Source organism: Vanacampus margaritifer, chromosome 3 (genome assembly GCF_051991255.1).
Source record: "Vanacampus margaritifer isolate UIUO_Vmar chromosome 3, RoL_Vmar_1.0, whole genome shotgun sequence".
Classification (NCBI taxonomy): domain Eukaryota; kingdom Metazoa; phylum Chordata; class Actinopteri; order Syngnathiformes; family Syngnathidae; genus Vanacampus; species Vanacampus margaritifer.
The window spans coordinates 22,079,753-22,151,841 of NC_135434.1; positions in this window are offsets into that span (position 1 = coordinate 22,079,753).

The window sequence follows — 72,089 nt, forward strand, 5'->3', positions numbered from 1 at the left end:
TTTTCATTCCGATGGGTTATTTGGTTCCATCCTAATCAGAATACAAGGATTCATATAAACCATGACTGATATGAAGATTTAGTCTGAGTGGAAACTCGGTAAAAGTTCCATTAATTAACCGCCTCACATTTAAAGCCACAGGGTTCAAAGCAGTGGAAAAAAAAGTAGTGGCTTGTAGTCAGGATATTGCGGAAATTATTGAAGTTATCAACAAGCAGCACATGTTTTCACAATTGACATTTTTACCATATAAACAGGAACTGGCATTTGAACTGGAATTTGCGTATTCTCTCCAAACTTGCTTGGGTATCCTCCAGGTTCTCTGGACATGTTGGGTTAATTTAAGACTGTAATTTCTGCTTGGTGCTTGTGTGGGTTGTTTGTTTAAATGTGCCATGCGATTGGCTGGCGATCAGTAGGGTGTAACCCGTTCCTCACCCAAAGTTAGCTGGGATCCAATCGAGCTCACCCATAACCCCTATAAGGAAAAACAGTATAGAAGATGGATAGTTGGATGAACAAAAAAATGCTCCAGGGGGGAAACATTGGGAGACATTGTTTACAAACCCAACAACTGATTCCGGCCGGAGAAAGTGAGCTATAGATGTAAATGTGTTATCACTATGGTACTCAATTTTAAAAATGAGCTTCCTATAGAATACATTATAGTGTTGTATATTTTTGACTTGCCCTCTGATTGGCTGCAAGAATCGGGGGCATCTTATCATGACCAGCTACTTCTGATTCTTCCCTTATAATAAATCTTCATTGCTCAAAGCAACAAAAACAAACCCTCAATTCCACTTAAGTTGGAATGTTGTGTAAAATCTAAATTAAAACAGAATGCAATGATATATGTATTTATGCATCTGTGCCATGGGGGTTGGGTGTGGGGGGGAAGTACCACTTGTCGCGCATGCGTTGGATGTGACATTACTTAGTTTGTTTTTATTTAAAGACATGAAGAACCCACTTTTGAGTATTGTGATTGTCAGTTACATAAACAAGATTTTGAAAAGTGCTTACATACATTCTACGATACAGAGATGCGTGGAGAGAAGCAAAAGAAAACCAAGCATGTCATTCGCGTTCCTCTTGGTGCATTTAACTCTTTGACTGCCAGACGTTTTCAGAAACGGGATGTCGCCAGTGCCAGCCGATTTAAGCATTTTGACTGATCTTTCAAGGTCCACAGAAAATGTTGTGTTTGGACTATGGAAACGCACATACTACCAAATGAAAGATTGAACTCTCATCTTTCATCAGAAAAAAAGTTAGTTTCTACCTTATTCCGTTCTTCAGTAATCAACAATAGAAAATGGTTAGTTTCACCGAAATGCTCTGTTTTGAAACAAAAAGCGGAGAAAAATTGCTTTTTGTGAAACAATGTTATTTCATGCACTCTAGTGAATTCTACACTTCTTTTTGTCCATGAATGATGCCACAAACACCTAAATAGTGCTTTACTTCTGTAATACACCACCACCAACAATGAAAAAGTGTTTTTAGATTGCAAAATACGTTTATTTCCATTCAACAGTGTAACAATTTGACAAAACAATTTCGCAAACTATTTACAAGTGTGTGCAACTGTGGTACTATTTACAATTATGTGGATGTTTCAAATACAGTTTTTCTTTTTGTAACACTGCCCTGCATGCAAGGAGACGGAGCAGGATTTGCACAACAGATACGTTTCACTTCGATTGTCCGTTTCGCGTGCAGACGTTACACTTTCTTGACAGCATTTTTTTCCGGGGAATAGCAAGTAGCAGACTGTACCCACTACTCCGATGAATATGCATTGGACTCGGGGCACTCTTCGTCGTTCGATTGAACGTCCGCCTGAGCGTGCTCGGTTGTGCTCCGCGTTTTCCGGTGTTAGCATCGCTAGCCCGTGAACCTTTCTGACGTCGTCATAGCCGCCGCGTCAGCGCTTCCAACTTCGGCGTCAACCTCGGAGTCACCATCATTATCATCGATGATGATCATCGTCATCATCAATGTGCTCTTTAGCGTTGGTCGATGCCTTTCGTCTTTGAAAAATTTCCCAAGTGTGAGCTGCTTGCAACCGGTCACCATTGTTCGCTTCTTCAGCCATCTAGCTCCGCCTCACGTCTTCTACTGCCGCGTCAATGCTTCCAACCTCGGAGTCACCATCATCATCATCATCGATGATGATCATCGTCGTCATCAATGTGCTCTTTAGCGTTGGTCGATGCTTTTCGTCTTTGAAAAAAACTGCTCGAGCGTGAGCTGCTTGCAACCGGTCGCCATGTTCTCTTCCCTTCCCCAGCCATTGTCCCCTCTAGCTCCGCCTCACGTCTTCTACTGACGCCTACCCACCCGTTCCTTTCCTCCACCCGTTTCAAAAAAAAAAAAAAAAGGATGACGTCTTTTAACGTCATTGGCGGCCCTCCGTAGGTTTTTACTTGACGTCTTTTAACGTCCATGGCAGTGAAAGAGTTAATGACCACTCACACAGTTGGATATTTCAAAGATACATAGAAAAAACTCACTTAATGTATCAAACAGAAATTAATACTACGTGAGCACTGAGCACATTGCAGGGGGTACGTAAAATCATTTTATAATTTACAGTATTTCCCAGATCAAAAATCTTTGTCATAGATGGACCAAAGTCAGAACACCCGCATGCCAACCTAAATTTCTCGTAAAAGTTTTTTTTTCCAAAGCATACAGCATAAGCCTCAAAATATCCCACACTCTAGTGACGATTACTTTCCAAAGGCCAACATAAATAGCGTTCCGTGATACTTCATGATTAAGAATTGAGATATCACAACATGCAGCTGGGAGCATCAGCGAGTGATAAGATGCAAGGGAAATATGCGTATCAGCCAATCAGACATCAGAGGGTTTTCCTTCTCTTCTGCGGTTTGCAAGTTGAAGACGTAAACAGAAAGTAAAAGAAACAATAAGTAAACAATGACCAAACGTGCAGCTCAACAAGCCATGACTTGGCGTCATCTTCCCAAGATGAAACAGTATCGGTATCTCATGGAATAAATGAAGACGTTGTGCAAGGTAAGTACTCAAAAACAGTTAACACAGCAATCCTGTTGAATCATTAGAACATACTAGTAGAGCAACATGTGGAAAGCATGATAATGCGAGAGGGGTTTGCACAGGCTGCTGGCGTACTATTAGCAGTTTAGCCGCTACTAAGTAGCCGTGCAGCCACTAGACCAAAGCAGCAATCAATCGTGTCATCTTTTGATCATCATAACATGCAAAATGAGACTGTTGAGCAATTGATGCTGTACATCAAGCAAGAATGGGAAAGAATTCAGTTCTCAAACACATACTGAGTTTTGGTAAAAAGAAATGTGATGTAACACGGTAGCAAACATAACCATGTTCCAGATTTTTTGGAACATGTTGCAGGCATAATATTCAAGATGAGTTCATCAGTTTAAACATTAAATATATTGTCTTTGTCATGTATTCAATGGAATATGGGTTGAAAATGGTTAGTAAATCATTATGTTCAGTTTTTCTTTACGTTTTACACAATTGGGGCTTTTATCTGTATTTTTACATCACAACCTTCACAATTATTTCTTTTATATCCTATTCCAATTCTCTTAGCATTATTACAACATCCTCCGTCCACTGACTTCATCTTCATTTGACCGTTCTTCCGTGGTTGTTCCTTCCTGTCCTCCTCGGTTATTACACCCCCTCCTCCTTTTCCAGTACTGTTCATGACTCTTTGTGTTCTGTTCTTTGTCAGGCCCAGCTTCCGGGAATTCATCAAGAGGATGTGTTACTTTCCGATCTAAAAAAAAACATTGTGACCAGCACAGGGTAGACCACTGGTTCACAGCCCCGGTCCTCGAGTACCCCGATCCAGCCTGTTTTCCAAGTCTCCCCAGCCAACACAACTGAGGGTCGTTACCAGGCTTCATGCAGAGCTCGCTGATTAGCTGATCGTTTGAAACACCTGTGTTGCTCGAGGACCATGGTTGAGAACCACTGGGTTAGACAGCTGGTCCAACATGACGAATATCATTCATAAATTGCTTTGGGAGGAAGGCTGAGTCCCGGGAGAAAACTAACATGAACAAGGAGAGAACATGCAACTACATCCAAGCTTTGAAACTTCAACCTCAGAATCGCCAGGCAGATGTGCTAACCATTCATTCACCACACTGCCTTTGTAGTGTTTTTAATTTATTCATTTTGTCATAATGAAAACTTTTGAGATGATGGGTAGTATAGTTAGTGTGATTCATCGTGCCATGAAACAATCACATTGATGGCAGTAATTTAAGCAATAACTGGCCATTTTTCCACTGTTCTGTTAGCATCCCTGATTTGAATTCATGCCGCACACAAGGCAAGCCTGCAAGCAGCGGGGCACAGTGAGCAAAGCTGGTTACCTCGCTGACACATTAAAGTTGCAGTCTGTCGCCTGCAGCACTTCATCTAACAGCTCTTTGTTGCTGTTCATTCTTTTGCCATTATCCCGCTGTAATATTTCAAAGTCAGCCAAATACAAATCATTTTGTGGATGCATTTTTAATGAAGGGTATTTTAATCAACATTATTTCTGATAAATATTGTATTTAGGAGATTAAAAAATACCCGTTTTTGTTTTGACACTCACTTAGACTGCCTGTGAAACTGCAGCAGTTGAAATGTTTGCTTTGCTTTAAATTGGCTTTAATCAATGAACACCAACCCAAAATTCATTCCCTCCATTATTACACACAGAGGGGCTTGCATTAATAGCTCATAGGCTCAGTCATTTTTGTTCCGTCGTATTTGGTCATAGCTATTTACTTATAATAACATTTATTTGCATGCAAATCCAAGAGAATGTTGTAAATCTACAGAGCGATGCGTATTGTTTACCCATGCATATTTATTATCTGTGTTTCGAGGCCACATTGCATATCTAAGAGGATTAAATTTCAAACTCACTACAAAGAATGAATGCCCGGCAGCAGAACCCAAATGTGAAGATAAATCTGCTATCCCAGCTTAAATCTGCTGCCAGACAGACACAGGTGAAAAATACCTTTGTGATGGTTTCTCTAAACACCTTTGCTGAGCCAAGACAACAATAGCTGTGGGTCACACTGCTCTCTCTCCTAATGAAACATTGATGGCCCAAATAAAAAATAGATATCCCTGAAATGTGATTACAAGTGTGTATTACAAACACGTCTTGGGTGAGACCATCAAAACTGCCACTCAATTTCCTTGGGATAATGATAACGATAATGGGAAAACTGGTGATGAGATTGTGTGGCTTGTTTACCATCTCGTACAACTGCCATCACTACATCAAATAATGTGTTTCTGTCTAAAAGTATAATCATTTCACCCCCCAAAAAAAAAAAATTTTGCCGTTTTGTCCAATAGAACCTCCAAAGTCGAATGATGAACAAGGTTGTATTGATCAAGAACATTTTGCCTCAAAAGTTACACAAACACTTTGTCGAACCATCTTTGTGCGTGACAATGTCATTTGTTTGACAGTTGATGTAGGAACGGATTATAAACATACAAACACCCAGTGGCGACTGGCAAATAATGCTAGGGTGCCGCCCCACTGCTCAGCTGAGATATAAGGGAAATTAAATATATATACTTGTAAAGTCAAATTTAGCAAAATCTAGGTAGTTAGTTATATTACTTGACATGGTCCTTTTTCTTGCCAACAATTAGTTGCAACAAATGTGGACACTGTTGCTTCAACATTTGAATCAAATACGTTTGGATCATTTTGCTGTATTAGTTGTTTACACATGGCCTTTTGTGGCCCGTTTACTAGGTTCTTCAAATGCACGATTTGCACAATGTGATCATTTCAAAATATAAATTTGTATAGATTGTTAGTTAAAACTAATGACTAAATTCTGTCATTAAAATTCATTAATAGATAAGATTTTCTATAGCGTTTTTTTTTTTTTGTGCCTAATCGTAATACAGAACCAAAGGAAGGGATCCCCAAAGATACCTGCCAGCCCTCCTGGTTTTGTCGCTGTAGTCTCCCATATTATTTGTCACATTTTTTTCCTGTATTTCCTCCAATTTTCCTTTAGCTCTACCACATTTGATAATGTGTATTAGCCCTGCCACTTAGCTAGTCAAGTCCAGCTTTGATTTAAACTATGAAATAAAACGAGTAGAAGGCATAAAGGCAAAGTGGTAGACAGAGTGTAAAATGTTCTTGAATTGTAATTTAAAAATGTGAAATTGTGGTAATAGCTTTAAATTCCAGCAATAAATAAATAAATACAAGCACGTTACAATGGAAGGAGCCCAATCAAATATGTGGGTGGCAGCATAAAAAGGGGATATTTTCAGCAATAAAAAGTTAATTTTTTGTCCAGAATGAATTTGATAACTTCACAAATGTTTATGTACAATTAATACCTTTAAATAAAAAAAAATCCCACTTGCTGTCAACTGCCGATGACATCACCTGTATTGAAGAAGTAGGGAACGACCAATCATGGCTCAGTTTGCTGTCCAAACAGAGAACAGGTGAGCCGTGATTGGTCGCTACCTACTTCCTCAGCACAGGTGATGTCATCGACAGTCGACAGCAAATGAAAAATGTAGTTTTTAAAGGTATTAATTGTACATGAAAAAGAATGAAGTTATAAAATTAATTCTGGACAAAATATTAACTTTGTACTGCTGAAAATGGCTGAATGAGTCAAGTATCCCTTTAACACAGATGCCCAAGATGGACTTCTGATTTTGGGATCATGAGCAGATCCTATCTTTCTCAAAGATGTATCATTTCCATCACTTTGGCAAAGGTTAATCTTTTTCTCGTTTGTAATGTCCATACAACTCTCAAATATTTGAATCATGTCTCAAATTTCAGCACGGCCTTCTTGATTTTCTTTTTAGTAAATGTTTGCATCTGGTGTACTTCATGAATGATGTTTATGAAGTTTTCAGCATTCCTTCGTCTATGTTCATTCTGCCACCTGGATGGAATTGCTGATGTTTAACAGTTGTTTGAGGCTCTATATTTACAGCTGTCAATATATTTTTGTCATCATCTATTGATATTTTAGGTTTAGCTTTATGGACGGAATTAATCCGGTTTGGCCTGTCACGCCACTGCAGAGGCAAGTTTGCTGCTTATTATATAACGCGCCAGTCAGTAGCATGATCCAGTAGTTTTACATACAACAAAAATGTGTTCAAACAACGGTAAATAAATGCTGAAATAAGAAACAAGAATACATTGCATTACTGTTACAAAACCTGTGGTGGAGAATACAGTATATATCAAAATTGTATTTCATTTTAATACATTGAATTAAGATAAGTGTGAAAGCCTCTATAATAAATTGGATTTATTTTATATTGATTACCTGCGCTAATTTTCAAATTAGTTTTCTTTCTGACTGACCCTTTTTTCACCGGTTGGCTTTGTCATCGTACGATGGCCCCAACTGTTTGCTAGGAGGTGGTGTCCAAATGGAAGGAACTGGGAGTTAAATGGAATTCCAGAAACCTCCCATGGGAAGGTTCGAACTAAAAGGCAAGGACAATGACACCATGTACTGCAGGTGTTACAGAAGTCTGATTTTGCACTTTTATCAATAGAAAGCCTTGGCACAGAGGAGCAGTAGGGGAAGAGCTATGACCTTGGCGGTGGGGAGTGGCGGTCTGGGATTTTAAATAGGATATCCTATGCCAAAGGTCATACTGAGTGAACAGGATATCCTCCTCTCCTCGCCTCTCATCTCCTCTTTCCTCTAAGAATCTCACTTGGAGGCAATGTGTATTTTATGTACAAAAAAACAACACATAATCTGCTTTTCATCGATGAAGTGATTGCGACTGTGAGATTAAATTATCATTACTGTATATCAATCTACATTTTTGTCTCAGACTGTGCTTTGAGGTTAATTTATTCATTTCTTTCAAGATAAGAGATAGAAGAGAGAAACATTTACCTGGGAATAGATGCAGGTGTAACCACCAGCCGTTCTTATGCTGTTTTCTTACAAGAGCTGTGGTTTATGTTGTTTATTAGAGCAGTGATTCGCAACCTGTGGCCATTAAGGAATATATATATTACAAATCTCCATGACAATTTTTCCCTCTGGAGTCTAAAACACTTTTGCAGCTTCTTTGCCACACCTTAATGCATTCCTGGAATAATTCTTCGCATGCCCTCCACAGCTCCACATCTTTAAAATGCGTCCCCCTTGATAACTCTCTTGAGCGTGGTGATGGGAACTGTCAGATGCTCGAGTAATTGTGAGTAGAAGCATTGTCATGGTGAAGCAAGTCACGATTTGTCCTGGCACAGCTCTCACCTTCTCTCACACACTTGAACCAAAGATTGGTTGATGGTCTGGCACTGTGGATGACGCCCATCACATTGAAGAATGACATCAACGTGACTTTGAATTTGGACTTGGACAGTCTTAGTTTCTTATTTCTTATTTCTTTTACCTTGGTAATGGCTCTGACGTTTCATCTCTGGGTTGTACTCCAAGATCCATGACTCATCACCGGTAATGACCCTCCATTGCTACTCCGGTCTCATTGGTCTCATCATTTACTCTCCTTATTGCTTCACAACGTGACGCAGAAGCTAACATGAGCATGGGGGAGAAAAATTAAATGGCTGCAGAGAAATGAGGTCATATTATGTACACCAAGGGTGATTACATTGAAGGGGAAAGCTTGTAATAGTGATCTGACTTGAGATTTCATTATGTAAAATGGCTGCCTTGGATCAACAAAGGTTAAAGCACTGATATGGAAAAGTTAATTAATGTATTATTTTTTTTATAAAATTTTCAAACATAATTATACTCACCACTTACTGATTTATCTTGAAAACTAGGCATGTCCGGTACCACTTTTTGTCAGACTGATACGAGTACCAGGACTTAGCTGTCATCGATACCAATACCAAGATCCAACACCACTAGTAGTTTTGATACATTTCGCAAAAAACAATAACCAATCATTTTAAAGAAAGACCAACACATCCAACTATAGCATGGCCCATCCCTATTGGAAACCCTTGCGAATTGTATAAAGGAATTGAGAAGTTTTCCAAAGAAAATTCTCTGACATATTCCGGAAAAGTCCTTACAGTATACTGCACTGGTACTAGACCTATATCTTATTTAACCCTGTGAGCATAAAACTGTTAAGAAATTCAGTCAGGCTGTGTTTACTAATCTGGACCATAGGAGTGAAGTCGATGATCTGGTCCACTTAACTTTCACACTGATTTTATTATAGTGATTCGGTTGGCTGTTCTACATAACAAAACTCAAATTTTCAGAACAAAATTGCTGTCTGTTGGATTACACAGGCGATGTAACGCTTCGGAAATGTATATTGAAAAGGAGAATTGTTTTCTACATTTTTAGGCCACTGCATGTGTTGACTATAGCCGTCTATACGGAGATAACTATTATTTGCATTAGTGTTGTTGGCTGTCTTCAGACCACAATACCATAACAAGAATTGTAGACTTGCATTATTTGCACAAATTAGAAGAAAGAGGCACACTAACACAACATGCAACCATAAATCACCATAAATCCACATACACACTCATGGAGCTCTGCTCATTAATATAATAACTCTTATTGCCATGAAATATGCAGCCTCTCTCCATACTTGTCCGCAGCAGAAAACAGAAAGGAGCAGTAATAAGACATAAAATATTCAAGTGTAGACCATTAGGCATTTCCTCTCAGCAATCTGACACGCTATTACTTTCCACGTTAGACTTTAATCTAATCCCTTTGCCCAGCGCATTTCCGTAAACTACGCCAGCCTCCGGCAAGAGCACTCACGATTGCGTCATGAATGCTTTTCGCACTTTTTTTCTGCAACTAAGCATAAGAGGGAGATGGATGTTTGCTGTTTTTGTACTTAGGATGTAAAAAGCTCAATGTGTACAGTACAAGCTGACTGTGAGATTGTGTTTTGACCAAACGGCCAGTGTGTGTGTTGCATGAACCAGTCAATATAATTTTATTTGTATAAGGCCAAATAAACCAGCAATTATGTTTGTATGTGTGAGTGAGTTTTTTTTTTTTTTTAACGGAACAGATCTTGGACTATGATTCTTACATATTTAGAACAACCTAACCAATCCTCGCATGAGCAAGCACTTGGCAACAGCGCAGCGGAAAAACTGTTAAATGGAAGAATCCTTGAGTAGAACCACAGTCACAGTAGGGGATGTGCTATAAGTAAGTTGTACTAGTATAGAATGTTGAGAGAGCATAAAATGCTTCAATGATATTTACATACAGTACATATTATATTTAATAAGGCAAATAAAATTAATTTATAGTACAGGGATGATATGTACATGTATTTTAATTTGTAGAACATATTTTCACAGACTATGCAAGAAATAAAATTTAAACCAAAAGTAGAAGTTGATGCCTTTTGGAGATTCTTGTAACCACTAGAACCTTCATTTGTAGTAATAAGGTGCAATGGTTTCGTCAATGTATTTCTTAAAGGCAAATGATGAACTGTGACGTGATTAAGAATCTCCACAACTGTCACGATTGTGTCACGGAGCGGCGTGGTGTCCGTCGGCGTGTGGCGTAGAGGACCCAAAACGCAGGGAGGAAGGAGAACCACGGCAGGAGTGCGGGTTAGACTGTTGTCTTTTATTGTATAACTCAAAATCAAAAACAACAGCACAAACTCCGGGGGTGACCGTGACAATTGCAATGATCCCACAAGGGGCTGATCACCACCCGGGAATTAAATGCACCCACACTAATTAGGGGATTAGTCACACCTGGGGCCAGGCACAAGTGGCTGAGGGCCCGGATTGGTCAGCCTGCGGAAGGGCAGGCATCCACTCAGGACCAATCGGGACCCTCAACCAAAGCCAGCTCTACCCAGACATGACAACAACTGCGTGGCCCGGAGGTTGTGCCTTGGCGCTGCCGCGGCCTGGGGGGTTGTGCTTGCTCTGTCCTGGCCGGGGTCGACGGCTCCCCTCTTTAGTGGAGGTTTTCATGCATGCCAGATCCACCACACCAGCATCTACTGAAATTCAAACACAATCGGCTTCTTCCTCTGGTGGTTGAATCGGTGGAGGCTGATGTCTGTGGATCTCACTCTGCTTCATCTATCCTTCCTTCCTTTCTTCAGTTCCTTTGGTCTCTTGAGGTTTCCCTAATTTGTTGGAATTTAGATGTTTCTGGGGTTGGTGAAAGATTATGGTTGGTAACCCGGTGGGTAGTAGGTGTTGGTCGGTGCTGGATTTCACTTTTCTTTCTTTTCTTTGATCCTTCCTCAGGTCTCTTGACAACTACACGACTTTAGCGGGATTCTGAAGTATTCGGTTTAGGTTAACGGTATGGGATTTTTAATAGGTTTTAGGTGAATTAATGAGCACACACTCACACGCACACACATATGCAAACACACACCTGCACATGCACATACACACGCAAATACAAAAAAAAAGAGAGCGCAATGATGATGACATGTCGAATCGATAAGATTACCGAATGAACAATAACTGAGCTCTCTCTCTCCAAAAAAAAAAAGAATATCCACAACTACATTGGTTGAAAGTGGCAGAAAGTGTGATTTTAGCACATATAACAATGCACAGAGACCCATCTAACTTGTCTCCTCCACCTCATTATAAGCAAAGGATTCACTAGGATGACACCATATCAACATGGGGTGATAACACGCTGGACTGTGTGTACAGAAACACATGGTGGTGCATACAGAGCCCTCCCCTGCCCCTACCTCAGCTTCTCCGACCGCATTTCCGTTCTGCTGGCCCCAGCCGATAAAACAATAAGGAAATGGTCCAAGCCCACAGTCAGAGTGTCAAAGTGTGGCCCCGTGATGCTGCCTCTGTGCTTCAAGATGTTTCCACAAAGTAGCAAACATTCAAGGAAGCAGCTACTCAGGAAGTATTAGTGGACCAGGATGAAAACACTTCATCTGTCCTGGGCTTCAACTCACAATGTGCCGATGATGTCTGCACCACCAAGATCATCGTTAGAACCAGAACCAGGAGCCACGGCTGAATGCAGAGGTGAGCACATTGCTGAGGGCTAGGGATCCTGCCTTCAGGGCACACAAAGCATCGACACTCAGGGAAGCAAGAAGATGTATGGCTACAGGCATCAGAAGGGCAAAATACTCCTTTGCTCAGAAAATCCAGAGCCACTTCACATCCAATGACTTTCAGAGCAACACCAAGGACACACTCAAAAGACCCCCGCCTGCCATATGCCCTCAACCAGTTTTTTGCCTGTTTTGAGGATCCCAACAGCACCTCCAAAGTCAGACTCACACCACCACCCATTGACACACTCTTCAGTTTGTCCCCAGCAGAGCTGAGGAAAACCCTACAAAGGATTAGCTCCTGCAAAGATGCAGACCTTGACAATATCGTAGTACTGACAGAATGTGTCTACCAGCTAATTTAGGTGCTAACATTTTCAATTCCTCGCTCTAACTAGCATCTGTCCTAATCTGCCTCAAGAGAGTCTCCACCATTCCCACACATAAGACCTCTAAAGTAACAGGTCTGAATGACTATAAGATCAGCCAGTAGCCCCTAATCCGATGAAGTGCCCTCATCAGTAGGGATGGGTACATTTCACATTTGAACCGGTACTGTTCCAATACTCGGTACCTAGGAATCGATACCGGTACTCAATGGTACCAATTTTCGGTACTTTTGTACTCTCTCTCTTTTTTTTTTCTGTTTTTATTTATTAATTTTGGTGGTAGTAAATGTTCATCATTGTTTAATAGTTAAATCTTTTTAAAAATAACTCAACTCTTCCACTCTCGCACAGTCACAACTTTTAAAGACGTGCTATGAAAGAACCGAAACATGGCACCGTTTGATTTTACGTGAATCGGTGCTTGGAAGTACCGACCCAAATCTGTCCATACCACAAAAAGTACCGTTTTCGGTACCCATCCCTACTCATCAGTGGTCCACACAGCCATTACCCACTTGGAAAGCAGGAACGGCCAGCAATTTGGGGATTTCTCAACTGCCTTCAACCCCATCATCCCACAGAACCTGGTGCAAAAGATGAACATTCTTGGGCTGAGTCACTGTGGAACTGGGTCCTGGACTTCTTGACCAATAGACCGCAAATTCACTACACTGTGTGCTCCTCCATCACCCTCAGCACTGGCTCCCCCCAGGGCTGTGTGCTGAGCCCTTTCCTGTTTAGATGACTGATCAATGACTGCTCTGCGAAACTTATGAGCTGCCAAATAGCGAAATTTGGGGACAACACAGTGGTAGTGGCAGGCATCAAGAACAACAAGTCCGACTACAGAGAGGAGCTAAAACATCAGGTGGACTGGTGCAAAGATAATCTTTTCATACATTTGAAGAAAACTAATGATGGTGGTGGACTTCAGGGAGGACAGATGCCCCCCTGCACATTTGAAGAGCAGCAGTGAAAGTGGTCTCCAGCTACAAGTACAGTGGGGTACACCTTTCCAATGACATCACCTGCAGTTGGAACACTTCCTGTCTAGTGAAGAAAGCTCACCAATGTCCATACTTCCTCCGGACGCTGCAACTTGCCAGGTCGGGGATCTGTGTCTTGGTAGCTTCTCCAGATAGGACGTCTTCAGCACCAACATCTAGTTGTGGCGCAGCAGCTGCTCGAATTGAAGGCTTTTCAAAGGATTATAAAGAATGCTTAGAAGGTTGTGGTGTACAGCTTTCCCACAACCACAGACATCTTCAACAGAGGATGCAAAAGGAGGGATCTCTCCATCGTTATGGACCCAACCCACCTCGGGAGAGACACTCTCCCATCTTCTCCCCTCATGCAGGAGGCAAGGGAACATCCCAAACAGGACCACCAGGCTGAGGAGCAGCTTCTTTCCTGAAGCTGTTAAACTGTTAAACTTACAATGCTATGTATCCTCGACATCAGAACCCCCACCAACCCATGCCTATTCATCCCTGCACGTTCAACACTATGCTTTTTTAAAAATGATAAAATCTGTCCCATACCTCTTTTATTTTATCTTACATTGTTTTTCTGTTTATTATTATTATTATTTATTTATTTTTATTTCACAAGTTGGAACTTAATGGGCTAACCAGGGAACTTGGGTATCGTATTTCATGCCATATGTGGAAAAGTGTGTTGTTATGACAATACAATTTTTTGATTTTTGAATTTAATATTGGTCAACCAATGTGTAAAATTTTCAATGACGACATTTCATTTTTGTACCAGTGTGTAGTGGATGTTTTTTGGGATATTTTTACATGTGCAGTGTTTCAGATGTTCTGTAAAGTGAAAAGCACAGTGATATCATTACATGATGTAAATGTACTGTTAATCCAATCACAAATTAGACACTGGCACCAAATCCAAAAAGGCCACAAGACCTGCAATGTAAAGGCAATACAGTATTTTACTTACCTTATTCGGATATATCTGCATTTTGAGCTGCAATTGGCTGGTGACCAGTCAGCTAGGGGGCTCAGATGGAGACATCTGAGCTAGGCTGCAGCACATCTGTGACCCTAATCAGAATAAGCGGTAGAAAATGTATAGATTTTTGACAGGATATTACTCTTCTTTGCCATTTATTTATTGATTGATTCAGATGTATTTATTTATTCATTTTTGTCAAAACTAAGTGCAGCATTGTAAGCATATAGTTGAACTAATTAATATAAGGGAATAGGACTAAAGATTTTATTTTATTTTATTTTTACTTAATATGGTACGCATCTTCAAAGGAGAGTTTTCATCCTGGATGTTGGCCTGACTGGAATTTTAAAGTAACTCCTCTGGATCCAACCATAATACCTTAAACGTGCTCATCTGAAACTGTTTGACTGAAAAAGCAGTTAAGTGCAGCATCCGGTCACATCTCCAGATGTGCCACATGTTAATTCCATCAAGGTTTTAAAATCTTCAGATTATTTTAAGTGCTTTATTTAGATCAATGAAATTCATTTGAATAGCAGAGGGAATTGAAAATATAGTCTGGCTGAAATTATGCAGTGTCATAGTTCCCAAGTGATACGAACATAATGAGAGGTTTGACAATGTGCGCTCCATTCTCTTTATTAAAAAAAAAAAAGTAACATAATAGAGGGAGGTTTGTAGTGGTTTTGTTTTTCAGATTGTCAAATACAAATTTTCTCTGCAGATACAAACGAGTAGGCTACAGTACATTTGGATCCTTAATAAGTGTCCGTGTGTTTTAATATATTGTTTACTTTGTCACTCAATGTGCAATAGCAGGGTGTAGAAGAAGATTCATTTTTAATGTTCATGGGAAACATACAACAGCAAATGACATTCAGAAATTGCATTCTTAAAACTATAAGGTCTTTTGGCCAAACACTTCTACGCCACAATACAGGCATGCACAAAAGCTTATATTTCTCTCAAACGTTCTCACATGCTTCAAATCTAGATTGCTTTCCCATAAAAGGAGTCAGTACCATTAAAATTGCAAAGATCCTTCTCAATTGCTTTGGCTCATTTGCATTCACTTAGCGCTTAATAACCTGAGAGAAAAAGAGAGAGAGAGAGAGAGAGATCATCACAATGTCATCTGCAAACATCAAAGTCCCTGGAGATTCCTGTCCAACCTCGTCTTGTCATCCTGTCCATTACCATAGTGAACAAGAAGGGGCTCAGAGCTGATCCCTGGTGTCGTCTCACTCCGTCACACCTACAGCACACCTTTTGGGCATGAAACCATACTGCTGCTCACAAATGTTGACCTCTGCGCTCAGTCGAGCTTCAACAACTCTTTCCCATAGCTTCATTGTGTGGCTTATCAGCTTTATTCCTCTGTATTTGCCACAACTCAGCACGTCTCCCTTGTTCTTATAAATGGGCACCAGTGCACTTATCCTACATTCCTCAGGCATCTTCTCACTATTTAAGATCCTGTTGAACAACCCAGTCAGAAATTCTACTGCTACCTCTCCTAGACACTTCCATACCTCCACAGGTATATCATCAGGACCAAGTGCCTTTCCACTCTTCATCCTTTTCAATGCCCTTCTCACTTCATCCTTACTAATCTTTGCTACTTCCTGGTCCACAACAGTCACCTCTTCTATTCTTCGTTCTCTCTCATTTCCCTCATTTATCAATTCTTTAAAGTATTATTTCCATTTTCCCATCACACTACTGGCATCTGTCAACACACTTCCATCTATATCCTTTATTGCCATAAACCTGCTCCAAGTCCTCCCCATCTCTGTCTCTTTACCTTGCCACCCTGTATAGATCAGTCTTTCCCTCCTTACTGTCCAACCTAGCATACACAGCATCGTAAGCCCCTTGGTATGGTCTTTGCCACTTCTATTTTCACCTTACGCTGCATTTCTCTGTACTCCTGTCTATTTCTTCAGTCCTCTCAGTGTCCCACTTCTTCTTAGCTAACCTCTTTCTCTGGATCCATTTCTGCACCTCCCCATTCAACCACCAAGTCTCCTTATCTCCTTTCTTTCCTGATAATACACATGGGACTGTCCTACCTCTCTCCCTGATCACATTTGCTGTAGTTGTCCAGTCATTTGGAAGCACCTCCTAACCATCCAGAGCCAGTCTCAACTCCTTCCTGAAAGTCATACAACACTCTTCTTTTTTCAGCTTCCACCATTTCGTCCTCTGCTCTGCCTTTGTCGTCCTTTGTCTTCCTCACCACCAGTCATTCTATACACTACCATCCTATGCTGTCTGGCTACACTCTCTCCTACCATTACTTTGCAGTCGCTGATCTCCCTCAGATCACACCGTCTGCACAAGATGTAGTCTACTTGTGTACTCCTACCTTCACTCTTGTAGGTCACCCCTATGTTCTTCTGGACGAAAGTATTCACGACAGCCATTTCCATTCTTTTTGCAAAGTCAACCACCATCTGTCCTTCTGCGTTCCTCTCCTGGATACAAAACTTGCCCATCACCTCCTCATCACCTCTGTTTCCTGCACTAACATGTCCATAGAAGTCTACACCAACGACAACTCTCTCACTTCTAGGGATGCTCTGCATCATTTCATCAAGTTCCAACCAAAAGTTCTCCTTCTCCTCCAGCTCACATCCTACCTCTGGCGAATACCCACTAACAACATTGATCATCACACCTTTGATTCCTAGCTTTGGTCTCATCACTCTATCTGACACTCTTTTTTACCTCCAGGACGTTCCTAACAAACTCCATTTCTGTTCCTATCTACACTATGATAGAACAACTTGAACTCTGCTCCCAAACTTCTAGCTTTTCTGCCTTTCCACCTGGGCTCCTGAACACACAGTATGTCTACCTTCCTCCTCTGCATCATGTCAACCGGCTCTCTACCTTTCCCTGTAATAGTTCTAACATTCAAAGCCCCTACTTTCAGTCCCAGATTCTTGGTGTTCCTCTTCTCTTTCCTCCTACGAACTCACCTTTCTCCTCTCCTTCTTCGGCCAACAGTAGTCCAGTTTCCACCGGCATCCTGTAGGTCAACAGCACCAATGGTGGTCGTTGTTAACCCGGGCCTCGACTGATCCGGTATGGAAGTCATATATTTGATTCGCATGTCTGATTTGGCCAAAGTTTTACGTTGGATGCACTTCCTGACACAACCCTCTGTATTTATCCGGGCTTGGGGCCGGCACAAGAAGACACTGGCTTGTGCCCCCTTGCGGCTACATTCTCTTGGCGTCCACTATAGCAACTAAAAACATGAGATCACCCCCCAAAAAACATTTCCATGTTGTTCTTATGTGGGGGGAAAAAGAATCAAAATCAGCAAAAATAAATAGATTTTGCCCAGCAGAAAAAACAAGGGTCACCAAGAATTATCACTTCAAATTTTAAACCTTTTTTAGTATTATTGCAAGATGACAGGGTCCATACTTGCAAGACCCCCCCCCCCCCCCCCCCCCCCCCCACACACACACACACACACACAAGTTCTGTCCTTAAGCCTTACCCTTGGAATTTGCATCTGTCAGGTACTTTGAATGAGGACTATACTGGCTTTGATTTCTAAACATATTCTCACAGAGCTATGAAAAGCTGCTTTGTATATGAAGGTTAACTGTATGACAGCTTTGGCGGAGTGCAGTGATGAATGGTATTTCCAGAATAAGTAATGAAATGCAAGGCGCAGTAATAAATACAGTCCATTAATTGAGGTATTGATCAGCTTTGTTAATGTAAAACACATCACTATAGTCCAGTACAAGAGATCACATATATATAGTGATGATTAAATATGACTATCATCATAAAAGTATATATTTTTTAAAGCAGCATTGCAAACATTGTCACATCAATGGTATGCATCGCATACAGAGAGAACAATAGAGGTCGCAGTATCAGACTGTTCCTAACAAGAAGAAGAGCAACCACCAGACATGTTGTTGAATAACCATCTTACAGCAGACACAGACAGGTCCCACTTATAAAGACTCAAGGCCAACAGTCTGAATGGTTGTTTGTCTATACCGTCACCCTCTTAAAATAAATAGCATAAGTCACTTTTTGCTTCTTCTTTTTTTGCCTTAATCTCCTCATGATGCAAATGGTTTAATTGTTTGTGTTTCCTGAAAAATCTGGAAAAAATGACATAGGTGATTATTTTAAGAAGGCGTGGATGGATGGACGGAAGATGATCCGATTTAATTTACCCAATTAATACATGCAAATAAAGTTGTGTCCTCCCTTGTGGAAACTGGAAAGCATACGCAATCATGTTGAAAGGAAGCCAATGAATCTCAAAGAAAGCGATCACACTTAATTCAATACAATCCATTGCCTGATGTAAATGCTAATTGATTCCCAATTTTTTCTCTGCTTATTTATGTCTGGGTCACATGTGCTGCATGCAGTATATGCCTCTTTCTGTTCAAGCCAGCTGTTAGACATAGTCCGTCCATCATGTCTTAGGTCAAACACATGTCTCTTAATGCCTTTTGGACATGTTCACCAGGGTGTCGGAGACATCATGCATCTGTGACCTTGTCCTTTCAGTCATAATTAAAAGGTCATAACCATTGGAGAGAACTGGTTAAGAAAAAAGGCAGTATGTGACTCTGACCCATTGATGGATCTCACACATAATTCTTATTCAACACGTAGTCAAGACCCTGAAATACTCCCCCAGGTGGAGTAGAAAGTCAGTCCAAACTCGGAGGGCACAATCGACCCCCTTTAGCTGGAGAACCATGGCCTCAGATTTTAAATTTTAATAATCATTCCGTTATTATGGGGATCAACCTTGCTGAAATTGAGCACTCAGTTTTTAAATAGTGTTTTTCTAAAACCGTTTTTTGGCCCCCAATACCGATTCCGATACTCAGTTTTGTAGTATCGGCCGATGCCGATACCGTACCGATACCTATTTTTTTTCAACATGAAAAAGCTGCCCTGCCATACCACTTTTTTTCAGACTCATACCAGTACGAGGACTCAACTCTTGAGTAGTCACTGATACCGAAACCAAGTACTGATGCCACTTGTACTTTTGATACATAACCCACCCCTCCCCCAAATCAATGACAAACATTTTATTTTTTTAAAGGGAAGACCTATATATCCCAAAATATTATTTTTTCCTTAAAACTGAATGAATGTAGTGGCAATTTTCTGTTCTTCTAATTTATAATTTCTAGTTTTCTGATCGTAAAACAGCCACAAGAGGGTGGTCGATTCAGGTATTGGCCACTGTTGCGAGTACCCTCTTGAAATAATGCCGGGTTTCGGCCCGGGTATCGATACTCACCCATCCCTAGTTATAAATAATAGTTATGCCACAGTCTAGTGAGAAGAAACGGTACAGAAAATTAATGGATGTATTTTCATCTTTGTGAAGACAATAAAAATCTGCAAAATTTAATTTCTATTAATTTCTATAGGCATTATATCAAATGTACACTTGTAAAGTATTCCTATGAGTTCACAATTCCCCATCACTGGTGAGCTATATTTGCAAGAGAGCTAGCCTACTCATGTGGTCCTTGCTGAAGGTTCAATTTATCCAATTTGATTCATACTTGAATCTATGAATGCAAGGTTGTTATTTCCGAGGGCAATTAAGCAATCAAATCAAACAAACAAAAAACAGTTATCCTTTGCTAACTCTAGTCTTGATTTATTGTTGCCTTGGTAGGGCTTTGGAGTGCTCTTTAGAGTGTCAATTCAGCAGCAATGAAGCACCAAGTTGTATGAGTGGTTTACATTATTTCCCTTTTCCTCAGATGAGCTGCAGGCTAAAAGAAAATAAGGAGGTAAGATAAAGACTGAAAGCAAGTCTGCATTTACATAGAGGTATAATACAGAGAGAAAGACATGTACAATTTGATATGCAGGAGCGAAGAACATTGAGGAGGCCAAGATCCTGGGAGTAAGTCATTTCCATATTACTACAGTATCCCTGCAACGCAGACATCTCTGCAGGCCAAACAGTGTTTTATTCATGCAAAAGGCGTCACAAGAAAAATGCTAGAACTCAAGGCTTTTCAGGCTGTTATTCAATTATTCATCAAGCAGAAAAATGTACCCTGATTGAAGTTACTTTGAACTTGGGGCATCTTCTTTTTTCTTTTTTTTTACAGGATTCTTTTTCTGTCATTAAATATGGTTTAGTGGGGAAAAAAGCCGAACCACATTTTGCAGACTTCCTTTCCATCCAGAAGATTTTTTTTAAACCACTTTCAATAATTTACTCTGCAATAACCATTCAAGCTACGCTAAGGCTTTGTTGTGCCACAATGGTGGAGTGAGTTCTACTTTGACAAAAAAAAAGTGTATAGTTATTTTCTTGAGATATTTATTACGGACTAGATATGAGATCAATGGCCATTATTAGTACAGAAGTTGTCCGACCTAATCGTCAGGTATCAAGTGTTTAGTTAATGGGAAACTTCTAAATTATCTGCCGTTTGCTCATGTAGTTATTTCATTTCACTTTCCCTTTGCAACGCACACATTTTTTTGATGTGCTTTCTGCTTGCCTTAGGGGAAATTGAACCCGTCTTACCCAGCTCGCATTCTCTGACACCCTGCTGGTCGGACTGTCGAGCTGGAGCGTGATGCCAGTGTCAAATATTCCTTCTCCACTTTTTTTCCTTCAACCACAGTCTTTTTTCTTCTTCATCAGCTCTTCACCCCCCCTTAACTCTCACTTTCCATCACCGTCACTCTCATTCTTTCCAAAGACCAGCTTTGCAGCTTGTTTATCTTATTTTGGGGTTTAAAAAAAAAAACTAGCAATTTCACCACTTTGTCCCAGTGGTGGAATAATAGAAGCAGGGCGCCTCGTGTCATCTCATCTGGAGCAGAATATCAATGTGTGCCTCTGGTTTCCTGCAAATGGAAGACCTGTTCGTAAATGACCATTACATAGTAGGTGAGAATGGTCGGTTTGGGATAATCAAACAGTTGTGGGTTGTCAGCAATAAAAACTGACGATAAAAATAATAATAATAATAATCTGTCCAATGTTTTTCGGTTTTACAGTTGAACAAAAGAAAGCCTGTTTCTCAGAAAACCTCAAAATCCCTGCTGTAATGGTGCAAGAGTTTGTTGTGATCATTCTTTTCATTATGCAGATAATCACATGTTGGTAGGAAATTCAGTCTGAACAAAAGATTGAATAGAAGTGAATTATAACAAGTTATTTCATGTGTTAGAGCAGAGTAATTGGTCCCCTGACCCCCATCCACCCATCTTTTGTTAGTTTTACTTTTGTCGATGCATATATTGTGTGTTTCTATGGACAATTTGTATACAACTAATATATACATTTTCACTTTATTTCACGATTATTATTTGAATAAGGACAGATGCCAAAACAGATGAATGAAAAACAATCTCTAATGCAACGCATCACACCAACTAACCATTTTGTCAGTTTAACTAAAAAGTTTAGAATTGTGTATTGCTTTCAAGTCAGTGGGTAGCTCATTTCATATCCTAAATCCAGTGACAGGACTTTTCCCCTAATTTTTTTGTGCTGACATGACCCGACAGAAGTCGGCAGAAAAGAGGATCCTAGAAACGTAGGCCCAGACAAGGAAAAAACAATTTGGCAATTTATTACGGAAAAACATGAGACTAGTAGTAATAAAAGGTGCTGGCCAACAGGGCCAGGAGGAAAAACAACAGAGACCGCGTACACAAGGCACGGACAAAAGTACTAGCCAAAAACGCTTGCAAAAAAACACGCAAGGACAACGACTATCATATCAAGGCGGAGCGCAACTACTATATATACAAACTAAAGGCGAAGAATACTTCACATGAATAAACCCAAACACTATTGAACAAGAACAAAAACTATGACTATGACTATGGCTATGACTATGACTATGACTATGACTATGACTATGGCCAGGCACAACAGAGATTCAACAGGCGGTACAGAGAATAACTTGACACACAGCAGCGAGCAAGGAATAATCCGACAGGTGACAGTTGTTCCTGGAGTCCTTTTAAAGTCCAGTGATTAAAATGTGCCACAGGTGCAGCGCTGGTGGGAACGCCCCCTAGCTCGCTCACTGGAAAAACACCAGACAAAACAGACTGAGAGCAGGATCAAGTGACAAGTTATGAAGTCTCTCTAAGGGTTTATCACGTGTGCCCCTGCTTGTGACACAGTAGTTGAGGTGTGAGAAAATCAGAGTGTGCATAAATATTGTGGCTGCATTGGCCAATTGTGTTTCCTGTGTATCAAATTTAAGAAAATAGTCCAGAAAAAGACCAAAGTATTTAACCTCTAAAACTTGCTCTATGGGTTGGTTGTACATTTTCTCATGGAAAAACAGAATGACACCATTTATTTATTTATTTTACATTAACTCATTCACTGCCATTGACAGCTATAGACGTCAAAAATGTATTTGAACTATTTCTATTAGTTTAATTTTGTTTCCACATTTGTTAACAAGAGTATGAAAACCTAGAATTATTTTTTAGAAATACAGGTAAAAATGTTTGATTAATTAAAAATGTTAATCGCCTGACGCGACTTAAAGATTATTTAAAAAATCGGGGCGTCAGGCAATTTAAATTTTTAATTGGAATGAATCGCATAACTTCACTAGTTAACTCACAATTATTAACACATTTTATATCTGTTCTAAATGTACAATATATATATATATATATATATATATATATATATATATATATATATATAGGTTTTCATTCTCTTGAAATAGTTCCAATGAATTTTTGACATCTATAGCCGTCAATGGCAGTGAATGAGTTAAGTATTGTCTCAGCAGTCTTGAGTTTGTCTCAGTAGTTGCTTGGTACTGTAAATACTAGAGAACAGACTCGCACCCTGATTCTCCACTCACCATTCGTATGACCATGACGATCGAACCGATTCTTATTTTGTGCTTTAAAAACACACACACACACACATACATCATAGTCCAACAAATGAAAAATCCAATTTGTCAGAATGGTAAATGGCATGCACTTACATAGCAGTTCATTTTCATTATACGCTTACAAAATCACACTCATTCAAACATATCATAGCATAATTCACACCAGCACATTTTATCAACCCATAGAAACATTTTCTTTTTTAGTTTAACCCATTTTGACCAGGAGTGCATTAACGCGTTTCTACCACTAGAGCCGGGAGCACTCTTCTACCTTAAAAGCCAGGAAAGCAAATACGTTGTTTTGTTTTGACAAATTCGGTTTCTTAGTCGATGAAATGCATCAGAATATACATGTGAGAGAGAGAGAGAAAAAAAAGAATATGCACATGAGGGTGACGTCCTTGTAGCATGTCTTGGAATTTTATTTGAGCATTCATGGCTGACACTGATTTACGGGAGTTATGAAATAAATTACGGAGAATGACAGTGGCGCGGGAGGAATTCGAGTAAGTGTAACCAGTCGACAGTGACATATTGTTAAGAAATATGTTTGTAGACAATGAGGATGTTGAAAATGTCGACGGCTTTGTAACGGAATGGACAACGAATAGTGATCACTTGATCCGCCGAGGTTATTACAACTGTGCTCCAGTGTTGAAGGTAAATATACCCGCAAATGCGACATGCGTTGTTTGTTGATTTCTAAAAATATATATATATATATATTGAAGGTTTATAATAATAAACGTAGTTTTGTGTAAACGCCACAGGTGTTTAAGATCTCAAATGTTTTTGGAATTATGTTTCTATAACTATGTTTGCTTCAGGAGCTAGATATTGATTATTCAATTATCAATTATTGGCAATATTGTTGAATTTCCAGGGAAACTTCAGGTTTTCAGGGGTGATTCTAAAGTCACCCATAGGTTTTAGGGGCATGTTTTGCTAGGTAGGTGCATTAGGCCTTAATGGGTTAAACTGACTTTACTTACTCCAGGACCCTGTTTTATCCTCTTTGGTCCTATTTTAATCCATCACCAATATGTTGTACTAATCTCGCTCTAGCTAGCAGAAGGCTAGTTTGTCCCTCAGGCTCAACGCCAAACGTTGCGAACTCCCTTTCGTTTGTTGCTAGGACAACATGTGAGGTCACTAGCGAGGCGCACTGCCTAGCTGGACTTGAGTGACTGACTGCTTAACAGTTGAATTTAATGCTCATTAGCCGGCCAAATATTCACATACACCACGGACATCCGTGCCATACATGGGCCTGAGAACAATATGCTATGACACATTCTTTCTTCAATCTGGAAAATTGCACATTGCCTGGCTGTGAGCACAGAACCCATTCTGATTTTTTTTTGAAGAGTTTGGGTAGAAATATGCAGAAGTATGGTACGGTATGGGATTTTTTAATAGGTTTTAGGTGAACTAATGAATACACACACACTCGCACGCATGCTCACACGCACACAGGCATATACTGTACACATTCTCACCCACATACCCCAAAAAATAATAATAATAAAAAAATATATAATAATAATAATAATAATAAAAATAATTAATCAAAAAGGAGAGCAATGATGATGACATGTCAAATCGGTAAAATTACCGAATGAAAAATACTGAGCTCTCCAGAATTTTTTTTTAAAAAGAAATGTGCAGAAGTGGCCAACTAGATCAACTAAATTGATTTATATGACTGCTGGCACTTGCTCCTCATGTCCTTCCTTACACAAAGAAGCAGGCAGTGGTCCCAGAGCCTCCTCCACCTCTCTTGGCGTATCTCCTCCTTGCTCTTGACTCCATGCTGAGTGACATGGCAAACTTTCTGTCCATGCAACATACAGATGTGCCATCCTGGAGAAGTTGCCCTACTTCTGTGGGCTGCAGATACCACCTCATGCCGCTACTGTGGCAAGGGCACTGGAGAAATGATCAACTCACAGCGTATGTTGGTTGATGGGTATGCTAGTGTTGCTCCCTGTCACAGTGTTTTGGGTTGTTTACGACCATGCCTGATTAGGTCTCATGTGCATTGCGCAGATTTACACCATGAAGGCACACAGTGAAAAATTAACCTGCCGACAGGGTGTAAACAAGCACCGCGTGATTGTTGAAACCAATCAAATGTTAAGGCAAAGGATATCAAAACATATGAAGCATGTGGCAGTGTGCAAGGGTACAGCATTATCTTTCTGAATGTGTGTGTGTTTATGTGTGATAGTTTTCCACTTGTATGCGCCTTTTACAGAAAGTCAGTGTGCATGCACTGCTTTATGTGTGTAATAAACCTGTATCAAAAAGTGCCACAGGCTGTGCCCCACTGATCCTCACAGCCCTGCGTCCCTCTCGCTTTATTTTGTATGAAATTGAGAAATACCATTTCAAATGGCTGCTCAACATGAAAAGGTCCCCGGTGTTTGATTTCCTATCTTGGTTTCAAGAAAAGAGTCACAAGACTTACAGTTGTATTCAGTCATTTCACTTAGCATGTTCGAGTATTATCTAAGCCGCGCCTCCCTGATTAGCATATTCCATCATGTTAAACAAACAGAAGACAATGAGGGCCTTGGGGGACACGAGGCAAACATGTGCACAGCATACAAAGAGATCAATCTGTTTCCGAAGGCACACAAAGGCCTGCTGTTGGAGACCCATCTTTAGGAAAACATGAGAGATTGATGGAGATGCTCGCTTGTCAGTGTTACTTGAACACCTACGCTGCCCCACAATATACAAGAATTTGCAAGTTGGAGGCAGATGAATGCTTTGCACAGTCGGTTCTTATGAGGTCTGTGTTGAAGTGCTTTAGTCATGCTGAAGACAATTTACTACAGTTTAGTAGATTTAGTATTGATGGTTGACCCTAACATGTACACTCATGTATCAGAGAATATAAGAGTGCTGTTTAAACAACAGCATCCTTCTCATGCTTCAGGTAATAACAATATGAATGCTGCTGCGGGCTTCTGGGCTTTCTTTTTTTCTTTGAAGCAGTTCAAATCCATTGAATAGTTGAAAATTGTGTATAGATTACGATAATTGGTGAACTGTCACAGATTAACAAAACAGGCAAGGTAAAACAATGTACCTGTACAGACTTTGAACTTCAGTTCAACAGAAAAGCACTTTTACTCTTATACCTTATATTACCTTATATACCTTATATTAGTGCTGTCAAAGTTAAAGCGTTAACTCATTGATTAATCACAAAACATTATTGTATTAATCATGTATTAACGCAGATTAATCGCACTATTAATTTTAACCGCAGATGATCCTTTAGCTCGACAGTGGATGCGTTTGAGCAATAAACATAACTACATGCTTTAGTAAAGCATTTAATAAATGTTTGCGTATGACATTCAGAATATTTGTTCAGGTTCAACTATTGGGGTCATTTTTTTCATTTTAAATTATGCAAGTAATTAACTTATAAGAAAAAGAGGAGGATGAGAGTGTGAAGTGGCTCAAAAGTGTCTGTGTGTGCGTGTGTAGTAGAGCTGTCAAACGATTAATTTTTTAAATCAGATTAATCACATTTTAGAATTTTGATTAATCACGGCTGCTTCCTTTCCTTTACCTTCCCTTACAGTTTGCTTATCAGTCTCCCCTGTAGATGATGCTGTGTTGTTAGCTGTGCATACTGTGCCGAAACATCTTGAGTGTAAGTATGCATGTGTCAGAATGGTGTTTGTTGATAAAAGCAGCACTTTCCAAACAAGTACTCTATGTTGACTTGTGTCTAAGTTCAAGAAGCTTGGCCTCTGAAGTTGTGTACTTACCATCGGGAAGGTGCCAACAAAGCATTCGTGCTTGGATACACCTCAGGAATATACAGTATATATATAATTCTGTTGTCAGTTAGGATTTTAAATTGCTGGACTAACAATACAAACTAAAAGCCTTTATTTTCGCGCCCAGCAGCGGTCTAGCACAAAATGTGGTCTAAATGTGCGGATGGGGTGAGTATTATTTCTTTTGGTAATTTCTCAGATGCACACATTTAGAAATGTGCAATTTGCGCGATTGTGGTCGTGAACACAGCTGACTTACTTCATGGCAAATGGAAGGAGCTTCTTCCATTCCCTTTAAATTCAGAGCGCAAGAGGCTCACAGTCTTTGACACTGCGGAAACAGGAACCGACTCGCTGGAGTCCATACAGAAGATCGACACAGAGTATGTTTATAAGGAATTGCAAGCAGAACTGCCAGGGTGGATGATGTAAATTTCACAGATCACCACTGTGAAGTGGGCACTGCCTTCCAATTAGATCATCTGTGTCTGTGTATGACAATAAACTAAACTTGCTCTTGATCTACACTTGAACTTGATCAAGTGATTAACTGGCGACCACTCCAGTCCCTTCGCCCCAAATCAAATGGGATGGACTCCAGTCCACCGTGACCTTATCGTAAAGATGGATTCGATGTTGAAAGTCACTTGCCCGGCATTGTTAGTCGTGTAGAAGTTAATGTACTAGCTGACTATCACGTGGCTGACGTTGGGTCAATTCCCACTCAGAATTCCATTAACATTAACCATGTGATTGACTCGTGATCAGTCCGGTGTGGTGTCTGAGTCTTTTTCACTCAGTCAACAGAGACAGGGTCCAGCTTTCCTGTGACCCAACACAGGATAAGTGGTACATAAAATGGATAATGGATGGATAGCCTTGTCGGCCTGATATCAATCTGGCAAAGTTGGCTGACCTGACAATTAGTCAATGTCTCGTAACACTTAATGGAGGATTTAGCATCCTCGAGACCAGGGGTAGGGAACCTTGGTCCTCAAGAGCCACTGTCCTGCCTGTCTTCCATGTCTCCCTCCACCAACACAGCTGATTTGATGAACAGGATCATTATCAGGCTTCTACAGAGCTTGCCGATGAGCTGATAATATGAGTCAGCTGTGTTGGAGGAGGAAGACATGGAAAACAGGCGGGACCAGGGTTCCCTACCTCTGCTCTAGGCTATCCAAAAGGAGTTATTAATGAACAAGAATACATGAATTCTTCATGTACTGATTTATTTATAATTTTTTTAATAATAATTAATAATTATTTTATTATGACCCCTCAAAGGGGAAAAAAATTAACTCTGATATATGTTTGTTGCACACCATACAGAGGAGTTGAGTACACATACGCAGGCATACAAGGGGAGATGTTAAAGTGCCTGAGCTGAGTTTAGTGCCACATCTAGGAAATGAGTTGGCACCAAAGTTTTTTTGCTGCGCCAATCGAAAGTGCTAATTACTTTGGCAATGGCCAAAGTAATAGAAGCATATGGCTTTTTTCCACACTAATGGCCTCGTTAGGTTGATACTTGTTGAGACTGATGTCTCCACAATGTTTCGATGGGTGTTCGTTTAATTCATTTTTATTTCATGGTGAAACTGAAATGATTTTACCTCCTCATGTAGTATTCCTCACGCAAGTGGAAGATGTTTTCATATCAGCTTCAGACTTTCTGATCAGGCCAGTTGTGCTTGCTTACTGTCAATATGTGGAACACATACATAAAATCTAAGGAAGTTACACTTCTTTTAATGATTAACCAGCCAGTCAGGACAGATTCCTGAATACTAATTCTTCAATATATCAAGAAAATTCTAGAATTTAGACAAATATATGCTTTGAATTTTGAATGGGCTTGAGATAAGACATTTTTGGGATGCGGACACACGTCTTTAGTTAACGTCTTATTACATTAAATGTGCTTATGTAAGGACTCGTACATTTTGAATGGCTGTCAACCTTTTTATTATCAGCGGATTCTGACATGATTTATTTCGTGCATAGTGTGAGAACTGTGTTTAATGCAGTTGTCATGCTATTTTAGCTCCAGTGGACGAAAACGGTAACGTTTTACTATGCAGTAAATCACACAATGAACATGAAATATAGCGCAATTAGTTAAACAATGAAATATTGCTTCAATACGAACCTTGTTCCCTTCTCAGCCAGGTACTAAAGAATCGTTCACTGAATTAGTTGTAAACTTCGGTTTTCTCTGATTTCCTGTGTCGCACACACGTCTTCTCTGCACTTGGAAGACGGCGCTACTAATGGCACTTATGGCAGTACGTCGGTTACTTACATCAGTTCCTACCGGTTTATAAGACCTTTTCCTGTATCCTTCAAAATAAAAGTATCAACTATATTATAATAGCACAATAAAACAATACAATTTTGCAATACAAAAATGAAAAAAAAAAATAATAATAGCAGGCTCATTTGCATATTTTATTTTAGAAAACCTGAGGGGGGAAAATATTTTGTATCTTTTTTTTTTGTCCTGCAATTTGGCAGCCCCTCCACTAGACGGTGCCCTCGGCGACCGCCTACTTTGCCTATGCCCTGGGCCGGCCCTGGTTCAGAGTCACGGGAAGCTGGAGCCTGTCACAGATGACATTAAGCGAAAGATGGACAAAACCCTGAAATGGTTGCCAGCCAATCACAGGCCACATAAAGAAAAGAAAAAACGGACAGCCATTTACACTCACATTCACAGTGTCATTGAGTGGGAAATAAACCCATGCTGCCTGTACAGAAGTCAGGCAAATAAACCATGTAAACCACTAGCAGCATACTATTTTTTTTTTTATGTAGAACCATTTTCTGTGGTGCAATTTCAAACACAAATATACATTTCAGTTTAAGCATTTCTTTTAACAAACGCATGAGGCATCCTTTAAACAACAACAAAAAAGACATTAGCAGCCTTATGCAATATCACTTGAGTACCAAGCATTTTAGCAAGTGACATATTGACCCATTAAGGCCAAAAGCGTTTGGCAAAACATGCCTCTAAAACCGATGGGTGACTTGAGAATCACCTCCAAAAACCTGAGGTTTTCCTGTAAATTCAATAATATTGTCATCCATCCATCCATCTTCTGCCGCTTATTCCGAGGTTGGGTCGCGGGGGGGAGCAGCTTTACAGGGAAGTACGTTCCTCTCCCCAGCCACTTCAACCAGCTCCTCCAGCGGGATTCCAAGGCTAGCCGAGAGACATAGTCTCTCCAGCGTGTCCCACATACCCAGAATACCTCTCCATAGAGGCGTCCAGGAGGCATCCGAACCAGATGCCCGAGCCAACTCAACTGGCTCCTCTCAACGCGGAGGAGCAGAGGCTCTACTGCGAGTCCCTCCCGGATGACAGAGCTTCTCACCCTATCTCTAAGGGAGAGCCTGGACACCCTACGGAGGAAACTCATTTCGGCCGCTTGTATCCGGGATCTTGTTCTTTCAGTCACAATTCACAGCTTGTGACCATAGGTGTGGGTAGGAACGTAGATTGACCGGTAAATCGCGAGCTTCGCCTTTTGACTCAGCTCCTTCTTCACCACAACGAACCGATACAGAGTTCGCATTGCTGCAGACGCTGCACCGATTTGCCTGTCGATCTCCCAATTTATCCTGCCCTCACTCGTGAACAAGACCCCAAGATACTTGAACTCCTCCACTTGGATCAGGATCTTACTCCCCGACTTGGAGAAGGCACGCCACATTTCCGATTGAGGACTATGGTCTCGGATTTGGAGGTGCTGATCTTCATCCCAACCGCTTCACACTCGGCTTTGAACCGCTCCAGTGAGAGTTGAGGGTCACAACTTGATGAAGCCAACAGCACCAAATCATCTGCAAAAAGCAGAGATGCAATGCTGAGGCCACCAAACTGGACCCCCTCAATGCCACTGCTGCACCTAGAAATTCTGTCCAAAAAAATCGGTGATAAAGGGCAGCCCTGACGCAGTCCAGCCCTCACTGAAAACAAATCCGACTTACTGACGGCAATGCGGACCAAACTCTGACACCGGTCGTACATAAACCTTTGATATAAAACAAGAATAAATAACAAACTTCACACAAAGAAATCCAATAAAACAAACAAAATAATGTGTGAATAATACAAACTTTTCACACATTATTTTTTGTTTGAAGTATTATATATTTTTTTATTTAATTTCCTTGTGTGAAGTTTGATAATATATATATATCTATATACATATATATTGACAAATAATGATGCTACTGTGAGACACACTCCCTGCAAAAAAGGGACTGAGCACCAGATGACATCAAAAGATAAAGCCTTGTCTGAGTCATTAGGATGTCTCATGTGACTTTGTTAATGCAGTTTAAAGACTTAACCCGAGTATACACAAGACACATTATCTAGTGCCTATGCACTGCCCTTGGCATCCAAGTGGGATGAAAAAGACACCATAGGATTGCACTGCAGATACTGTATGTCACAATTGAACGCAGGCACTTTTAACACACATTTCTAGTGCACTTTACATGACAAAAGTATCTATAAAAGATAGATACCCATGCCTATATTATATAACACAAATCCTCTGCCATGGACAGACCCAATTGCACAAATGTTCCACCCCTTGCTTTTGGAGAAGATAACAAGCAGGAAAATTTGTCTTGCTTCTGGCTCTGTTTTCCTCCAGTTGCATCACTGCATGTCAGTGATCATATAACATGCAAACAGATAAAAATCTTGGCAAACTAATGGCTGTGAGGGACAAACACAGAAGAAATGAGTTCTTTGAAGAAAAAAAAAATATATAAATGGGTCCAAATAAACATCCATAATTACTTTCATATCACAACTTTGTATCAGTCACACATGCATTCATTCTTAGAACATTGCATTGTTTTCCAGCTCTCCTAGGATTGCCAAGAAATCTAAACAAACTGGATTCTGACTAATAAATTGCAGTTTAGGTTATACAAAAAAATAAATAGATGCAGCCATTAAAATATTCTTCAGCATGGGAGAGAGCAAGAAGGGATGAAGGGGGGAAGGAAACTAGGTCAAAAAGAGATGCAGGTACAATAGAGAAAAGCAGGTGATTGTGACTAAGATAAGTGAGGGGGTGGGGTCAAAGAGTTGATTTCTTGGGCTTGGTGACTCCCTGATGGCGAGGACACGGTGGAGAAAAATAGACATAGAGGTGTTTTAAGTCAAGATAGGCTTTTCTTCACGGAGCTCTCTTATCTGATGGCAGAGAGGAGGGGGAGATGGGGGAGGTATGCAGTAGGGATGCAGGTTGTGAGGATGCACAAGGTGGCTGTGGAATGAGTGACTAACAATCTTGTAAATATTAGGGAGAAAATGACAAATTGGTGAGGAAGGAACAACAACAAAAATAAATCAAATTGGCAAAAAGATGAGGTGAGAAGATGCAGACTTGGAGAACAAAAAGAATAACACAACTGGCAATCAGGAACGAGACATATAGACAACTTCCCGCTACGTGCAGGATACATTAAGTAGCCTTTCACTTGAGCCTGATTGAATTTTAAATTCCATCACAAGCTGGGATTTTAATAGCATGCCAGTATAGTATACAGTACATATTGAAACATTGTAATTGCTGCCTGCTTGCGGAGCATTCAGCGTAGCACTTAAGACAATCAACATTTGCAAGATTGCCAAGCAATCATAGGAAGGAGGTTCAAGACTGTCACAATAAGTTAAGGTTACAATTAAGTGAAGTAAAAAGGCACAGATTAGACCACTGTACTCATAATTGCATTGCTTAGTATGCCTTCCTACTAATGTTACTCTCCAACCCCAGCTGTTTATTATCATTAGGGAATCTAACCGTGCTATTACATATTCACCTAATCCAGGTGGTTTAGTCAATAAAAACACTTAGGCAGAAAGTCCTCTCCATTTTTCTTTCTTACAAAGCCTGAAAAGTGTAACCTCCAATAAACAAAAGTTAAATTTGAAATACATTTTCCCTTTTCTGAGCTCTGCCGACATGAGTGGTGGATGTCAGAAGTATTTCATTGATAATGTAAATTGCGGGCGTCAAAGCCTCAGAATCAGAATCATTTGGTAGTTTGAGCCACACTAGTATTACAGTCACAAGCAGAAAAACATTAAAGTACACACATAATGTAACGGTACCATTAGTGCTGTCGTAGCCTACGTTGTACAGTGCATATGGAACGTATTCCCAGTTCTTCACTTTTTCCACATTTTGTTGTTACTGCATCATTCCAAAATCAAATTAATTCATTTCCCCTCTCAAAATTCTACACAAAACATCCCATAATGACAATGTGCAGAAAGTGTTTTTGAAAATTTTGCACATTTATTCAAAATAAAAACTAAGAAATCACAAGACCCACAAAATTGAGCTTCCACTGATCATCCTTGTCTGATTCTTACAGCTTAATTTGAGTCAGTTGATTGGACATGCTTTGGAAAGGCACATACCTGTCTTATTTCAATGGGTGTCCAAGTTCGGTCCTGGAGGGCCGGTGTTTTGCAGGTTTTGGAGGATTCCCTACTCCGATGCACCTGTTCCAATCAACAGGATCGTTATCAGGCTTATGCAGAGCTTGCTGATGAGCTTCAGCTGTGTTGAAGAAGAGAAACATCCAAAACTTGCAGGACTACCGGCCCTCGAGGTTCAAGTTTAGAAACCATTGCTATATCAGATCCCAAACCAATCATGAAGTCAAAGGAATCTGTAGACATTGGAGACAGGATAGTCTTGAGGTGCAAATCTGGGGAAGGGTACAGACAAATTTCTGCTGCTTTGAAGGTTCCAATGAGCACAGTAGCTTCCATCATGCGTAAATGGATGAAATTGTGAACCACCATTACCTTTCCTACAAATGGTCACCCATGTAAAATGAGTAAGCGGGGGATAAGGGCCTTACTTAGGCAGGAGACCAAGACCATGAGAAAAAAACGTATGTGGTCTGATGAGACAAAGATGGAACTCTTTGCCGTGAATGCCAGACGTCATGTGTCACGAATCAGGCACCGCTCATCACCTGGCCAACACCATTCCGACAGTCAAGTTCGGTGGTGGCAGCATCATGCTGTGGAGATATTTTTCAGCGATAGGAACTGCAAGTCTGGTCAGGATAACAAAGCTAATAAAAATGGAGTCTGTATTGTTTGTCTTTCATGTTTTTTAAATTGTGTTATAGTGACTCCTTTTCACGACGTTGAATGCTTTTATTTTGTTAAGTTCTCGGATGCGCTGTGACACCGCTCTACTGCAAGCGAGCACATCGACACTTTCACTTTAACCCTTACGACGAGCTATTTTGTGGAGTTGCTGGGTAAAGCATGTTTCACATCTAAAGATCAAGTGGCTTGGGGTCACTCCAAGTGACAAGACGGCGTCCATTCGGCTCTTGGCTCTCACAGGGGTGAGAGCCCATGGACACCTCTTGTAGAGAGAGCTAGAGCAACGGTTAGCTTGTTGCTAACGGCTAACCGAGTACGTTCTTTCAAAGCCAAAAACGGGAGGAAATGCTACACAGTCCAAATGGCTCCTTAAATGAGGCTTTCCAAATAAGGGGTGGTCGTTAATCTTGTGTTAAATGATTGTCGTTTAAGGCACTTTAAGTTAACGAGATATTAACGTGATAATTTTGACACTCATACTACAAACATATCTTTTTGACTGACTGGAGGCAAGTCACGTTTGTCTCATTCATTCATTGCCCTCTTCCTGATGCATGATTGGCCAATTGTTTCTCATGGTTACACTGTTTCAGACAGCCGGTCCACCATTGTTTTGCTTTCGATATACAGGGAGCAGAGAGAATAGTAAGAATACATTTTATTTGTACAGCACTTTTAAAAACATGTTTACAAAGTACTTTTTCAGACCAAGTAAGAAGACCTTCTGAAACCAGCTAACCACGTTTTTCTTTACCACAGGAAAAGGCACATTTGTCAGCTAAAAAAAGTACAAGCTCATGCGCTGCTTTGAAGTCCAGAGGCGGTCAGTTCTGTACTTATCAGCCTAGCGTTGACGGCAACAATGAGCTAATGGGCTCATCTGAGAAACATCCGGACGCCACCGCTCCTTGAATGTACAGCACTCGTCAATGGCTGCATTGTGCTTTAATAGATGCTACGTGACACTGAGTGCTGCAGTACTGCAATAGCTATCTCACAAAGGATAAAAATTCACATCTGGATCTGAATTTTACACATTAGGGGAGTGCGTATCAAAAGAAAACAAAAGCAATGCAGACATCTCGTTTTGTAATCCAGTGAGAGGATTTAAATGTAAACAATTAACTTTATAGTCAAGTTGCTACTAAACATTTAATTGAAGTAGCACACACACATTAGAGATCCAAATGAGTAATGGGTAGTTTCTCTTCCCAGCGCCTGAAAAGCAATTTAGAGAATTGGGTGTCTCACTCAAGGGCAGCTCAGCTGTGAATGCAGGGGGGATTTTATTCCTTCACCCCTACAACTGGTCATCCTTCTATACATTTGTCATCATTCAAACTGATCCAACTAGAAAGGCGTCACTGACATTTATTGAAGCAAAACAACATTTCACTTATCAAATATGACAGAATAGTAAATCTGATTATCTGCACCCTGGATGTGTTGTTTAGATGAATCCCTGTAATAAGGATCAACAGGATCGGGTGACAAGACAACTCAAATTATTAATTATCCACAAAGTCTTGTTGTGAGGTAATGAAAAAATAACCTAATTAGGAATCACTATACAAGTGCAAAATGTTTTCCTCACTGTGCCCAAGGTCACAATACCAATTAATGTTTGCAGAGCGGTGGGCGAGCTCCCTTTAGAAAAGACAAACTACTTAACTTCAGGTTGTCAACTTCTATGTTCTCTCATTAGTTTTGCTAACCACTCGTCCACTAGTGACCCACGAGACCTCTTTGCATTTCTGTTTGATATTTTTAAGAGCAAAAGAAGAGCAATAAATTGCATCCAATGAGTAAATACACCACTTCAATAGATCACTTGTGCTTAGTAGCATTTCATAAAGTACAGTACAGTATTTTCTTTTTCAGTTCCAAAGGAAAAGGCAAACCTGTTCGTTATTATTTCAAATTATAATTTTATTCAATTACAGAATATGATTGGGCAATTGGAATAGGATTCATTTTTATTTCAATGAAGAAGCACCTCAGTCAGTTATTCAAGCAGTTAAATGCACTTATGAAAAGAACGCTTTCTTCATCACATATCATTTACAGGATTCTGCAGGAGGCTAATTGCTACATACTTCAACTAAATGTCACATTCTGTCCAATGAAAAACGTCTTTTGAACTTTCTGTTGACTCACACCAAGTGCACGTACGTCATAGAGCTTGAAGGAAGTGGGGGGAGCTCATGCTGTCACGTTGGCAGGAGGAGACTTTTTTTTGTTTTGCCCAAGAGATTTCATCTTGCATGCTGTTGGTGGTGAAGCTTGTGCTTCCCATGTGATTGGAAGGCATCATGAGACATCAGTGGATGGAAGGGGCTGGCCTTTCCCTCTTCCTGCTACCATATAGGCGTGGCACGATCAATACAGGACTTCAGCATCGATAATCCTTTCATGACAGGCCAGCCCTGCATTACGCCTGTACCGTTTGATCACCTCCCTACAAGCTTTGTGGAAGGGTGTCATAGTGAATTTACAGGGCAGACAGTGCTGAGCGGCATAGACGCATACACGCCACAAACAACAGTGTGTAAGATGGGGGGAAAGAGGGGGTGAAGTGACTGTGAAGTTAATTAGAACATCCTGTGTCTACTTCTCTCTGCCTTCCTCCCTCCCCTTTATCTCTGAGAGGCTTTGATGTGGCTTAGTGCCTGGAAACCTAATGAAAAATGTATACTAGTTCACTGTCTCCCTCCCCTTTTCTCTCCCCTCCTTCGGCCCGACTCTCCTTGGCTACTGCGGATGCTGCTGCCTTTATTTCACCATGGGACAATTTTCCTAACATTGCTCTGTTCAATCAAGCAATCATGTTAAACAAATTCTTTTTTTTTCTTTTCTTTTTTTTGCCAGCTAAACATTAAAGGCATGTGTTATGTTGCTTCATAATCAACAAGAAGCAAGGTGAGCCTTGTGTTGCGTGATCACAAAAGTTGACATTTTAAAATGAGTGAAATCTCCTCGGGATATGTTTTTACGCTGTGAAACATGGAGTCACTTGCATGCTCACTCAACACACAGGCCCTAAAATAGAAAGTGCAATTCCCTCATAAATGGCTTGACTGCTGAGAAACATCTATCTATCTATCTATCTATCTATCTATCTATCTATCTATCTATCTATCTATCTATCTATCTATCTATCTATCTATCTATCTATCTATCTATCCATCCATCCATCCATCCATCCATCCATCCATCCATCCATCCATCCATCCATCCATCCATCCATCCATCCATCCATCCATCCATCCATCCATCCATCCATCCAGCCAGCCAGCCAGCCAGCCAGCCAGCCAGCCAGCCAGCCAGCCAGCCAGCCAGCCAGCCAGCCAGCCAGCCAGCCAGCCAGCCATCCATCTGATCATGTTCTCCTGTTACCGCCTTGTGTTTTCTTTCCTTCATTTCTTCCTACGAGGCAAGTCCTCCAATTTTCCTTTTCTGATGTCCAATAAATCTGATTACTTTATTCAATTATTGTCATGATGTCTTTCTTGAGGCAGCACGGTGGCTGACTGGTTAGCACGTCCGCCTCCCAGTGCAGAGGATGTGAGATCAAGTCCGGGCTTCGGCCTTCCTGGGTGGAGTTTGCATGTTCTCCCCGTGCTTGCGTGGGTTTTCACCGGGTACTCCGGTTTCCTCCCACATTCCAAAGACATGCATGGCAGGTTAATCGAACACTCCAAATTGTCCATAGGTGTGATTGTGAGTATGGTTGTTCGTCTCTGTGTGCCCTGCGATTGGCTGGCAACCAGTTCAGTGTGTACCCCGCCTACTGCCCGAAGCCAGCTGGGATAGGCTCCAGCACCCCCGCAACCCTTGTGAGGAAAACCGGTCAAGAAAATGGATGGATGGATGGATGGATGTCTTTCTTGATTTGCACATCGTAGAACTGCTGCATTTTCGTGATTATATCATATTTTTCTGTGCCTGTGATGTTTCTCCACATTTCTCCAACTCACATCCATGTGTCAAGACTGATCACAAAACGTCTTGAGAAGGCTTTTTTTTTTCTAATTTAGCTAATTTCCCATCATTTTACAAGTCCTTGTCTAAGATTACAAGATGGTTCAAAATCAGTTCCTGATTTTGATATACTCATGCATTTTGGTCTTTTTGGCATTCACACTTAGGACCAAATACACAAAAAATGCACTACAGCCGCTGAGAGCGTCATAAATTGCTCTTCGTTTGCACGAACAGTTTGCTCCCTCTTAACATCCTAGTCCGCAAGGATATTGCTCTAATCATATACCGCCGCAAACACGCCCACAACGTCCGACAGTTGAGTGCAGTTTGCACCTGATTTACCACACATGGCTATGCTGGATTTGTGCCAAGAATACCAGCATGGCAGAATAATAGCTGATCAGAAAGCGAGCTTGGACCGAGGAGGTGCAAAAGCGAGACTGTCAGAAAACAGTTTCTAGACATAAGCGTTTTCCTCATTAAGCATCATTAAAACCCCTGGGTGTTATTTGTCCATTTTCTGGCTTTTTTATGCTTTTCTGTTTTTCATCAAAGAAAAAGCATTTGAAAAAAATACACTAGGGACCTGACATTTTACCAGGATTGTTTAAAAATGTAGAAGTTCAAATTGGCGCCATGCTGTAATTTATAATTATTACCAAACAGGAGGGAGAGATTCACACGAAGTTGTTGTAATAATGCCCGATTTTGGCTCATTGACTCCCATTATAAATCACAGTTTTTGATATGCTGTAAACCTGATGTGTTATAATGCATTTTCCATGATTACTGATGCAATCGCTTCTTTGACGAGTCATAAACATGAAAATAGAGGAATTTGTGTGTTTAAAGTGTTAACACAAAAATCCACTAGGTGGCGCCAAAGGCTAATAAATTAATACAAAATGCATGCATAAAAAAATTATATTGTTATGACTTATGGACTTGTTTGAGCCTCTAACTATGTCATATGAAATATTCAAATTATTATTTTATTTTATATATATATACAGCATAGTTAGTCTTGCTATTAGCATAATACTGCTATTGTTGTCCATAGGGGGCATTAAAAAAAATTTAAGAAAAAATAAAAACTATATATATGTCTAGATAGGTCTGATGCCACTGAACATTTTGAGTGGTTGAAAGTGAAAAAAATATTCATAAATGACTAAGTTATCTCACTTCAAAGGAAATGCCTGATTTTGGCAAAATTACAAGAGTTTTGTGCTATTCGGAAAACTGCCATTGTGTGAAAACTGGGCATGCAGAAAAAATTCTATTGTTATGATTTATGGACTTATTCAAGCCTCTAAATATGTCATATGAAATATTCAAATTATTATTTTATTTTATATATGTATATACAGCATAGTTAGTCTTGCTATTAGCATAATACCGCTATTATTGTCCACAGGGGGCATTAAAAAATTTAAATAAAATAAAAACTTTTAAATTACAAGAGTTTTGAAAAATGCCATTGTGTAAAAACTGGGCATGCAAAAAAAAATTATATTGTTATGACTTATTGCCTTGTTTGAAACTCTAACTATGTCATATGAAATATTCAAATTAGTATTTTATTTTATATATATATATACAGCATAGTTAGTCTTGCTATTAGCATAATACTGCTATTATTGTGCATAGGGGGCATTAAAAAAAAAAAAAAAAAAAACTATATATGTATAGATACGTCTGATGCCACTGAACATTTTGAGCGGTTGAAAGTGAAAAAATATTCATAAATGACTAAGTTATGTCACTTCAAAGGAAATGCCAGATTTTGGCAAAATTACAAGAACTTTGTTTTATTCAGAAAACTTTAATAAATAAAAATTTAATTATTTTCTGTTACACCTCTACACACCGTATTTTTGTGTAAATCGGTTATGTAATTTGTAATATTGCAGGCTAATAAACCAACCAACCAACATAAAGCAATTCTCTCTCATTTTTGGCAGAGATAATTTCTTTTTTTCTTTTTTTTTTAGCAATCCTATGAGACCGTCTGGATATGTATGCAAAGTGCTTGTTGACATATTGACACCATCAGGAAAACTGGAGGGTTCTGTGACTGTGGCTTAAGCACATTTTTGACAAGACTGGGTGGTACCAGGAGTCAATAAATCAGCTCGTAATTTAAGCAGTCTGCTAGATGTCTATTTAAATACTTCAGTCTCATTAATTATACTCCTCATTGATGAATTAATGTCATGACACTGTGTAGGCAGGCACATGAGCCTCCACCCAGAATAGGCGACAGCAGTCTTAAGCTGAAAAGCATTGGCATTTACTTCCCTCAGAGTAATCGTATTTCGTTAAAATGGCACAGTGAGGTTCCTGAGTTAGCGTCATATAGCCTACTAACAAAGTTGTATACTCTTGATTTGACCCTCCGACCCTCTCTCACTTTCTGCCAGTCACCACATCCGCCGGCACCAAGGGGTTTTTGATCTGAAGCCCCTCCCGTTTTCTCTATCTCCTACCCTCACACCACTTCCTTTGCAGCTACTTACTCACTGTTGAATCATCACTTTCCCACAGAAATCACTTACGATCCACTCACACTAGTGTGACTTGTCAGTTGGATTTGGCAAAGCTGCTGCAGTGTCAGTGAATGTCAAATATAAATAAAAGAAAACACGTTTGTGTCATGAGAATGTAAGAGAAGGACACCTCAGGCCAGAGAGTGTTGGTGTCACCACAGATCTGTATCACGCGGCGATTAGCTTGCGTTGCTTATGCTGGAAGCCTACCAAGGTGTGAAGAGCACGTTTTTCACATCTTCTCCTTCCTGCTCATTAGCCATTCTCCCTATTTGCAGTTAAGGGTTTGTCACTGTAACTGTCATCTTTCATTGAAATCAGCATTCCCCATCTGTACCCTCTCCTCCACTCACAGACGTACTTTGAGCTTTCAGACATGTTTCTCCAAGCACGCGCTGAAGATGAATCAGTACCTTGCCTGCTACTTTCCATCTTCCACCCGCTTGCCTGCTCCAAAGTTTGGAGAGCTATATTTGTTAGCAGATTTGTTTGGAGAGTCATTTCCTCTCATGGAGACATGTCTCTATTTGTTAGCGACCGCTTCATCTTGCAGCCGAGGAAACATTTCGTTTCTAGACGCCGCTTGCGGCTTCAAACAGCTCGATGAGCTCCCTTAATCCCCATTCCCATATGAAAGTGCCAAACTCTCTTCTTATGACAAAAGTAGTAAGCATAGAATTGTTCCACAGAATCGGTGTAATGTATACTGGCCTAATGAATGTATTATAGAACATTACTGCACCAGCACAGACAGCTTGGAAAGTACATCATCTTCATTTGCCTTCATTCACTTGTGCCTGTCATTTATGTCTCAGTGGTGGCTCCTCATTCCTCCTCCCTCCTGAGACTCTCGAACATACTTAACTCCTCTGCAAAGTCATCTGGTCTACCTCATCCCCCATCCTGCATCTGTCTCATTACTATTTTGGTTTTATGAATTGGACGTCCTTTGTCTGCTTTATGCTGCCATCAACTTCTTTAGTATAGTCAGGCACGCACACAAACCTGTACACCCTCCATGTCCTCACTGTATTGTGGCCAAGGTCATAGACATTGCTCATTATGGTACAAAAACAGTTTGAAGTTTGTGCTGCAATGTGCCATTTTAGGTGGCTATGTAGCAAACAAATGCCACTCTTTACGCACACACTGTCAGGCTGAACATTAAGGACATAAAATTTATTGGGAGCAACTGTGGTAAATTCATATTTCCGATACAATGTCACCAAGTTATATGTCTGTAAAATATGTACATTTAAGGAGAGTCGGGCACTTCAATCTCTCCGTCAGCCATGTCGTTGATGGATGCCCACAGTTTCGGTGAGTGCGTCCACATTTTTGGCGAGGCGCTTTATGATGCGAAGCCTCGAAAAAAATACACGGATTAAGAAAACCAGCTTCAGTTGTTGCTCAGTCCATGTATTTTTTTTAGGCTTTGCAATAAAAAACAATCACAGAAAATGTGGGCACTCGTGAAAAATGTGTCATCTGTCAATGACGGAGAGACGGAAGTGTCCACTACCTGTGCATATGTAAATATTTATATCCGAGGACACTGCTAAACACTGTCTAAATCTCAACATAAGCGTAACAAAACAGCTTACGTCGCTTAATACATGTCAGAGAACTGCTATCTCTCTTCACCAAAATGTATGTGGACATCGCTACTTATGCCCACATCAACCTCTAAACATATCACAACAATCACTGCAATAGTTTGTATGTTATGGATAAGGCGTTTTCCTCATTAAGTGACAGACACTAAGCTTCTGAAGTCAGCGCCTTGATGGAGAGAAAACTCTAGAGCCTTAAAATTGTTAAGATTTGGGTGACTTGCTTATTTTTACTTCTCCTTTCCAAAATATGATGTCTTTTTTAATTGCGTTGTGCTGATTTAATGGTGGAGGGGTTCGTGTGTCCCAATGATCCTAGGATCTAAGTTGTCTGGGGCTTTATGCCCCTGGCGTGGTCACCCATGGCAAACAGGTCCAAGGTGAGGGACCTTACATAGCATGGCTCAAAAGACCCCTTATGATGTATTACAATTTTGGACCATGCTGTTCACCGGGGCCCCCCTCTGGAGCCAGGCCTGGAGTCTGGGCTCGTTGGCGAGCGCCTGGTGGCCACATGGGGCCCGAAGAGACAGCATGGGTCTCCTTTCCTATGGGCATACCAACTATCAGAAGTGGGCACTTCCGTCAATCGTCAATTCTTGTCAATGACGATGCCCACCTTTTGGCCAGTGCTTCAGCACTTTCAGCAAATGCTTGATAATGCAAAGCCTCACAAAAATAAAACGGAACGAGAAGGACCATGTGTACTTTACCGCGATTGACGGAATTAATCCTGTTTCAGTCGCTGCTCAGTCTGTGTATTTTTTAAAGGCTTTGTGTCATTGTACATTAACCGAAAGGTGGGCATTGTCATCGACGGGAATTGACAATTAACGGAAGTGCCCACCTGTGCCAACTATGCAGGGGCCAAAGGGGTCGAGTGCTTTGTGAGGAAGGCAACAGCCAAAGGCGGGGACCTTGGCGGTCTGATCCACGGCTACAGAAGGCTAGATCTAGGGCCATGGAATGTTACGTTCCTGCGGGGAAGGATCCTGGGCTGGTGCGCAAGGCAGAGAACTTGCGACTAGACCAGACATGGGCAAACCCCGGCCCGCGGGCCAAATACGGCCCGTTATGCGTTTCAATCCGGCCCGCCGAACTTATATAATAAGGCTAGAAAAAAATTCAATTATTTATTTATTTTTTTTTTTTCAGCTCAGTGGGCCGAGTGGTTAGAGTGTCCGCCCTGAGACTGGGAGGTCGTGGGTTCAATTCCCGGCCGGGTCATACCAAAGACTATAAAAATGGGACCGATTGCCATTCTGCTTGACACTCAGCATTAAGGGTTGGAATTGGGAGGTTAGATTTAGGTAAGGTTTTATGGCGTTATTTCGCTTCTTTAATTACGAGGGCGCAGAAAATAAAATCGCTGGCGCGGTCTCACGTAAAGTGAAGGACTGCTGTGAGTGACGGGTGCAGCTGGAGAACGCGCTCTCCAGCTGCAGCAGTACGAGCAGTGGATGACTGGTGTTGGGATCCACTTCCCTCAGACTCAGATGTGCAGATGTGTTTTACACCAGAGTCACTGCTGTGTAACTTCTACACACCCGAAAAATATGATCACTGGGTCGGGGTCTCACTGATAAGCTCGTTTACGCACAGAAAGGGGACAGAAAGATAAGCAGGGCACATTCATAACAACGTTTGCAATTTATTAAAATAAACGGGAGAATGACAGTAAGCTTAACTCAAGATAACTGATTCATAAAATACAATTCTTCCTGGATTTGGACATTTACAGCAGGAGACGGCACGGTTTTGTGTTGAACACAGCAATTATGTCCTGATAGTCCAGAGAATCGGTCAATTCTTTTTTGAAAGAAAGCAGGGACAAAGAGTTCAGTCTATCAGTCAACATTGTGGCACTCTTGCGTGTTTTGATCCTTTTGACAGCTGAAGATAGTCTTTCTACATGTTGTCATGGGTGAGGTGAGGAGCGCGCATGGAGGAGACTGTTGATATTGGTGAATACATCCCCGGGGCGTGCGTCGAGCACTTCTATGAGCATTTCCTCTTTGGCTTTTGGCTTCTTTTTGAGCTGCTGCACAAACACCGTGTGCTATGCGTCCCCCACGGAGATGGAAAAGTGGTCAGAGACGGTTTGGATGTACGCGTTTTGTCCTCAGCGCGTGACAGGCAGCAGCGGCACGCGTGTCACACGTACTGTGGGCCCGGGTTAAAAATGGGTGGGCCAATGGAAAAAAATTATTTAACTTTACGCCTTGAATTGAAATCTATTAATAATAGATGCAGTCACCAGGTTTGACAGATCACAGTGTATGTGCTATTATAATCTATTTACATTTCTCCTCCTACTTTGCCAAATAGTGTGTAAATGCCGCATCTTGCATATTCATTGAGGCAAACGTACTACCTGGATTAGGGCTATTTTATAATAATCCTAATAATAATAATAATACATTTCATTTAAAAACAGCACCTTTCAGAACACCCAAGGTCACTTTACAAAGCATAAAAACAAGCAAAAGTTGAGCTAAAACAATAAAAATGAAGCTATTGGAAAAGCTGTTTTAAATATGTGGATTTTGCACATTTGAAAAACGCAGTCCTAAGTGCACACTATAAGTAAATTGGGTTGTACATTTATCTGTGTGTTTTTACTGTGCTATGAGGTCCAAATGCTCCTCGTCCGGCCCATCTGTCAAAATTTCAAACCCATTGTGGCCCGCAAGTCAAAAAGTTTGCCCACCCCTGGACTAGACATAGTCGGCCTCGCCTCCACACACAGCTTGAACAGTCCTCTCGAGAGGGGTTGGACTCTCTTCCACAAGTTGCCCACGGTGAGAGGCCCAGAGCAGGCGTGGGCATACTTATTGCCCCTCGGCTTGGCGCCTGTACATTGGGGTTCACCCCGGTGGATGGGAGGGTAGCCTCTCTCCGCCTTTGGTTGGGAGGACGGGTCCTGACTGTTGTTTGTGCCTATGCACCAAACAACTGCTCAGAGTATCCACCGTTTTTGGAGTCCTTGGAGGGTGTGCTGGAGAGTGCAGCCCCTGGGGACTCCCTTGTTCTGCTGGGAGACTTCAATGCTCACGTGGGCAAATCCCTCCTATCCCCTGATCAGAACTTGAACGGTGTTCTGTTACTGGACTTCTGTGCCGACGAACTGCCCACCTCTGATGATTACTTAATTTTGAAAGTAACTTAGCTACTTTACTGGGTGAAGAGAAATAATGCTGCATAGGCAAACTAAGTTGTATTCAGTCGAAATTCTGTTTTCAACATTGTTGAAAATACATTGTTAAGTGTTGTCATTTTCGTTTCTTAAGTAGTAAAATGTTATGTTTAGTCCATGAAATGTACATTGATTAACAGAGAGTTTTTGTTCCCCTGCCTGTGTAATAATAGTAGTTTACCTAGAAATGTAAGATTGCTTTGTTTTGACCAGCTCTGCAAGACGATATTAACATGATTACTTTAGTTTAATTACTGCTATATATCAGCACTAGTCTTTAAAAGTAATTTCAGTGCACTGAAGCTGAGGACCAAGAATGTTTTACAAGCAGACAACACACACAACATTTCAACATTGCTGTGAATGTTTGCATATTTGCATGTTTAAGACTGTACATTTAAAAATGGATCACTAAATTGTTCATTGTAGGTTCCATTCTTCAAAAATGACAATGGCTGACATGGCAATGGCTGATGTAGCAGTATGGAACTCCTTAACCCAGACACTGAGGTCACAGATGGTCGCACATAATGTGCTCTTCAATACTCATTCATACATTTGGCTGTATCTCCATGCCCCACTACCTTTTCACTTTCTAGCACATGTTTGTGCTGCTAAGTCTGTAATTTGTCTTCATTCAGACAAATGACAGGCATCAAATTATGAATCCAACAACAGCTGCTACTCTTTAGGACATACTGTAGGCCTATGTGTGATAACTAGTTAAGATAATTAAATACCTGAATATCGAATTAACTTTGTTAGCTGAAATGGGCCGGAAATGCACATCTACATACAGTATGCACTGTCTTCATTGTGCGTCTTTTTGGCTTTGTGACATACAAATCGTCACCCTTTAAAAACTAATTGCCTTAGTCATTTTTTAGCAAAAAATATTATTTTGGCCTAACTTATCTCCCTATGATACAAATGGTTCATTTTTTTGTGTTTTCTGACTTTGGCGATTATTTTAAGAAGGCTTTGAAATGTCAATTTAAAAACAAAACAAAATGTCTGACATTACAGACATTGGACAGAGGAATGAATGTGTTCAGTCTTCCTGTTTTTCTGACCTTGTTAAATCAATATTATAATAGTGATGACATTCAGTCAGACATCCAGTACATTCTCTCCATGTCTACAAACTGTACACAACAAATTATGTTTAGTTTTTTTGTTTGTTGGTGTCTTAAATCTCCAAAAAAGAGATTGGGGATCATGGGCCCCATGGACCAAATGCACACCTATTCTAAAAATAGCTCACCAGTAAGATGCATCTATATATATTTTTGTCTTGTTATCACAAAATAATAATAATAATGATAATAATAATAATAGCGCCACCTACATGAGGGCTGAATCTAGCCTTTTTTGTGTTGCTTTTTTTTCTGAATAACACTTTGAAAGGGGCAAACTTGAAATGACAATATTAAAAATAAATAAAACTAAAGTATATTTCAAAGGTCAGTAGTTGTAGTGCATGAGCAAACCGTAATGTTCCAGGCTACCAAAAGAGGAATCAATGCGTAGCCAATGGATTGTAGCAGCATAAAATGGTGAATAACAAGACGGAGGAATTGGGATTCTCCTCATCGTGGTAGATATCGCTTGTGTCACTTGTGCCAATTACTGAATCAGTTAGTCGTGTAGATGTAGCTCGATTAGCTTGATTGTATTAAATGAAGTCGAAAGCTGTGATTGGTCACTTTGTATATGGTGGTTGAACCAGCAGATGCTAACCGGCGTGAAGCTAACCTCCCATGAGTCCCATCATACACAAAATGTGGGGGAAATGATAAGTTCTGTTTGCTTGTGCTGATATGGTTTAATAGATATTATACCGTTGAATTTAATAACCAACCAACAGCATAAAGAATACTTTTTACCGTGTAAATAATGGCGGCGCTGGGCAAATCAGCAGATGCTAAGTTGCTAATATACCTAAATAACACTGCAAGCCTAATTTAGATGACATTTTGACCAGACAGAAATCCGGATTGTACAAACTTGTAAAGCCTTTGTATGATCACATGAGGGAGGACCATGTACAAGCCATCGCTGAGTTGGAGAAAAAAAAAGCACTCCTGGAGCTTCATAGGCATGACGGTAATATCATCCAACCTGTCCGTCTTGCGCATGCATATCATCCTTTACATCAAAGTGAATTGATTTGAGTGAATTCTCTTGGACGAAGTTGAAGGATAAATGATAGTTTTATTCATACACACCATTGTAGTCCATTATTAACGTAGCGCCTCTACTGGGGCGTGTTTGGGGAGTAGTCACGTGACGTCCGCATCTCTATAGTAGGACACAATCGAAATAAAATAATCACACACCTATATTTTTCACTTATGCTCCCATGCACGTTTTTTGGAATGTAGAAGAAAACTGGAGTAAAACCCAAATAGTCACTGAGAAAACATGCAACACATCCCAGATTCAAACCCACTACCTCAGACCTTTGAGGCAGATGTGATAACCAGTTCACCAACATGCTGCCCTATCCCTGAATAATTTGGGCAAATTTGTTATTTCAGAACTGTGGTTTAAACTGGTAGTACTCAGCCTGAATCCGTACCCAAAAAGTAGCAGCAGTGGTTTCAAAAAGATTGGTGACTCCTGAAGTAGACCTTCATTATGTGCTCCCTACACTGAGCCCGAATTTGTTTGGAATGTCTGTCTCATTTCACTGCCTTACAGACTTCACTAACCTTTCAAAATGGCACAGTCTGTCTATGTTGCTGGCAAAAATCATCTAAAAGAGGGGAGTGTGCTACCAATAAGGTTATCTTGACTCTGACTTGCTTTATTTTAGTCGACCACGCCATCCAAAAGCAGGACTCAATTTGCTTGGAATGACTCTGTACCCTGCGCACAGCAAGAATTCACAAGAAGACGATGGGAATTCACATTCTCCCAATGGCTTTTGTCTTCATGGGGTGCAGCTCTAATTACTTCCAAAATTTGTTCCACTTGGACAGAAATAATAGTTAATGGTTCTTTGGGGACTCTACACACAATCTGTTGTGCGTTTGATGACATGAAGCCCAGCTGTGAAACCAAGACGTCTTCATTTCTACAATAAATTCACTAAAGTGCCTGAAGGCTCCAAATGAATGAAACATCTTATTCATAGAGAAAATTTTGAATAAGTTTAGCCTTCGGCTGCTTCTAATACTTTTTTTTTTTTTAAAAAGAACATATATGGAATCTTTTACCTAAATTCTGTATTCATCTATGGCTATATTAAAATTTTAATTCTGCAGGCATTTTAAAAGAAGTGAAAGACTAATATTAACACAGGATTTAAAAGTAACTGTCAGCTTTGGAAAGTCACGTATTGCAATCATGCAATGTAACTACTTAAAACAAGTAAACCATCTCTTTTGTGCACGCAAATCAGTGGCAGTCCGAACAAAGGCTTCCTAGTCTCCTCAGACTAAATGTTCTTACAGTTGACTCCCTGCTGACAATGACAGATGGGACGGAGAAGCTCCCTGACATCAACACGCAAGCAAAGGGCAGCTCATTCGCCTTACAACCCGGCCACAATCCCTCTTTCATCCTCCGCAGAAAGATTTAATAGAATCCTTTGGCACGTTACGATAGTGTGTTGAAATGGTGACCACCGTGTCCAGTGTTTGGAAAGGAGAAAAACAAAACAAAAAAGGTCATTTTTGGCTTGGTTTTGAAGGTGTTTCGAAGTGGTTGTTTTTGAGAACGCTGGCAATATTATCATTCCTGTCTGGATGACACTGAAAGTATTTTGTACAACAAACGACATTTGTACTGTATGTGCAAGAACTATACTTCTGTCAATGTTACTTCTCCAGCGTAGTGTACATTTAATGAGACAAGCTGAGACACATGACAGTGTTGTGATGTTTTGGCACATCCTTAAAACACATTTTGGCTTTTGCTGTTACATTTTGCACAAAAAAAGAGGCTTATTTATTGCTTATTTACTCCACTTATCTTATAATGACTTTTTTGTAATAGGAAAAACGGCAACATTTTCCCAAGTGGCTTAGTGGCATTCTAAACATTTTGCAATACCCCTGCTGTCGTTTCGCCGCCTGCTCCCTTAATCCTCTGATCAGTCAATACCCCTCTTCAGCGCTCAGCCCTTCTCAGTAGGCTCTCGCCGTTTTTGTGCTCTTCTCCATAGCACATCCGCTTCCTCCTGATGAACACATCATATACTGACAAGCAAAAGGCCCATGAGAAAATTCTTGAGAAATTGCGAAGGACCAAGAAAAGTGAATTTGTTGAGGTTTCCACACTTTTTCCACTAAAAGCCTCATACATTAAAATCAATATGGATGTGTTGGCCAACTTTTTTCACCTTTAGTTTATTATGCATGCTAAACCCAATGCATTGTGTAAATAAATATATGAAATGCAGTTTGGATTTTAGCTAAATCAAATTGTTACCTTATTAAAATAATGGTCTATTGATCTATATGGTGTATTTTGGGAAGGTGGGGGGAAAAATATTATTATTATTATTATTATTATTATACTCCAGCACAAAAATATTCTTCTCGACCAGAAACTGTCTGATGTGCAGGGCACTGTGAGCAAGCACAGAGTGAATCAATTACAAGTTGACCAAAATATTTTGAATATAAATGTCAATCCTGACATAAAATGTATGAATTTGAGCAAATTCTCCTACTTCCTGAGTGAGAGAAGATCCTTTAAAGCCTTCTTAAGGATTATTATCTGTGATTGAATAATTTCTCATGTGTTTGTGATGAAAAGTGTCACTGTTTTCACTCTTCCCTTCTCTCCCAGTGCATTCTCAATTGACACTGACTCTAACAGCAGTGCTATATAAAAGAGTGTCTGGCTCTTGCTGCTGTCACTGTTGGTTACATGCATTCGTCACCATAAAAAAAAATGGTTGAAGCCTCTTGTAATTTTGACAAACATTGTTTGCTCTCCTCTCGCCTTCTCCTCTTTTCCGCTTCACTTGAATCTGCTTCTTACTCACAACCATGCCAAGATTTTTGTTGACTCAAGTACCAACCTATGCACAATAAGATAGAGATGCCTAAAAAAAATTGAAGGCGGAGGATCGAAGTGATCCTGAAATATTAAGTATTTTAATGTGTTTAATGTGTTGTACTTTTAATCAAAGAATGATTTATTAGGGTTAGTTTCCATGATGATTTGGGGTCCTTGGAAATCACAGGGTGGCAGGCAATTACCAACACAGGCAATAAATATAAATAAGTCATTACATGATAAAATGGGTGAATCTTATGTGGGTTAAAAACAAGATTCTTGAACTTTGGATGTGACTTGGAGGTTGTTCGCATGGATCTCAGTTCTTTTAAATGTACATCAGGAAGCGAGCATTGAGGAGAAAGTGATGGTGAGTTTACACTGTTTTTGCATTCCATGTAATACATCAATGGCAGGCCCACCAGGCACCCCACCGGCCCTCAGCCCCCGCTCCCCCCACGACCCGCCACCCACCACAACCCAGCTCCCTCCGCCCCCAGGCCGCCAAACCCCCAGAAAACCCCAGGACCCAGCCACCCGAACACCCCCCCCCCCCCCCACCACCACCACCACCAAGACGCCAGCCTCCCAAACCCCGAGGACCCCCCGTACCCAGGCATCGGTGCCAGAGAGGGGCCGGACAGCGGAGTGGCGAGGGCATCCGCGCCCACCCAACCTCCAGCCGCTTGGTGGGGCAGAACACTGGGGGCGGAAGGGAAGATGGGAGCACCAGGAGCCGGGCGGCACCCCTAAATCCCAGGCCCGGCGGGGAAAGGTCCCGGTCGTCATGCCAGCGTACCTAGTGAAAGCTAATCCTGTTAATGAGTTTGCCAGCTCGCCGACTGGCGAACTCTACCCTTACACCGTGGATGTGACCCCACCCAGTGTATATACAAGTGTGTGTGTGTGCGTGTGTGTGTGTGTGTGGTGCATTAAATTTGGGAGCAGGTGAGATGGAGCAGAGGAAAATGATATCCCCTCGCTTCAATCCACCTGCTTCCCAGACGTGTCGGTGAGTGTATGTGGTACATTAAAAAAAAAAGGGGGGGGGGCGTGGTGGCACGGCGGGGATACAAATGGGGGGCCGCAGCACTGCTTAATACTGCAGTCTGCCCCAACCGGCAGCAAGATTTAAAGCAACAGGGCACCAACGTAGTTGACAGACTATGCGAAGACACTCGAGATTCACACTCAAGACTTATAATGCAGAAAAAAAACACACTAATTTAATAAAAATGGTAATAAAACTTTATTAAGTGGATAGTCAGTGAAACCAAGAAATATACGTTCAATTAAAAGGGACACAAAACTATAAGCACTTTTCCATTATTCATTTAAGAATGTGCAATTTCATTGATCCTTCACAAAAACAACAATTAGTATCTTTATTTTTTTTCCATTTCATTCATATTTTGCAGGGAAAGTCTGCAAGCGAGCGACTTACGTCAGCAATCCTCGCCGTTGCACGATGACGTCAATTAGGAAAAGTAGAGTTGAATTTATTTCAAAGCGTATTATCCTTTCCTATGTTCGAAAGGAAGCACCTTTTCTTTTTTTTTCTCAGGAGAGCTCAGTATTGTTCATTCGATTTGACATCATCATTGCTCTCCTTTTTTAAAAAATAAATAAATTTAAAAAAAAAAATTCTTTCTCTCTCTTTTTTTTTTTTAAATATATATACATATACACATACACACACATATATATATATATATATATATATATATATATATATATATATATATATATTTATTTATTTATATTTTTTTGTATGTGGGTGAGCATGTGCGTGCGTGCGTGTACGTGCGTGCATGTGTGTATTCATCAGTTCACCTAAAGCCCATTAAAAAAAAATCCCATACTAATAATATAATATAATAATAAATTGCCAAATGCAGAAACATCAATGTAAGTTATCACGATGTAGTGGCTCTCGCTAACAGACAGAATTAAGTAACCAGAATTAGGTTAAAAAATTCTATATACGTAGACCATGTTTCTATAAATTTTGATATTTGTTTTTTATTTGAGGCAGATATTTTTTTCATTAAAATGTGATTTACGAGGAGGTTAGACCATTGGTCGATATTCAGAGTTTGTTTATTTTTCCAGCTAACAAGAATTGTTTTTTTTGCGATAGTAAGGGCTACAAGTGTAGATTGAAATTGTTTATGTGGTAAGTCAATTGTTGTTAGGTCACCTAGCAAACACAAGTTTTGAGATAAAGGTATCCTACAGTCCAAAATAGCGGAAAGTTTTTCTAAGACTTTAGTCCAGAAATACATAACCGGAGTACATAACCATAAAGCATGAAAATAAGTGTCTGTAGTGTTTTGTAAACATTGGAGACAAATGTCGGAGTCTGAGAGTCCCATTTTCTTAATCATATATTGAGTAATGTATGTTCTGTGAATAATTTTATATTGGATAAGTTGTAAATTTGTGTGTTTTGTCATTTTAAATGCGTTTTCACAAACTTGAATCCAAAAGTCAGATTCCGGTGCTATAGACAAGCCTGTCTCCCATTTCGAGATGGGTAAAGATTTTATCAGTATATGAAAGTAACTTATATATTTTTGAAAGTTTTTTTGTTGTTGTCGGAGAAAGCTTGTTAATATCTTTAGCTAAAACAGGCGGTTGGAGCGTACCCCGAAGTGTTGGAATTTTTTTCTTTATCATATTTTTAACTTGTAGATAATGTAAAAAATTTCCGTTTTTTATATTGTATTTTTGGAAGCACCTTTTCTCCTTGACATTATGAAAGGTGGCATACAGGTTAGGATATTTGACTTTTAGAGGAAGCCCTATAGATTATGTTCTTCTTCTACTTTTCTGCTTTGCTATAGCAGCAGCACACAATGGAAAAGGGAACAAGTAGGCTAATTTGCAGAGAAACAATATGGAACATGTTAAAGGTTATTTATGGTATACTGTGGGCGGGTTGAACATCCATGCTCTCATGGAGGTGTAAATAACTTTGTGTCTCAAGATATGAGTTTACCAGACTTTTTCCACGGTAAAATAAAAATAATAATAATAATAATAATAATGCATCATTCTTTCTTGAAACCAAAAGACGCTTCACAATGGATACATTATTCATGCACTCACACATTCACACTGTGGTGACGGTAAGCTACTTAAGTAGCCACAGCTGCCCTGGGGCGCGCTGACGGAAGTGTGACTGCCAGTGTGCGCCTACGGCCCTTCCGGCCACCACCAAACATTCACACCTTCCATACATTAGCACGTCGCCTGGACTGGCCTGTCCTTTGGAGGATGGCTGCTAAAAAACAGTGATACTTTCCTGTTTACCAGATTTACATGCAAGGACAGTAACATCCTTGATCCACAACATACATTTCAACAGAACAAACAAACATGCACAAAAGCATGCATGTCCCTGAAGGTAAAAGCAATCAATAATACAAGCTTACTTTTCTTTAAATCGCTTTTGTGTTGAATGAAATAAATAATGTCATTTAAACAGGAAATACATATTTTGCTTGGCCATGAGTGGACTGTACTTGGATATTAATACTAACTGACATTTAATTTACATTAACGGAATATTCATTTAATATTCAACAAAACTTTACTTTTTACTTCCGTTTATCCAGGGTCGGGTCACAGCTTTAGTAGGACAAGATTCACTCCCCAGCCACTTCAAAATAAGCAAAAATTAAGTAAGTAACCCATCTGCACCGTGCATCATGCACACAAAATTTACCATTAGAAAATTTTGCACAGCTGTCAGCCCAAGTCCACAATATGTGATATTAGAGGTATACTATGGCAGAACACGATTGTGTTTGTTACCGTAAAAGCACTACCATTCGATCAGAAATTAATGTGGGACAGCCATCATATCATTTTAAGATTTAGTTGTGTTTCAATATGGATGGCAGTGCAGAATAACAGAAAAGCCATGTTTGCCTCGGGTAGGAGGAGGCGGTTGGAAAGTCAGGATTTAGCATACAAAAGCTGATAGCGAGCAAGTTAGGGTCACAGAGTCTCTAACCATGGTGAGTGACGAGCAATTTATTTTAACCGGCTCTAATTCAGACTTTTCCTTAGGTTAGTATTAACATCTTCCGAGGTTTCATATTTGACCTGTTTGCAGGAACATCCATGTGGCAGATGTTGAGGAATGAAAATAAATTTCCTCTTTGCGTGTTCCAAAATTTGAAGACAGATTTAATGTAAGAAAAAACACGTTTGCAAAAATGATTTTTTAACCTAACAAAGATCTCTGGTCATCTAAACAGCCTCTAATTCATCACTTAAACAGGTGGGATTCAGAGCGTCGAAATGTACAGTAGTTCTTCCACATGCAGAATGGCTTCTTATAGTTAAAAGACCTCCTCTCTTTTATTTGTAGACAAAACATATCTCTGGGTACTTTTCCATGAGCAGATGGCGAAAACAAGGTCAGGTGGGTGTATGTTCGGGACAAATTTTGTTCAAGGACTAAATGTGTTTTCGCACAAAACGCTGCGAAGGAACTTTTTTAGACTAAATAGTATGTCCCAGCTTAAGGTCAGATTATACCGAAATCAACACCACCTGCTCTGCACAGGACACAAAACATTTCGACAAGGTTAATATAAAGAATTAAAATGTTAACAATGTATAACAATGGTTAATAAAATGAAATGAAGTATTAAAAATGTTATATCTAACACAGAGCTCCAACTGGAGTGGGGTCAAACATGCTCAAAAATTACTGTAAGTACACATCACCGGTTTACATATACTGCAAACATATACATACATTTTCACATTTTGAAGTTTTGATTTTGGTTTGAGGTTTGTTTTTTTTTGTTTTTTTTTTGGTTTGAGCATGTCCCCTTGCGGTCAGGCGTTTTGGAAATGACGTCATTAGTCAGGTTTCCATCCAAATGTTTCAAAATTTTTAATGCAAATTTTGTGAAAATGCGCAAAACAGACATGCGACTTATGCCTGTTTCCATTTGCTCTTCTTTTGCGAATATGCGCCGCGAGATGACGTCGTTGTGACGGAACTTTGGGACAAAGGGGAGTTCCAGGTGGGAATGTTTTTGACGGACTGAACGGAAGTAGTTTGTCTTGTTGGCTTCCCTCTCGCATGTAAGTGAAGTGTGTCATTACATTGAGAGCTGATGTTAATAAAGCCATCTAGAATTGCATTAATATTTTTTTTTTCTTTAATTAATTATAAAAAGAATCAAGTTTCTTCATCTCTCCAAACATATCTTACTCTATCATCCGCCATTTATTGTGACTACAAACGTGCGTGTGACGTAGTGTCAGTCAAAACGTGCGGTGTATCCGGTCTTATAGTCGCTTATTCGCAAAACCTGTTTCCATCGCCAAAATGCACGTTTTCCTTTTTTCAATGCGCTTCAAAAACCACCTCGTCCAAGCGTAATTTTTTTTGGTGGCAATTTTGGGCCTATTTTGCGATTTTTTCTGGCGTTTCCATTTAGTTTCTTTTTTGCAATTCTTGAAAATTTAAATAAAAATAGGTGGATGGAAACCCACCCATTATCGAATGCTCATCATAAGCGTAGATATGTGACTGAACCTTGCTTTCTCCCATGGTTGCCAAAGTGATGAACTGGTCACTTTACACTTGAGAAAAGATACAGCATCTTTGTGACACTCAAGAAGCTTCAAAATGGGCCTCTTTGCACTTATCTGAGAGCTATCTGGAAGCACATGGCACAAACCTTTATGAAGTTTCTGCAGCAATTCCATGGGTTCTTCTCAGAAATTCAGTCATCAATGGTGACTATGACCCCAGGCTTAACCGCTGAAAATGGTCTGATGCTCCTTTGCTTGTCATTGAGGTCACTAAAAGCAGGTTCGCGTTCTTTGTCTTTGATCTTGGACACACTTTTTGACTCTCCTGTATAACCTACTGCAGCTTCCCTATAAACATTGTGTAACCTTTGATGACATTTGCGGTGTTTCCCCTTCCAAACTAAGAAATTCAATCACAGCTCTGCTTTTGAAGAGAATCAAACGATGATGTAATTTGTTGGAATTCGATTTGGAAAAAAAATTCTAATTAATTAGTGTCTTTGTAATTAATTAATCTCATTTAATCACATATTAAAACATTTTCAATTGAAATGCATTTTGGCATTTAACTGAATCACTGAATAAACTTAATTAGCTTAATTAACAAAATCCTATTTACTGAGCATTAACAAAGTGCAACATCAATAAAATATATTATGATTTTGTAGTTCACAAAGCACAAACATAAATTCAGGTTAGGTTCAAGACTTTTCAGGACATTTTGTAAACTTCCTATGCCTTAAACAAATTTGTTTTTGTTTATCTTTAAAAAACAAAAGCAAAAAAAAAAAAATACTTCAGTAGAGACAGAACATTGCCATTTCAAGTCCAGTGTCTTTCAATCCTTCTTTGCCTCCCTAAACAATAGCAACTTAATCGCTACAGCCTATTACAGTATGTTCATTTCCTAGTGTGTCTTGGCTGCTAACTTCAATTAGTTTGCTAGATTTTCCTTTTTTCAATCATATTTCAGTTTGTATGTGTTGCCATGACAATGTAATCTGCCGAGGGCCTTTAGTGTTAATAGTGCTGGCCCTTGACATATACACACTACGAGGTAACGGCGGTTTTGTTTAACCAATCAAATTTCAGGTCTGCATGCAGGCTCAGAGTGACGTCAACATTTTTCCGTCCTTTGTTTTGTGATGTGCAACCAATCATATTGAAGCGGGGCATATCATGCCTAGATTAAGTTGGATTCATAATTCTGTGCAGGTGAGGAGGAGGACAAATGTTGGACATTATTCAAAATTTCTTTTCAAGGCTGACTTTTCAAGAAAAACTGGACATTGGGACAATAGGTCAGACTACACTAAACCTAGCTGACAACCCGAAAAATATTTGAACCTTCAAGAGTAACAACAACTATCTTGAATCTGCCTACCAAAAGAGGATGGATTTTGTCTAAATAAATAAATAAATAAGCATTTCTAAATAGTGTGTCATAATTAATTTAAAGTTATAGATTTGTATGTTATTTTAATGTTTTTGTAATGTTATTAGTGGCCCTGGGCAATTTAATTGAGATTTAAATTTTTATATTAAATCAATACAATATAATTGATGAATAACAATAAATGTGCCAAGCGACAATGTGTGTGTGTTCTCAAGGTCAGTGTAAAACTAATTGGAAAAATAATTTCACACATTGTATTTACAATGCATTCTTTGTTTCAGAAACATCACCAGTGCTAATACTATCAGTCAATGGAAAATCCCATTGGCGAGCTAATAGAAGATTAGTATTAAGTTCAGGCATTGGTATTCCTTCAAATAATGAACATTCACACACAAATACTGTTGTAACACAGACAGGCAGGTTCAAATTCCAATGAAGTTGGGACTTTGTTTAAAACAAATGAAAGCAGAATAAGAATACATTGATATGCAAATTCTTTTCAACTTATATTCAATCAAATACACTACAAAGACAACATTTTTAATGTTCAAACAGATCAAAATCAGAAAAGTCTTTATTGGCCACTCTAGTAATACAGCAACAAGCAACTATAACAAAAAGAACATTTGGGACACAACACAAAGATAAAGAAAGTCATCAAGCAACGTAAGTACTGTACACCATTAGTGCAGTAGTACTGAACAATGACAGCTGTGCAGATGATGCAGAGAGTCGAGGGCAAAATAAAGTGACTAGTAGTGCAATAATTATGATACAATGGCAGTTACATGTATATGTGGTGCAGAGAATCGTCACACAATTTAAAGTGACCAGTAATGTAGTAATTTTGATACGATGATTGAGAGTCCTTGAGCACTTTAAAGTGTCCAGCGCGGTGGAATAGTGATCAACAACTATTATGCAAACACACAGCTGGCTGAAATTGCAATATTAAATATGGTAATACTGCCACACGGGGATTTGCAGAATGGCAAAAGTGTGTTATTGGGGTTTGCAATATAACAATTTGCTAAGGCATATATTCCTCCTGTGAAAAACAAGTTATATAGGCCTTTGCCCTCAGGTCTGTCAGAAAAGTAGAAAATACTTTTTCTAATATCCATCACAAAAACAACTACAATATGAATGGCTTTGTAATATGCAAACTATGTTCAAGCAACAATTATTAACAGTGTATACTGCTGTGAATTTATTAAATTTTGCATGAATCACAACATGTGATAATTTTCTCATGAATAATTGAGCCTTCTACTTCTGAGTCTTCAATTATTGGCATTTTTTTTTTTCCCCTGGAGAGCTCAGTATCGTTCATTCGGTAATTTTACCGATTTAACATGTCATCATCATTGCTCTCTTTTTTCTTTTTGTATGTGGGTGAGAATGTGTATGTGTGTGTGTGCGAGTGTGTGTGTGTGTATTCATTAGTTCACTTAAAACCTATTAAAAAATCCCATACCGTTCACCTAAACCGAACACTTCCAGCCAGAGTCGTGAGGCCGTCAGGAGACCCGAGGAAGGACCAAAGAAAAGAAAGAAAAGTGAAATCCAGCACCGACCAGACACCACCCACCAGGCCACCAACCAGAGTCCTTCACCAACCCCAGAGACATCTAAATTCCAACAAATCAGACTTCAAGAGACCAAAGGAGAGACTGAGGAAAGGAAGGAAGGACAGACGAAGCAGAGTGAGATCCACAGACACCAGCCTCCACCGACCTGAGGAAGAAGCAGATTGTGTCTGAGTTTCGATGCTGGTGTGGTGGATCTGGCATGCATGAAAATATCCACCAAAGAGGGGAGCCGTTGCAAGCGCAACACCTCAGGGCCCCCCAGGCCACGGCAGCGCCAAAGGACGACCCCCGGGCTCCGCGGGTCGGAGAGCAAACCCAGGAGCGGGAGCGCCCCCACCCCAACACGGCCCGCGCCCCCAACCCAACACAGCAGGATGGGGCACTGCAGGCCCGCCAGGCACCCCACCGGTCCACAGCCACCGCTCCCCACACGACCCCGCCCCGCCCCCCATCCACCCCAACCCAGCCGCACCCAGGCCCCCAAACCCCAAGACAACCTCCCACCCCCAGCACCCCCCACCCCCACCACCCCAACCAAGCCGCCCCTTTGGCACTTTCTTTTTTCACACCCAATACTGTAAATGTAGTATAATGTTCAGCATTCACCCCCCTATTCGCATGATAAGAAAATAGCATATTTTGGTCATTTAGGGGAAAAAAATTGTAGTCAAATTTCAATCATTTTCTAAAATTACGGCTTTGTAATGAATTGTTTGTGTGTGGAAAAAAAGGGAGTGGTGTACTCTTTGTGGTAATATTTCCTTTGTAACTGATAACTGAAAGATTTGCTGTGTCTGAAGAACTTGTTACTCACTGCAGACTGTCAGATAATGGACTTTTACGGCATAGTAACATTCACTAACTGCTGTTAGGATAAGCTACATGTTTTAGATGGGCATTGAGCTCTCAACCTCATCATGACGGACATGTATTTCATTTGAGTGCTTAATGACTTTATTTAACGCTACTTCCGCTGCCAAGGAATTGGCAGACCCTGCACTGAGTTTGAAGACATACTGTTGATGTGGACGTACATTTAATGAAATGTTGACGGCATTTTATCATTGCCACACCGATGTTTCACTCATATGAGATTACAACATAATTACCACTCATTATGATTAAGAAAATAATTACCCGACAAATGAAAGGACACGACAGACCTTGATGTTCCTATCTGTTTCATGATGAAGTTTTCAAATGTCAACTCCCACCTGGTGCACGTAATCCAGACAAGTAAACCCAAAACTCTCATTGAGTCCCACTGAGGAGATAATCACTAATTACTGTGTCCATTATTAACCTAATTAGCTGCACCTGTACCACCGTGCCTCCATGTCGGAATACGGGTGCCAGCAGGCACCCACAGCAGCTATTCCTAATCAGACGACCAGCCTGAGGGGTATTATGTCTGAAGGATTACAGGGTTCATCCTCATAATCTGGCATTAACCCCCCCAGAATAATGCAAAGAATCTCATCTATGTTTCATTAAAAGTGTGTTATAGAATATGGAGCACTACTCTTCTTAAAAGAGCGTATTTTTTAAGAAGATCCAAAGTGTGAGGTGCTTTAATTCAATTCAACTACAGTGTGCCCTCCCTGTATCACAGTTTTTCCATTACACCTCCATTATAATGCAGATTTTAATATTCTTTACGGACATTAAATTTACGGACATTTACACATACGTGTTAAGTTTAAAAAAACAACCCACAAAAAAAAAAAAACTCCGTTCCAAGCAGTGTTGAGGTCTGCTGGGAGACATTTAGTGTAATTAGAGCAAGACAAAAAAGAAGATGTCCGCAACTTACTCCTACTACCTCCAGTAATGGTCATTGTTCCCACAACGCAGAGAGAAAAAATGCCTTTGAGTACAGTATTGTTGTAACCCCCTTTGTTTGTAAGTGCTGCTTTTGTTGATGTTTGAAGATTTACAGTCACTGTAACATCAATGCTAGTTTCCAATTAGCTTGTCTATGGCGTTTTGCATTGTATGTTAGCAATAAGCTACAAGACTTTGGTTAAACGTGTTAGTGTTTGAATATACAATGCTTAGTTTTCTTTTTTATGTCAACTTTACAGTAAACTTCAACTGGGAGTGACAAATTAACAGTTTAAAACAAGCACGGCGAAATTTTTATTTGGACAACAGTGCTTCCTATTTTTGTTTCAAAGCGATGTTAGACTATAGTCGACCATTTATTGACAGTGAGAGAATGAGAACAGACGCAAAGGAATGCTAAAAAGTGTTTTAATAATGTGTAATAATAATAATAATATATTTAAAAGGGTGGGGGGGGGCAATATTAATTAATACTATTTCTATTAGTAAAAATTTTTTTCATCTTTTGTTAACAAGAGTATGCAAACCTAGATTTTTTTTATTGTACATTTAGAACAGATATAAAATGTGTGATTAATCGTGAGTTAACTATTGAAGTCATGTGATTAATTACAATTTCAAAAATGTAATCGTCTGACACCCTTAATTTTTAATAATCTTTTGTTTTTTGAATTCGGGGCATCAGGCAATTAGAATTTTTAATTGTAATTACAATGACTTCACTAGTTAACTGACGATTAATCACAAATTTGATATCTGTTCTAAACATACAATAAAAAATGTTCATACTCTTATTAACAAAAGTGTGTGGGGGGGATGTGCAACTAATAGAAATAGTTCAAATTAATTTTTACATCTATAGCCTTTAATGGCAGTGAATGAGTTAATATGTTGTTAGTGGAATATGAGGTAAGCAGCAAAATCCTCTCATATTTATTTATTTTAGGGGTGGTCATTTTGCCTCTTGCTGACTGACAATAACATCACAATGCACAATGTCGAAGCGCTCAGTTAGCAACCAATCACATCTCACCTGTTTTAATTTTTGTTTTTTTAAACTGAGCTGTGATTGGTTGTTACCTGAGCCCTGAGCAACCGTGATGTCATTTTCAGTCAACAACAAGTGGCAAAATGGCCGCCCTCTGAGAAGGATGAAAATGCACATTGCAATGTCAATCTGGATGCCATGTTTAGACTAGTGGTGGCACATACAACATATTATTGATTAAAAAGATAATTTTGGGGTTGACTCCCCCTTTAAGTGTGTGGGAGGTGAAATAACGTTTTTTTTATTCGGCTTTTCTATATCACAGATTCTATCCCCATTACTGTAAAGGGGGTTTAGTGTGGAAAATGACTTCTAATTGTTTGTATAAAATGTGTCTGTGATATGCCCCACTATTGCATAACAGTGGTGCAAATATACATAATAACCAAATTTCTTCACCAATGACTCTCAGCTAGTCTGGCCGAAGGTCGGGTTTTGCGTAATGGTAACGGAACTGTACAGATTAGTGTTCCTGTCAGCTTCTCATAAGCACCACTTGATTCAACATAGTGAAATATAAAATTGTGTATCAACTGTGATATATAAGTAATTCTTGAGCCTTGGGCCATTTTGACAAAGGCATGTAAACATTGGGTTCAAATTGTTGTAAATATAATAAGAGTCAACAAACCTTGTTTTTCTACAAAAGCTTCACATTTCTATAAACTACACTTCAATAGATCATAAGGAACACATTTAATGTCCTAACAAAAGCCTTTTTTTCTCATTTTTTTCTTTTTTAGCCTGTGAATGCAGCGCGGTGTCTCAGAATAATGAAATGTAGCTGTGAATGCATCAGCCTCCCTCTGCGGGGCAGACTTGGAATCAAAGTATCCTCCACAAATCAGAGACTTGATCAGTGGGAGTGAAAAGCGCAACTGACCTCAGCTCAGTCAGGCTGTCTAGGCCACTTATGGCCACTCCCAGTGCGATTCATCACCGTGACAGCCAGTGATTGGGAAGTGGACTTCACAAAGCTGTCTGACAGTCCCTAATGGGACCAGGCACCGTCTCTCTGTGTGACTCCTGAGACAGAGTTGTTTATATTCAATATATTTCGCATTATTCACATAAACATTTTTCACATCATCACCCCGTGTCTTAAGATCATCTATCATTTATCTATGTGCAGATGCCATGGGAAGACTGAACCATGCGGATGCTTCATTAGTTCCAAAGATATTAATGAGCCATGTCGCACTGCTCATGATCCAAAGTATCACACAGCTCAATGCAATGATTAATCGGTCCTTGAATGCAAAATAATACATATTACATGCCCTGGGATCAAGTAGATTGTTAAAGATACATACAGTATTATGTAAGATTTACTGTTGTATTGATGATGCCATAAACACACAGTTTGACAAAACATTTATGGAAAAACATACCACACAACTAACTCTCAAACTATAGTTGTTGTTTTTCTCTGGCTTTTTTTGCATGATAACACACACCACCACACTACAGAAGAGTACCAATGATGGCAACGAGGAAAAATATGGTGAGGACGACAAAAGTTGCAAAAGGTATAAAGTGAAAGTCAACCTTAAACATTTCTTGATAATAAAATGTTACATGTGACCTCGCTAGTCTAAACATGACATTCTGATTATGATTGCATTTGTGGAGTATGAGTTATGAAGCAAAATCAAGCCGTTTTTATCCATCTTAGGTGGTGGCCATTTTCCCACATGCTGTATGAAGATGACATCACATTTGCTCAGGGTTCAGGCAATGACCAATCACAGCTCATCTGTTTTCTGATCTGAGCTGTGATTGGTTGTTACCTGAGCAGTTGTGACGTCATTTTCACTCGGCAGCAAGTGGCAAAATGGCCGCCTTCTGATATTGATAAAAACGGTTGGATTTTGCTGATTAACTCAAAGTCCACTAACACAATATTAACCAAAATACCGTATTTAGACTAGTGTGGCTGCATAGAACATATTATTGTCAATAATTATTCTGGGCGATGACTTCCCTTTTAAGTTATCTTTGTTTATCAAGTTAGTGTGAAGAGACTCAACTAACAGGTATTACATATTAAGTTTTACGTCTATTTCACATCTTCCCCTGCAACCCATGAATATGCGACATTTATACGACAGCTATATATATAAAAAAAAAAAAAGCCTTCCTCTCCTCCTTCTGTGTTTACTATTCTAAAGGCATGCACATAATTTGATTTTACTTTGGTTTTATATAGTCATATTTTAAGTGGCTGTTTTTATGTGTGTATGAGGGTTAGCATGTTAAATGCTACATCACAATTTGCTTGCAATAAAGGTTTTGGCAATGGGGTGGCCACTTGTTGCTAGCAATTCCAATCATTTCATCATTCCAAACTGTCACCTCATATAACATGTCTGTGGGCTGTTGATGTGTGACCAATATGTCATGTACTGTATGTGTGTGCCAAACTATTTGCATTTGAGAGGTTGGCTGCACTAAAAAAAATTAAATAAATAAAAATCATTTCATTCCGACACAATGCGTACCCTACCATTCCTTGGAAACCCCCTTAAGTGAAGATGTCAGTCATTACTATGACCCGTTTCCTCTTGATGGATTGAAAAGACTCTGAAGTGGTTGTGTCTGCATGTGCTAAAGGCAGGGCAAGGTCAACCTCAAATACTGGCTCTTCAGTTGAGGGTCAAACCACGATTCAACTTTGCAATGCAAGAGACTAAAATAAGCAGCTGGCACGCAAGATGACCTAACCAGCAGTCATTATGGAGCTCTTTTCTTCTCTCATTCTCTTTACATCTGCATTTTATGATTATATCTCTTGCCATCTCTCCTTCCAATCTCTCAGTAGAATGTAATTTCCCCCATTTGACATCCATGATTGGTTAGGATAGGCCCATCTTGTCTAATCGACGCCATCGGCAGGTTTCCAGAGGCAAAGGTCGTCCAGTAAATCTATCCGAAATTAAAGGTATACATTAAGTGTCAGACAGACAGGTGACATTGGTTCATAAATACATGATATGCTTTAGTTTTTTATGGTGTCAGCTGTATTTGTGTAATTAATTTGTTGTTTTAACTGTCTGTTATTGTCCGACTGATTTTTATTCCATGTACAACACTTTTAAGGTGCTTTATAAATAATGTTGAGTTGAGATGAAAAATCGAATTTGATTAAAATGGTAAATTGAGTGTAATTCTATAGCACTGTGTCTACATCATACGGTACGGTGGGCGACCAAAGAGCTTTTCAAAGCCTCACATTCACTTCTTTGCAAAGTTAATCGATTGAACTGGAAAGTACAGAAGCAGCTGTACTGATCCCTGGTGGCTGCCTGCCACTGTTTTAACACACTGTTTTGCATTGTAGCCAAAGTTAGAATGCTTTTTTTTTAAGGGATGGGCAAGGTATCGGTATTCAATACCAGTATCGGTGGCCCACTTGTGGCTGTTTTTGCAATCAGGAACTAGAAGTTATAAATTTGAAGAATAGAAAATTGACATTAATTTAATGCAAGGAAAAATGCTGTTTTGGGATGTATACGTCTTTCTTTTCAATTATATGCCATTGCTTTGGGTGGAAATTTATGTACTAGTGGTATCAGTATTTAATATTGGTTTCGGTGACTACTCAAGAGTTAAGTACTTGTACTGGTATCAAAAAAAGTGGTAGTGAACATCCCTACTATTTTTTTTTTTAATTCTAAAGACAAATAAGCAAAAAAACACCAACAAAGCAACAATGTACTTGACCTTATATTAAATAGTGTTTTGTGTTTCTTGCTATCATAGAGTTGAATAGTGTGGAATGGATTTGAAACATAATTAAAAGATCTGGAAACAAATACTGGTCTTCAAAAATTTAATTTTGACCTCAATTGAAACATATGTATTTATATGTACATAGAAATATAGGCTAATCTTCTATTTTGGGTTAAAAATTGCATACCCGACTCCAGAAGAGTCAGTGCCTCACCCGTCGTGAACCTCACCACACATCACTGCTATTCACATACATGCGTATCCAGTTATGGCTGAATGAATGAACCCACTTCCGTGTCAACAGCTTGGCGAAACCGCTTGCCCCCACACGACGCGTGCACACTCCCCACATGGCTACATCATAGGAAGTAACATATGACTACACAGCAGCAGTCTATTATGCTCTGTGGCATCTTATATGACAATAGGATTCCTTGTGTTTTTTCTGGAATTACACATTTCACACACACTGTTTCAACACAAATTATACATCCTTAATAGCAACAAATAAATCAGTCAGTATTGAAAACATGTTTTTCAATACTGGGGTTTTAGTGCAGCTGCACAATTCTGCTCTGCTCTGTTATTGAACCTTGTTAGTTGGGGGCTGTAATGAAGTGGTTGGTGTTTGTTAGCAGTATGTACGATCAACACTAAGCTGAAGCTGTTAGCTGATGAGAAAGAGGGAAAGGATTGTCACTCACATTAGCCAGCTGTTACTTCCAAATGCATCCTCAACATATGTATCCTTCACACATCCATCTGTTTTCATAACCGCTAGTCCTCACAAGGGTCGCTGGAACCTATCCCAGATGGCTTCGGGCAGTGGGCAGGGTACAAAATGAACTGGTCGCCAGCCAATCCAGGTCCTTCACACATTATTTATTTAGTCATTCAGGCAATCATGGCTAATTTATACTAATATTTTATTATTATTATTATTGTTGTTGTTGTTATTATTATTATTATTATCACTATTATTATGTGTTGCTTTCTGACTATGGAAGTCTCATCCAGACATCTCCAGTTTCTTGGTTTTGCATTTCAGTATTCTAAGCTGACTCGTGTTTTTGGCAGCATGAAGACCCTTTGGATCGTGTGAGAGATTGTCAAGACAACCATACGTTTCAGTATTTTGGGAATTGTGTGAAGCTTGTAACTATTAAAGGACTCCCCGCCTCATGTTTGGAGAACCACCAAAGTGTATGTCATTCATGGGGTAAAATTCTGACTGAATCTCATTTTGCATAACACCCACTGACTCTTAACTATTTTCGCCAATGGTTCTAAACTCATTGTCTGAAAAATGCCATAGATGTGACAGTGAAAATTTATATCTGGCATATTTGGATTAGTCGCCCATAAGAGATAATGAACCAACCGGAAGACCCCAATCCATTATACAAGCTATGAGTTGAGTTGTCCAGGCAGTGCACGGGTCATTTTATCGTACCTGCTAAGCAACAACATATACACACATAAAAGAGCTACACTTCCATAGGATAAAGAAGAGTGGTGCAAAGAAAGCACGCAGGTTAATGGCAAGCAGCAAGGTATTATATATATTAATAATAATAATAATAATAATAATACGCTATTATAGTCCTTTAATTTTGGTGCTGATCAGCCTGGTGATAGCATTTCTCTTCATTTACATGCAGTTTCAACAGGAACTGCAATTTATTTTCTTTAAAGCTATTCAGGAGTATATGTGCAATTTCCGCCTGCAATCGCACTTGTGTTGTGACCAGGAAAGCTCATGCCAAGTTTAGTGTGAAGTTTGACAGTCAACAATGACGTTCTGTTGAAAGAAATGGTTTCTCTCCTGCAAGCATTTTACATGTCTGTCGACAATGTCACTTGCTTATGCTGTGCTTTTCAGCTGTACCAACATTCTACCTTAACTGGTTTCTGTGTAAAAAACTAAGGTCGCGTACATACTTAAAGACAATTGGGTTGTTATTGTCCCAATTTTACCCCTTACCGACCAAAGACTTCAGACAGATGGTGTTATCTTATGTCGTATAAGTGTCAGGATTAGCGTGGCGCATAGGACGCAAATACAGGGAAGCCGGGAGACAAGCAACTGTTCAATACCTGATTTTTATCTTCATGTGTGGCGTCTGTCGCAAATAAAAACAACTTTCAAGATTTGAAAAAGCTTTGTCTCTACCAGGCCTAAGGCAGCAATATTGCTTGTGTCGCCTTATCTTACGTTGCTGATGTGACTGTTCTGCGGGATCTCTGTGTTAGAGAGGCTTGAGATGTATATTCAAGTCTTTAGCTGCCAAAATCAACAGAAATGCACCACTTCCTTTTCCCAGTCACATAAGGAGTGGCCACTTTATGAGTGCTCCATATGCCACTGAAGTTGGTAAAGGCCATTCATGCCCAAGGAAACATCTCAAGTGACAAAACTTTATGGCAAGGTCTAGCAATAGCAAGGATGGCCTCATTTTTATGGTGCAATAAGCTAGTGGATCAATAGATGCTTAAAATGATCATTTTATAATGATAAGAAATATCGAAGGTTGTGCTAGCACCTCCAACAAACGTGTTCAACCTTGAAGGAAGTCTGCAGTCCACACACAAAAACAAGGCATTCTATTATAGCACCTGTGACAGCATTATGCCTGCAACAGTGAAGGTGCACAAGCACCAGAGTTTGTAGCAATAAACTGCTGTTTAATAACTGTGAAAGTTTCTCATTTGTAACAAGCCATTGGAGTGGAATCATGGCCTTAACGCTAACGGGGAAAAAAAAAAACTTTATGAGCTGAAAGCACTCACACAACAAGGTGAGCTTTGGTTTTGTCGTAGTATTGCGCTAAAAAGATTTGCATTCATTGAAAATACCGGAGAGCTGCTGCATCTCATTGAAATGCTAACGGTGATTCTACATTGTTAGCGTATGTTGAGGGGTGTAGAAAAATGTCACTGTTTGATATGCTATCCCCCTTTTACCTTCCTCATGTTCATTCATCAGAATGATGTCTTGCTATATCTGTACCGTGCTCCATGTCTCCCCCTTTTGCTCCTCTCCTTCACCTCCTCCCTTCCTACCTCCTCCTCCTCCTCCTCCTCATGGGTCCTGTTCTAATTCAGTGCTCATCCTCCAGCCCACTTTTCTATGTTCTCTAATCCTCTTTTCACTTTTGCTACTTGTAGGGACATGTGCCACTGATAACAGTGGCTCATTCTTTTTCATATACAGTATTGTACTCCATATCTCTCCTTGTGTCAACATCCTAATATTTTCCCCTCAGTCTTATCCTACTCTGTCCCTTCTTTGCTTCATCTTTTTTTTTTTTTGCTCTCTATACTTAACTTGCCAATGTTTTTCTTTACCTTGTTGCTCGTCCATATTCTGCCCAGTTTTCTTCTGCTCTCTCTTCCAAAGTCAAGCATTGTCTGAGGGCTTTTTGACAAAGAGCTCCAAAGAGACAAACAAGCACCTTTTCAAGGCGGGAATTTAAGGGTTGAAAACATTTTTGACCTTCAAAAAATAAACAGTTTATCACAGTTGCCCGATACAAGTGGCCGTAGATCACTGGTGTCCAAACTACGGCCAGGGGGCCATTTGTGGCCCGCCGTCCATAATAATAGACATTTGCAGATAACAACAGAATTTCCCTTCATAAGACTATGGAGAATCAAAAGAATTCAGTTTCTGAAACAAAAATAGTTTCCTCCACTTTCGGTTTAGTGTCAAGTTCCGATTTATGAACTAATGATTATCAAGTCTGTTCATCTTATTACAGATTGCTCTTGTTTTGGTTCTGAATGTGGAGATGGGATTCAGCTGCTACTCAGTGTAAGGGCACATCTATTCCACAGGGGCACAATGCTGCAGGTAAACCCAAAACATAGGAAAAGTCCTGAATTATTTGCCTTATATACCTTAGCAGTAGCAGTTTTTCCAAAAATAAAAAATAAAATAAAAGCGGCCCTTGCATCGTTCTATATACGATGTACTTTTATTTTCCCGTGGGGAACTTTTTCCTGGACTCCGTCCAGCTGCAGTTTACAGTAAGGAAAAACAACAGAATAGAAAGAGATAAAATCAAAATTAAATAAGAAGTGCAGCAGTAGTTTACAGTGAGAAAAACAACAGAATAAAGAGAGCTAATTAAAATAAATAATACACACACACTCCTATATATATATATTGCACCACTTAGTTAATGTCGGTTATTAAGTAATTTGATGGATGTCGGCAGGAATGAGTTCTTGTAGCAGTTCAGCCTGGTTCTGGGGGCCCTGAATCTCCTGCCGGAAGGCAGTAGCTGGAACTTATGATGCAGAATGTGAGTCGGGTCAGTAACAATTTTCTGTGCCAGTCTGGTGACGGACTGCTCATAAAGCATCTGTAGGGAAGGATGATTCCTGACCCCCATGATCTTCATGGCAGTCCGCACCAGACCGGCAATCTGTGACCTTGACTGCACAGTCAGGTTGCTGTACCAGGCCGCAATGCCGTATCTGATGATACTTTCCAATGCAGCCCGGTAGAACTACAGCATGATCCTCTGCTCCACTCCATAGACCCTCAGTCTGCGTAAGAAATAGAGACGCTGTTGGAGTTTGGAGCAGAGACTTCCAACATGTACCCTCCAGCTGAGTGTGTTGTCAATGTGGACCCCCAGATACCTGTATGAACCTACCTGGCTTTTTTGGACAGTTTTTGGATCAAATATCACCTCCTCTGTCTTCCCCACATTGAGCACAAGATGATTCCGGTCACACCACTGGACAAATTTCTCTATTTCTGAGAAATAGTCCAGTGGGCTACCGCTGGCCTGCAGCAAGGTGACGATAGCTGTGTCATCAGAGAACTTAATGATAAAGTTCTCAGGGTGTGATGTCACACAATCATTTGTGTACAATGTGAAGAGGACCGGGGAGCTGACGCAGCCCTGTGGGGCGCCTGTGCTTATCAATCTGGGTTCCGAGAGACCTGTTGACCCTGACTTGCTGTGTGCGCTGTGTCAGGAAGGAGTGATACCACCTCGAGATGTACGGGTTCACATTCATCTCCTTCAGTTTACCCAAAAGCAGGTGCGGCTGCATTGTGTTGAACGCTGAGCTAAAGTCAACGAACAACACACGTGCATAAGCTTTCGGGCCGTCTAGGTGTTTGCTGACCAGATGTGTGATGCTGTTGATAGCATCGTCAGTGCCGCGACCCCGCTTGTAGGCAAACTGAAGGGAGTCTAAGTGTGCATCCACCTCCCCCCTGAGCCGAGTCACCATCAGCCTCTTGAAACACTTCATAACAATGGAAGTTAGAGCCACAGGCCTGAAGTCATTATTGACCACAGGACATTGTTTTTTAGGAACCGGGGTGATTACTGATTTTTTCCAGAGACTGGGAATGGAGTGTGAGTCCACAGATCTCTGGAAGATGGGCTGCCATGCCACTGTGAGCTCCTCTGCACAGGATTTTAGCAGAAGGGCAGATATCCCATCTGGTCCTGAGGCCTTCTTTGTGCAGACAGACCTAAAAGCAGATTGGACATCTCTCATCACTCATTCACTGAAATGGACCTCAGGACCTCCCCACATTCAGAGGAGAAGTCCTGGGTTTTGAATCTTAAATAAAAGTCATTCAGCTCCCTTGCCTTCTGGAGGTCATTTAGAGTGCTGAGACCTTTTTGAGCAGGAGTCAAGTTGGTGATCCTCCTCATGGTGTCCCACATTTCCTTGAAGTTGTTAGCAGCAAAATGTTGTTCTATAGTCTCTTTGTGCTTCCTTTTTGCTTCTTTAAGCATGTGTTTGAGTTCTTTTTGAACCAGTTTGAGCTGGGCTCTGTCCTGGTTCTTAAATGCCCTTTTTTTGCGGTTAATACAGTCTTTAACCTCCTTAGTAATGTACGGTTTGTTGTTGGGGTAAACAGTTATTTCCTTTGTAGGTATGATGTTGTCCACACAGAATTTAATATAGTCAGTTACAGTCACAGCAGCAGTATCCATATCCAGCCCATCAAAGGTATTCCACTCTGTGCATAGGAAACATCCTTTAAGGGTCTCAATGCTGTCATGAGACCAGATTTTAACAGTCTTTCTTTGTGGTTTGCTGCGTTTGAGAGCTGTTTTGTAGGTGGGGATGAGGTGAATTGTGTTGTGGTCAGAGTTGGGGGGGGGGGGGCTCTACTCACATATGCGTTCTTCACGTTCCCAAAGCATTTGTCCAGGACTCTGTC